Here is a 72,089-nt window from a genome sequence, read left to right as displayed (position 1 = left end):
GAGTTGCCAACGTTGTTACCGAGCCCTTATTCACAATTTTATAGTTTAACAAAGCAACCAATTAAATGGAACACATAAAACTTGCAATTCATCATATAACCATTAAAACTTTGTCCATTAATCTCAAATTTGTACAGGCATTAACATAATCAGTCCACTGGAATTCTTTATTGAATTCAATATCATATCAATAACATACAGATTTATAGAGGCCAATCCGGCCTGATTCACATTAATTTCCCATTTTGGCTATAAGCCAGTACTTGGCTCTAAAGCCTCTAGCGTGCACACACACCTCTCCTCTATCTCCTATCTAATCCCTCATTTTCTCCTCAAATTGCATTATTAAAGAAAAGGATTCTGATACCAGATTCTGGTTCAGATTCACAAAATCCTCCTTAACAACTCATAAGATATTATAGTTCCACAAAAGCCTCACTCTTCCTAAGATTACTCACTCATCCCTAAGATCTCTACACTCACGAGATATTCTTCATTAATCAAATTACATTAAATCTCTTTAGAACTTCAAACTAAACTTAGGAAAAATAAACAAAATAATTAAGGTAACCGAATCCCTTTAGTAATTGTGTGATAAGACTCCTAGGTCGTATAACCTTGATGAATGCTCCTGTATCAAAAGGCAAGGCGCAATGACAGAGCGAACAATGACAATACATGTGGATAAGCCGGAACAACCAACAACTAAGGAAGAGAGTGAACAAATGTAAGTTCCCTTACCAAAGCTAAGCATAAGAACCAAGTCTGGTTAGATGTCGATAGGTACATGGAGTAGTTGATGCGCACGACCACCAGTGATGACCTGTAGCTGAGCACAGACAACATGAAGAAGTACATCGGTGGTCCAGCCTTACTCATGAAAATGTAGCACATACTTCAAGATGAGATGGACACAGGTTCCAATACCACATGCCCAGAAGCCATGGAGGCAAGAATCTGCTTTCAGAAAGATAACATCAAGCAGTTTGGGGACATCACAGCACAACACCAAGCTTGGCATAAGTACATAACTGAGAAGCATCAAGTGGGTGTTTGTTAAGGGATAAATTCCCCTAGGGTCTTGGGTTAATACCCTAGCAGATCGGGGGTTATCTAAACAGAGAAACATTCCACACAGCCATGATGCTAATATAAACAAACTCAACGATAAGGGGCGTACCTGGGGGTCCTTCGTTTGAGAAGATCCTGCCAGGGTCCAAACCCTCTTGGAGTTCCTTTTTCTCCTTCAACCTGCAAAACAATCAATTCAAGAAAGTACAACAGTATATGGACTAAACATCATAAAGAAATCATCTTCATAGTATATTGAAAGGTAGTTAGTTATGAAATTAGACAACCATTCGTATATGAATCATAACATTGATATCATAAACATGAAGAAGATTTATATCAGGAACACAGACAAGTGTTTCTCTTATTATAGACAACTAAAGTACAGAAAGGAATAATTTCACCTGATTCGTCCTTTCGCAGGCTCCAAGCCGAATCGTCCTCTGGATTTGTCCAGTCTCAAGCCTTTTAAAAACTCCTTCCATGACTTACTCCATGATATCTCAAGTAGTAGATAGACATCATCACACAAGGAAACAAGGGTTTCCTGTAAATGGGGGAAGTGCAGGAGGCACTAGGATCTTCAAACCTGGTCAGGGAAATCTCAACATAGTAATCTTTCTCTCTCTCCTCTCCTCCTTAGGGCTTCCCATTGAAGCCTTTTTATACTTCTCCCAAAGTAGTTTTTTAGTTGGGAATTCGTTGGGAACAGTTGGGCCACGGGCACTAATAGGTAATCAACAAGTGAAACCCGTGATCTCTACCTAAAATTAAGGAGATTTAATTTTTTAGAAGTGTTTTAAGACATATACGCGGGTTGGGTATACACAGACCCGTGTACACATGCATTTAGCTCAAGGCAATGTCATGTATAGGGAGTAAAACACTGTTTTTTTAGTTTTGGACCAGGTCTGGAAGGAGGGGTTCCCTAGGCCATAAGTGTAGCATCAAAAACCTCAAGAGTGAGATTTGGAGCTATAACAGTGTTGTCAGGTTGTTATTTCCCCAAACCTCAAAGTCACATTGTTTTTTCTTGTTAGGTTGTCTTGAGCTCATTTTGTCTCACATGGGTACATGTGGAAAATGTATATTATTGTAAACATGTTGTAAGTGAAATTCCAAGTGTCACTAGTGGAATGTGAACATTCACTATGTAATGTGAAGAGTCATGAGGGTAGTCCAAAAGTCACAAAGGGGAATGTCAAGGGTAACCCCACCCTTTGTTACAAATAGAATCTCATAACTCATAGAGCAGGCTTTTGAGAGCCAAGCTTCTGGCTAGGCATTCCTTAGAGAAGGCTTGAAGAGTATTCTGATGAGCCTTCGCTTCTCCATAATGCAGAGCGAGTACATCTCTTTGGAGGAGCAGGCAATGTTGAATGTAATGTTCCACTATTGGGGCTAGTGATATTCAAGGGTGTATGCATGGATGGAATTTTCACTTTATATATATAATAGATCCAACACGTTTTCATTTATATGTTGTTATTGTAGTTGGACTATTATGGTTTCTTTAGCAATGTATGTTATTTAACTTACACATTTGTGTATGAACTATTTTGTATGCAATTGTATGAATCTTGTTGCAGACGTGTTGTTGGTTTAACCCGTCACTTTGGATTGTGGACTATTTCGCTTCCAGCTTGTGATGTCATTCAGCTCGTGTGTTCCTTTTAGGCTACGTACTATTATAGGCTTCTAAGGGACACACTTCCTTTTCCCCTCCATGTGATAGAACCCCCATGCATCTCACCTGAATCACTGCAAGGTCCCACACTTGCTTCTAACAAAGTTATCACACCTACCTCTGCATGCTACCGCAGTCAAGGCATTATTTTACTACCCACTTTTGGGACTCCTACTCCAAACAGTTTGAGGTCTAGTTGGGACTTTTTATCAGGGAGATCCCCTAACATGTTGGCCGGTCCAACACCGTCAACAGGACCTAGGGGAAAGTTACCTGAAGTGTTGGCATGGTTCTCATGGGACCTTTAGCTGATGTGGAAGGTTTGTGTGTTGTTTTTCCATCGATTCCATTTCCTTAAGGTCACATATGAGGTTGAATCCAGCCATAATAACGTCTCGTCGCATGTTTACCCTGGTTGGCTGGTTACTTGGGTAGATGTGGAAGGAGGGTGTTATGGTGGGATGTCACGACCGTTGAAACATATGTGGTGGTTTTGGTTGGGCCTTCGGGCTATGCGGTGGTGGGGTTTTACCACCCACCACCACATATACATAATATGACAGGGGGTGGCAACTCGCCCCCCAATTTTAATATTTATTTTTTTGTTTTACTAAAAACAAGGAGCCAAAATTTTCGACCAGTTTTTTAAGGGTCACTGGAAAAATTAAGCAGGCAACAAATTTTCCTGTTTTGGTGGATGGATTTCGTGCATCGAGACTCTGCAAAATTGTTACTTCGTTAATGACTACCACTTGGCCAAGTTTGACCAGGACTTTGACCAGCTATAACTTGAGCATATGAACTCAGATTTGAGTGTCGTTCACGCCATTGAAATCAGGATGATGAACACTATGATCTGGTCCTATTTTAACTTCAACCTGACTGATCCGGATTTAATCAGGAACGCAAAAAATTACAGAGATAACCATAAACACAGAGATGTAGTGGAAATAATACTTCATTTCATTAATGTAAAATACTGAAATATGCTTACAAACAACAATGGAAAAAAACTAGCTAGGGTGATGGTAGCTTATCTCTGAGAAGAGATGTGGTGGCCACATGCCTCTGAACTGTGTTACAATGAGGCTCGAAGGCCTATTTATTGTTGAGAAACAATGGAAAACCATAAACATCCAAAAACCTAACCCTAGAAGATGAAACGCCAAACTGTGGGTCCCGTTTGGGTAAATTGGTACATCAACTTCCTGGGGTCGTAACTTTGGCATATGATCTCCGTTTGACACACACAATATCTTGTTAGAAAGATATATATGAGAACTACAACTTTGGGAAGAGAAACATCAGTCCATGGACCCATGTTTCTCCTAGTTTTCCCAAAAAACATCATTTATGGCCTCAAAACGGCTCCGGAAGAGGACCCGAAAAACTGCTAAAAATAGTAAACTGTGCTAAAATTAAGGAAACTGAAAAGTAGAAAGAAACAATGGTGGGGGTCCAAGTGGACTTGGTAGGTGGCCACCAATATCCACCTAGATCACCGACAACTTTTATTTTTGAGCTATTTCTAGATTATGAGTATTCCTAGAGCCACCTGGATCATTCCTCCCCAGTGAGGAGATTTTCGTCCTCCAAAACCATGAACATAATCTACAACTATTGTGTTACATTTACTACACCACAAGTGTCCTGACATGTCACACTTCCTTCTCCTTCACCCTTGTTCTTTGAAGCCATAAGTTATGAGCCGACACCTGCATCCTCTAGAAACCTATAATACAATTTTTTGCAAACTACATGCTGCATTACATGACCAACCATGAACCAATCATCCCCATACTTGCCAAGAGTTTATAAGATACACTCTTTGGTCAAGTTTACATTAGAATAGAAACCAATACCCCATCTATCAATACAAGGCCAAAACATCATTGTTTCTTTAATAAGTGATGGAAAACACATCATCACTTTTACATTTATATTGCAACACATGATTTATAAAATGTGGACATGACAATATATCATATCTATTAAAACCATCTCTCACTGATTAAGGTGAATGGGTCATCTCCTTGTGGAATATTTTCTTATTGAACAACTTTTCCAACTAGTTTTTGCATGGGTTCTTTCTCCCTAAGACACCACTCTGGATGGAGCCTCCAACACATGGCTCTTTGATTTCCACCCCTATCACAATGAATGCAAAACATCTTCTTACTCTAGACCTACTGTGTAGAAGGCCTTTCACGCCTCATCCTCTTTATTTTTGCCATTCTCTTCCAACACTCAACAACCACATGGTTATATAAACCACAAAAACTACATGGTTTTCTATGCCATGATTTCTTCTCATCATGAACTCTAGAATACTGAGAATGTTTATACCTCTCTTGGCTATCTCTAACGTGATCTTGACAATGAGAGCTTTCCTTATCTCTTCCTCTGCAATGTGCATCATTATGTGAGGATTGTTATGTGTTAGAATCATCCTCTTTCTTTGATGGTTTCGACAATGTCTTGGAAGCTTCTGTTGCCTTTGAGCCCTCTCCTTCAATGTACCCCAAACCTAAAAAACAAGGTCTTTATACAACCTCCAATGGTTGAGTCATCCCTTGGCCATTAACACCAAGTCCTCCTCCTTTATACCCCATCTTGGTAAGGAATCCCATGCCAGTTCCTGAAATGGGTACCTCCATGTTTCCAATAGAAACAACATCATGTTAAAATGAAACTGAAGAATGATCAACACTATTTACCTCAACTGTTGATTATGAAACAGGCGATGATTTCTTCTCTAAGCCTTCCTTGCGCTTCAATTTTTCCAAGGAATTTTCCATGGCTCGTAATTGAAGCTACAATATCCGCTTCTCCTATTTTTCTTCTCATAGAGGTCTCCTCAATTCAAAATTCTCTGCTTGAAGGATCTGATTGATCTCCTCAGCTAAATGATGCGAAGATGATGAAGAAGATGAATAATCACTGGAAGATGGAGATGGTGTTTCGTCCTCTTCTCTCTCTTTTTCCTGTTCCTATATTTCCATATTCTCCTCATAATCTACATACATTAAATCTACCACGCGTGCCATCCTAAGGAGGTCCTCGTAGAGATCTCTGTTGTTCTCCATTTCCCTTCTTGTTGCACATTCAACCATCGATGAAAACTTGACTAAACTAAGAGGGGGGATGAATCAGTTTAGTCCATTCATGGACATTAAAATTGTTTTCTTTACACTCATTAACTAATAAATTAAATGAGAAACTTAACAATTAATGACCAGGAGAATTAATATGTGAACAACAAGTAATAAGAAAACCAAAACATCACATCAACATATAATAACAACACATATGGGCACCATATATAACTTGAAACCCATAAAGTGAGAAAACCACAATTTTGTTATTGTTGTGATGTAAAGGAAAACTCCTACTCCCTTATTACATCTGATTTTCAGTAGGCTCCAACCTACAAGAGGCTGCTACCTCAATTTTATGCAAGATGAAACATGCAAGGAAGCTCCAACTCCCATATGCTTTATGTAGGCCACAACCCACAGGAGGCACCTACCTCAATAGGCTCCAACCTGATATTTATCAAGCCACTACTTGAAAGGAGACTAGGATCCCCTGATGCAAACAAGAATAAACAATGTGTTGGTTTACCTGGTCATCAATTCTGCATATCCCCATCTTCATCTCTCCCTCTTCTTCCCTATAAATCTGCTTCACATAATTAGCTTTATATGTGCCAGGTAACTAATGCATAACATCTCAATCAGCTCTCACATTCTTTAACACTCTAACTTACCATCTCTCCAACCTTGCACAATTTTATAAATGAACTTTGATGGTTGTTCGTGTTCCACTCATACGAATATGAAATGACAAAACTTGTCTCTTTGCATTCCAAGCGTGTCTCTTCAATCCAAAAACTACTTAAACTCTTGAATATTAAAATATATAAAATGAATTTCATCATACCCAAATGTTTTTTATTCATATTCTTCATGTCAATAAAATAAATAAATAACAGGAAATAATACAATCTTGCATTCATATTCAAATAGCCCTGCATCACAATATTTTTCCATGTCTTTGCCTTTGCCTTGAAGCACAACAATGATCATGTTTTTGTTTTTCCTTGCATCTTTGCATCAACATCTTCTTCAAAGCTAATCTCTACAACATTTATACGAGTATTCTCACAAAAGAAACATAGTCAAAAACATTTTCCATTTTACTTTGATGCTTCTTTTCCATCACCCTTGTTCTTGTTTCTGCATATCAAACATGCCTTGCCGCAACTTCTTTGCTAGAAGACTTATCTTGCTTGTCACTCTTGTTCATTTGTGCATACATTAACTATGCAACCATTTTAGCATAAATTAATTGTGTACACTTCCTGTTGATCCTTTATTGTTACTTGTTGCTTCTCTTTTCCTTTGCTTCTCTTGTTGCTCCTTTACGTTGTTCTTGCTCCTTTGCCTTTGCTGCTACTCCTTGGCCATCAATGACAAAATTTCCATCAATCTCCCCATTTAGAATTGATGGCAATTATCCTCCTCCTTTTGTTTTGAGAATTTGTTGGCTTGAGGGGGCTTGGACCTCGGTTCAGAGTTAGTTGTGCTAACCAACAAAACCCTACACTATCAGCCTTTTCGGCAACAATCCTCTTAGCGCAAACTACAGTCTCACTCGAGGCAGTATTGGGGGATGCTAGAACTAGGGTTTTGCATCTAGAAGGCTATGTGATGTAGCAACAAGGATTTTCCTTAAATTAGGGCCCTATCTGGCCTTCACAAACTCTTTTCTTCTGAATCAAAGACTTAAAGTGATATTTACTTAATTAGATCTACAAGCTTCGCTTAAGTGTTCTAACATGCATAAGTTACTAAAACAAAGTATGTATGAACCTTTGTGATAAAATTAAAGAAATATAACAGATAAATGAATCATTATTGGGAATAAAGACACATAACATAATAAATAAACAAATAACACATAGATTTGCTTCAAATTTGCTTTATTACTTCAGATCTTCAATACATGCACATCTTCTAACCCTGCACACGTAGCTATAGGGGTCCACACAGTCTATTGCGAACTTACCAAGGTCTTCACTAGAATACAAAATTATAGAAAAAATGGACTCAAATCCCATTCATGAACTAAGACTGACCTCTAATGACTCCTAGATGACTCCCTTTTATATCTTTTACATTGCATTACCAAGGTCCGTGAACCATGGGTAGAGTTCATTGTATAATCAAAACAACCCATCCTTTTACAAAATAAGGGGCTTTCACCTTCCTAAAAGCCCCTTTTAATCCTTAGCATTTTGTGTGCTCTTATCCTCAAATTGCGAAGACTTTAAAATAATACAAAATTCAAAACTTAGACAAAATTGGACCTGGGGGTCCCCATCCCAACAGGCCCCCAAAACAAAGATGTGACTCATCCCGAGTCACTCTACTGGTACATCCTCAATGCACACTTTGAGGCCGTTGAACTCTTCCTTCAATGCTTGAAGCTTTGTTGTGCACTGCACAATAGCCTACCGAACCTCTTCGACCAACTTCTCAATAGTTGGCCCCTCGACTGCCAATCCAATGGTTCATTGCATCTACTGCATTCCTTTTAGTTTACTCTCGACAGACTAAGAGAGTTGACTAGATTTGCCAGCCCAAGGTTGCATTCTTGTTGAGATGATTGAGGCTTTTCGTCGCAACTCGTCTATTTGAATCTGAAGGGCCTTCCCTTCCTAAATTTTGGCGAACCATTGCACAGGTGCTAAGGTATGTGATGTTTCTATGATCTCATGAAACTACAACTATTTTTCTTGGATGTATGCTTCAATATTTTGTACATGTGGGTCCTCTTGCTATTGGGTTGTACAATGGGTATAAGTTTACTCTTGATTACACTATATTTTTCCTCCTTTTTATGCATTTGTGCCCTAATGCAGTAAGATGTTGATAAAACTTCGATAAGAAATGAATAAAATTTCTTTTGATACGGTTTGACTAAGCAAAACTAACTTTCATTGTTTTTATGTAGAAATTGGCAAAGGGAACAACTGTTGTTCAAAAGTTTGAACAGAAAATGCTAAACAAGGGAAAAGGAGCGCGTCTTACATGGACGAATCAAGGAATGAATCAAGAGGATCAACGCAAGTTGGAATGTTGTCTGATAATAACATTTAGTTGTGAATTCCTCAGGATCTCCTAATCCTGAGGAATCGCATTTATCTCTTTTACTTCTTGATTATAAAGGGGAACTTCTTGCCCTTTTGAGCGAGTTTGTAATTTTAATATATGAAGCGTGATTTTGAAGAACACAACGCGTTGTAATGACATTTGAATTTGATGATTAATACATAATTTGAGTTGTTGTTCACTCGTGATATTCTGAAGTAGTTAAGCAGTATTCACTGGCGGCTTGGGCCCGGTCACTGGTGGATTTCACTGTTGTTCCCTGTGTTATACTTTTACTTTTCCTTTACTGCAAGTTTAATTATTCGGCTTTACAGTTTTACAGATGATTTACTTTCATTGGTGTGGAATTCGTGTATGTATTTCATTACTTCTTAATTCTGTCAATTGATTTCATTTATTTATGTTGTGGATTGAATTAATCATTAGAAGAGAGTTATTTCCTGTTCATTAAAAGATAGGATGTTATTGATTAGATTGGATGCTTTATTCTTATGCAGTAGTTTAGATTCAGCTGGAAGAGCTCTGTTATTGCTACGGTGCACTCGGTTGATGTGATTGCAATTAGAATCTCTTGATTAAGATTGAGTCTTGGTTTTGATTAAGGTTGAGTTTTGATGCTTAGATAGATTATTTTCCTTGAAGTTACAAGCTTGAGATTTATGATTTGATCCATTTACTCTTGTATTGAATTTAATAAATTATCTTAAATCATTACTCTCCATAGATATAGAATTTGCACATATTGTGTACACTCTTGGAACAAAAAGGCGTACCCAGGTTGATGATTAATGTGAGGCAATTAGGAGTTTTTAAGGACACCTTATAGCACGAGTGAAGGTTTCTCTACTTTAATGGATCATGAGGCACAATACTTGCTAAGGTTTTACAAATGGGGTAGCAAGCTATGTGGATTGGATTGTGGGGGAAACTCCACAATTAAGCACGCTTGAGCCAAAGATGATCTGGGATGGGTGACCTCTCGAGAAGTCCTGGTTACCCGGTGCAAGCCCCGGAAGTGATGATTGATGCTATGTGATTCATTTCACTAGTTCCAATCCCACTTCTTCACCCCTTTGAGAATCACCCAATGTAATGAGTGCTAACTGAACTATTCAAAAATCATGAGAAATTAGTTAGTTACGACTACCTCTCATGGAAATGGTCATACGTGAATGATTTACTTAACACAGTTGAATCCCAAAATGATATCTAATATAATGCACTGCGTAAACCCCCAATACTTAAATTCAAAAAGAGTGAAGGGATCTCTACTTGAATGGTTCATGAGGCACAATACTTGCTAAGGTTTTGAAAATGGGGTAGCAAGCTAAGTGGGCTTGATTGTGGGGAAAACTCCACAGTTAAGCTTGCTTGAGCTAGAGGCGATCTGGGATGGGTGACCTCTCAGGAAGTCCTGGTTACCCGGTGCAAGCCCCTGAAGTGATGATTGACGCTATGTGATTCATTTCACTAGTTTCAATCCCACTTCCTCAGCCCTGTGAGCATCACCCGTTGTAATGAGTGCTAAGTGAACTATTCAAAACTCATGAGAAATTAGTCAGTTACGACTACCTCTCATGGAAATGGTCATACGTGAATGACTTACTTAACGCAGTTGAATCCCAAAATGATATCTAATACAATGCACTGCGTAAACCTCCTAATACTTAAATTTATAAGTTGTTGTAAAGAGCATGGGGTAAAATTTCAGCGACTTCTTTGTGAATTTTATTTACATAATTTTGTATTAGAAGAGGAGGTAGATAAGAATCCTAGCCCTTTTGTTGGGGACGTTCAGTTTCAAGCTTTTATTTCCTTCGCAGTTAATCAACTTAAGTGGTTTAAGGCCTATAACTCTTTCCAAAGAAAAGAACATGAAATGGATTTATGGGTAAGAAGCGAGCCTACTCACCCTTTGCAACTATTTATTAAACACAAAAGGTTTATGACATAGGAGGGCATAATTAAGATTTTGGGGCCTATACATAAGGAAATAATGCAAACGGGAAGGGCATATTTCCTCTCCATTCAGGAAAGGTCCTTGATTACATCCAAGATGAGATGGACAATATCAACTAATAGTGTCAAAAAAAGAGAACCATTTAACTATAGGAACTTCAAAGCTGCTGCAGGCCATTTGGTCACATACAACAATATTATCCTGAGAGAAGGACCATATTGGTTGGGATGTCGATATAGGAGTCCTATTATTTGGTACCCTCCTGAAGGATATCGTTCTGACTATGAGTTGCTTGAAGGACGGGAAGAAATAGCCTTTGCCAGTTTGATACAACAACATAGTTTTAGGTCTGATAAAGAAACAGGTTTTCCAGCTTACTCTCTAACTGCACTACATAGGAACTACTTGTTTTTCATGAGGACATGAAACAAGGTAAGCAGGGGAGTATGTTGGGTCGTACAATGGGTATAAGTTTACTCTTGATTACATTGTCTTTTTCCTCCTTTTTATGCATTTGTGCCCTGATGTAGTAAGATGTTGATAAAACTTCAATAAGAAATGAATAAAATTTCTTTCGATACGGTTTGACTAAGCAAAGCTAACTTTCGTTGTTTTTATGCAGAAATTGGCAAAGGGAACAACTGTTGTTCAAAAGTTTGAACAAAAAATGCTAAACAGGGGAAAAGGAGCACATATTATGGCGACGAATCAAGTAATGAATCAAGAGGATCAACGCAAGTTGGAATGTTGTTCGATAATAACATTTAGTTGCGAATTCCTCAAGATCTCCTAATCCTGAGGAATCGCATTTATCTCTTTTACTTCTTGATTATAAAGGGGAACTTCTCGCCCTTTTGAGGGGGATTGTAATTTTAATATACAAAGCGTGATTTTGAAGAGCACAACATGTTGTAATGACATTTGAATTTGATGATTAATACATAATTTGAGTTGTTGTTCACTCGTGATATTCTGAAGTAGTTAAGCAGTATTCGTTGGTGGCTTGGGCCCGATCACTGGTGGATTTCACTGTCGTTCCCTGTGTTATACTTTTACTTTTCCTTTACTGCAAGTTTAATTATTCGGCTTTACAGTTTTACAGACAATTTACTTTCATTGGTGTGGAATTTGTGTATGTATTTCATTACTTCTTAATTTTGTCAATTGATTTCATTTATTTAAGTAAATTTCTAAATGGATTGGAAATTTCTCAAGGAAATATTTCAGTATCTTCTTCACATATCTAAAAATCCACATGAGTTAGAGTTATTCTAACCCCTCCCAACATACCTCAGTGTTAGAGCTTCCAAATCTAAGATGAACAAGATTATTGTCACAAGTGACCCTCCATCCTCTTCTCATCAAACAACTCTAGCTCCATAGGACGAGGTGGGAGAAGTTCGAACCAATCTATTGAATTGTCACCTCCTCCCTCCCCACTTGCTCTAGACATTTGTCTAGACTTGGACTGCAACCCTGATGGTTGTCACGTGATCTCGTTTTCTCAATCTCCATCCTCTAGTTCCTTTGATCTTGTGGATTGTACTGTGTTGTGTTCATCCGTTCCAGAATCCACGTTTGTTGTTCACAAGGATCAAGTTGTCGACGAATTTGGTGTTGAGAAGCCAACCTGCACTATAATTTTTTATGAGTATGTGGGGGAATCTGAAGAATAATTCGCAGTGAAGGATGACCTCCTCCCATCTGCACCTCATCTGCTTTATCCTAACATATTTTTCTTATTCTTCCATTTCTGTTTTTTCTTGTGAAAACCCATCACTGGATGTTTCTACTTCTGATCATTCACAAAACGTGCAGGATGTCAGTCTATCATTTGATTGTGGAGAGGACAAATATTTCTTTATGAATCCACCCAATCTTTCATCTTTCATTTCTGGAAATTGAGACGGTGAAAATTTTTCTTTCTTGTCAACCCCTCTATATGATTCGTCAGATCATGAGGATGTTGATGTACATCTCAAATTTTTTGATCATGGCTGTTGTGATCTTTTCACTCACTCATTTGATCACAATTCAGATTCACTTGCTATTGATCTTTCTAAGCCACCAACATTTGATGATCTATCTTCTGTTGAAGTGGAAACCCCTCAAGATATCAAGGCACTTTAGCCCGAGCTGATGGTTATGTTAGGTTCTCGTAGCCTTGAGGAGAGTTCCACTCTCGATCAGAAATATGTTCAATCACCCTAGGCTCCCCATCACTCTCATGTTTGCATTGAAAATAAATATCATCCACAGATCTTACATCCTTCACCAGAATCACACGATCCTATTGCTCACGCATTGGAGGAGTCATATGTAGCGAGTCATATTGCTAAACAAAATTTTTCTTCTTTCTTCATGTTTACTCATTTGACAAGGTCAAAAGAGTGGACATGCTTGTCATATGCACATAGTGTGATACAACACCATGGTACAACCGTATAGTGTCTGTCATGTGATTTTCCTCTTTTCTTTTATGTGGACGCATTTAAACTACGAGTGTGTTGGTCTTCATTGTTTTATCTTTTTTCTTGTTGGTTTACCTAAATATATTTCTTGTCAACCATGTCTTCACCTACATGGGCCAACCAATGTGTCAGTGGTTGCATTAGAAATATCACTTCACGTGAGTGGGCCCATGCACTGTTTAGCTTAGAAGTAGGAATAGTGTTTGATTTCATGTTTTTATTTTTCTTTTTTTTTACTTATGTCTTTTGCTTGCTTGTTTATTTGTTCATGCACCCATAGGATTAGCTTTCCCATGAAACCGTGTTTGGCTCTTGAGACAAGCAGGGTGAAACACAAGAGGACTTGTACAACTATCAACATTTGGTTATCTGTCTATCCCCTCTCTTCATGAAGAGATTGTGTTTCTTCAGTCGATGATACCCTGATGGAAAATATGTTCTTTTCAGAGTGAATCTTGGTGAAAACAGAACACTTGAACTTTCAAATATTATCACCTAATCTAATGGGTTTTATGTTTTCAGTTAATCTTTGTCAACTCAATCAAGTAGAGTAAGGTGAGGGGGAAAAATTAACAAGTATGTCTTAGGTGTATATATATAACATCCTTCTTTGAACAAACAACCTCTTCTACTCTCAATAAGTAGGGATCCCTCTTCTGCCTCATGAAATAAGTGCCTATGCACAGTTGTTTGAAAAATGAAAAGAAATAAAATAAAGGCGAAAGAAGAGAAAGGATTCTTGCGCAGAGAGGTGTGTTGAATAAATTTGTCACTGATCGCACCATAGTTGAATTTTTGAAACAAACCCTAACCCTAGGAGACCTAAACCCTAACTACTTGACTAGACCCTAGGTGCGTGAATATATTAATGAAATTCTATATGCACTTTCCATAATGAATCACTAGCAATGATGTCATTATGATATCATGTTTTCATTGTTGAAGTTAGCCATGTCGGTCATTAATGATGGCAAGGCAATAACTTTCCCTTATATGCATTTCCCAAGCTTTGTTGGAGATGCCCTAAGAAATAAGTTACCTTGTTGAAGATGCCCATGAAGACATATTGAAGGCACTGTAGGCTTGCTAAATGTTTCTCATAATTCCCATGTGTTGAAGCCGTAATATAGTAACCCTAGATGTATGAATATGTCAAAGAAACCCTAGTCCTTGTATGCAATCCTAATGCATGAAGATCACATGCACTAGCATGTCAAAATAGTGAGAAAAAAAATAATCCACTTGATTCTCTAATTCCATACAAGAAATTCTTTAATAGGGTTGTTATGAAAAAATATGCATATAATGAAAGAAAAATTAAATTTCCATCGTTAGAGGTCATATCTTGAAGGGAATACTATATCATCTTATAGAGGAGGTCATAATATTTCCAATGAGTACTCGCTTGACTCCTAATTCCTTACTGTTGAGGAAAAATAAATTTTTGAAATCAACATATGTCAAAAATTATAAAACTGTCCAAGCTGACTTTAGTAGGCTCATAGCCCTTGGCAAAGAGACGTGTTCCTTCAGAATATGGAAAAACCACTATAAATATAAACATAAATTCTTTCATTCAAGCTCATATTTTTTGGTGGAGACAAGACAAGAGGTAGAGAAGGAGCCACAGCCTAGAAAAACAAGAAAGACAAGTTTCTGAAATTGTTCTTGGGTTAAATAGTCTCCCACAGGTTCAAGCTAGAAGCATAGAAGTTGTTGTAGTTGTCGTGGTCAAAGTTATCATAGTTTCCATGGTCGAAGCTGCCGTATTTTTTGTGGTCGAAGCTGTCGTAGTTGTTGCGGTCGAAGTTGTCATGGTTGAAGCTACCATGGTCGAAGCTGTCATAGTTTCCATGGTTGAAGCTTCCATGGTCAAAGTTCTCATAGTTTTCATGGTCAAAGTGTTGATATATTGGGATTGGACAAATAGAGATTGTTGAAGTCTTCTCTTGAGAACAAAACAGGGAAGAGTTGGAGAACTTTGTGAAGCAACATATTGAAGATTTGTGGAGTTCACTGAAGACCATGATGCATTGAAGCCATCATGAGGTGACCTTGAAGAATTTTTGTTTGGGAAACATGAAAAGCAGTGGTGACACCTTCATGTGAAGAAAAAGGTTGTCATTGATGATGTGACGTGGATACTAAGTGAAGGCATAACTAAAGATTGATAGGGCTTTTTGAAGAATACATTGGGAGTCGTGATGTATAACCAAATACATCTTGACGAAGTAAAGTAAGGGTTGGATCCCAAGAGGTCAGAGCCTCGAAAAGACGAGGATGGTGCCTAAAAATTGACAAGGTTGGAGCCTTGGAAGTCCAAGTCGGTGCTTGGCAAATACATGTTGGAGCCTGGGAGATTGAAGATCGATGTCTTCATCTAGGGTTGGAGCCCTACATATATTGTACTTGGTTTATTGAAGAAAATAATACAATCATTTATTCTTATTGTTCATTTTGTATTCTAAATATAAGTGATCTAACGGGTAAAAGTGACAATTGAAAAGGAATATTGATTCACCCCCCTCTCAATATTTCCAACAATTGGTATCAGAGCCAGTATCTTCTCTCAAAGCCTAATAGCTTGAAGGTATATTCTTAGAACAAAAATGGCAAAGCCAAAGAAGAAAGCCTCCAATCCTCCTAAATATGTCTCTTCCTCAACTGTGAAAACTGAAGACAATCAAATTGGGAAGGTTTCATTATTCAATGGAAACTTTGATGTATGGAAGGTAAGAATGAGAAATTTATTAATGGCTGAAGGCTTTGAAGTATGGGAATCAGTGATTACTGATAGCATGATGAACGAAGAATCCAAGAAGTACAATGCAAAAGCAATGAAGGAAATCTTGAATGGGCTACCAAATTCTATAAAGGCCAATTTGGAAAAATGTTCATTAGCAAAGGTTATATAGGACAAACTTTATGACCTTCACTCAAAAGGAGCATTGACCATGACCACTAGTCAAGAAGATGATGGAAAGCTAGAAGGAAATCCAGAACCCATCAAGGAATCTGAAAATAAGAGTGACGACATCAAGGCTCAAGAAGACCTAGAAGATGAAGAAGATAAAGAAGACTTTGAAGAATATCTCCTAAGTTAACTTATAGTTTCCATGGAAGAGATTAAGAGTTTGAAAAATGAAAATGAGGAACTTAAGGAAACAAGCACAAGGAGCTGAGAAGGTGATGAAAGCTTTGGCATTCACAGAAGGACAAGTTGATGAAGCATAAAAGAAGAGAAACACCATGATATGCCAACTAGAAGAAAAGGATGATGACATCACCAAGTTAAGATCAGAAATCACTTCTCTTAAGGCCCAATCATGTGAAGCAACCAAGATGAAGGAAGAAATGGAGATCATACTATCAAACAAGGATGAAGAATGTAATAAAATGAAGGAAGAAATTGGCTTTCTTAAAAAATAAGTTGACTTGCTGAATAAGAACTTAAAAAGTTCTCAAACCCTAGATGGCATCCTAAGTCATCAAAGGTCTCCCCTTGATAAATCAAGTCTTGGCTATGCAGGTGAATCATCAAGAAAGAATGATAATTATTCAAACTATAAGGATGAGAGGAAGCCAGAAAAAAAAAATTGATGCACCCAATTCCAGCAAAGTCAAGTAGAAGATTCAAGACAACTATGGAAGAAATCCTACTCCAAGGAGACTTGCATATGGTGTCAAGAATACAAAAGGAAATGAATATCATAAAAGAATCCCAAGGCAAAAATACTTCAGAAATACATCAAGGAAATATTCATCTCCTTGGTACAAAAGTATATTTCTTGGTTATTGCTATTCTTGTACAAATTTTGGGCACATGGAAAAAGATTGTAGGGCATATCACAAAGACAAATATAATAGTCCCCATCAATCTCCTAGAAGCAATTTTTCAAGAAAAAGTCATGATTAGTCATTCATAAACAAGATAGAGTGCTTCAATTTCCATAACATTGGACATATGGCACGTGATTGTAACTTGACTTGGGTCCATACACAAGCTAGAATCATGACAACCAAGCCAGAAAATAAAGTTACACAAATATGGAGAAAGAAGAAAATTGGATCCGAAAGTCTCTTGGACACTCTAGCAAACAACACATGTTGTTGATTTGATGAATACATAAAGATGTGATATCCCAAGTTTTGATGGTGAAATTATGCTGAAAAAGGAGACCATGCATATTGTTAGGGGGAGCTTGTGATTCTTGACTATTATTGTGGAAGCTATTCGTGAAGAGCATTATGAAACCCTTGATGAGTCACACATGGATAATCATCTCTTGGGAGTAATTCCATTGAATAAAATCATGATATTGTGTCTTCACTACACATCCATTGTTGAAGATGTCTTCCACTTGATCACAAGGCAACAATATTTCATGTCTTGAGAAAAAAGAAGAGCTAAAGGAGTTTATGTAGGTAGGGGGAGTTGGTTGATCACATGAAGAAATGCAAACATCATCTACCTCATCCATTTCCATGAAAGCATGCAAAGGCTTAGGGGGAGAAAGTCCATTAAAGAAAGGCATAATGACAAAGGGAGTTGCAAAGAGAAACATAACAAGGAGCACCATGATAGGGGGAGTGACATATCTATCATGGAGTATAATCATTGATGAAGAGAATATGATGGAGCAACATGTTAAGAAGAAAATTGATACGGGGAGTACTTGGGAACCCTATTTTCCATTGATGTAAAAGGGGGAGAGTATTGCCATCAATGAAAAAGGGGGAGATTGTTGAATAAAGTTTTCATTGATGGCATCATAGTTGAATTTTTGAAACAAACCTTAACCCTAGATATTGTGAAAACCCTAGGAGACCTAAACCCTAGGTGCATGAATATATTAATGAAACTCTATATGCACTTGCCAAAATGAAGCGCTAGCAATGAGGTCATTATGATATCATGTTTTCATTGTTGAAGTTAGCCATGTCAGTCATTAATGATGGCAAGAAAATAAATTTCCCTTATATGCATTGCCTAAGATTTGTTGGAGATGCCCTAAGAAAGAATTTACGTTGTTGAAGATGCCCATGAAAACGTATTGAAAAGGCACCCTAACCTTCTGTTGAGGGCCCTGAAATCGGGTCACCAACAAGGGGGATACCCACCCGGTCGGGAACCTGGTTGGCGGCTCCATGCCCGTTTGGTGTAACGGGTCCGACTGGGGATAACAGGACCAGCTTCTCGTTCTAAGGGGGTGTGTGTGTGTGTAGAGTTTGGTGATGTGTGTGTGTGTAAGATTTGATAATGAAAATATGTAATTATTTCTAAGCTGATCTAGTTCTAAACTCTGAGACTAAACTTTATACTACTTTAATCTATCAAGAACAACACATCTAATTTACGCTAACCCGGGATAGAACTTTTTCCATTATGCGATCTAGAAAGATTTCACACAATAACTGGTACTGAAGATTATTCAGCTATTATGAGAATATAAATCAATTAAGATGAACCATCCTGCATAAGAAGTTGAACAAAATGGTTGTGAACAGCATATCGCATAATTAGCTATTCATGTATTAAGCATAAATCAATGACTCCACCGTACAGAAGTGCCAAATGGTAGTCCACTCATTCATACGTTAACATATAAACAACATCAGTTGTATATTACTCTAAGAATGCAATCAGAAAACTCGTCAAGAGATAAAAGTACCATTTATGACTGACTTTATACTCACAGACCTGAAGCAATAATGATCTATTTCTACTTACTTCTAATGCCTACTAAGAGTACAGAAGTGCAACATCAGTAGTAGGTATTAAAATGCAAACATAAATAAATCTTGATCTGTCCATTCATCAAAAACCCCCTCCGAGGGTGCAAAAGTGCATGTTATGAGGACAAGTTTTTTGACAAATTTCCGGACCCTTCTCCAATGCAACGAGAAGGGTTAAATACTACTAACCAGCTAATTTTAATTACACAAATTTAGGGAACGGCTTCAAATGACCGCCCTTTTACTAAAACCAATTTATTTCTAAAAACTGAATCTAATTTCTAACCATTTCTGTATCTGCTCCTTAGTGCTGTAAGCGATGCGCTGTTCGCCATGAAAGAGTCGGCTGCTTGTCCTTTCCTTTTGTTGAAGCTTGAAAATTAGAAATAACAAGAGCTGGCACCTCTTTCTGACAAACTAGAAGATATTTTTGAAAGTGTTCTTCTGGAGGAGTGTCTTCACGGTGTGTATACTTAGTACAACTCAGATTTCTTTCAAACTGATTGTGCTGTTGCTATTTCAGTTTTCGGCCGTGCGAATGACTCAATGAGCTGGGGATTTTGTTGCCTGAACGATTTTCTCAATTGAAACTTGTTTCCATTCTTTGTTCCAGGCTTTTCTGAGACGTCTTTCCCCTTAAGCGTTTTTCTTTTTGCTTTACCCAATTTGGGACTCAGGATCTTTCATAAACGCTTTGCTTTTGTGCGCCTTTGACTCTGAGTCCTAGATAGCCTATTTCCATCAGCATTTGTTGAGTGATACTCTGGGATCCACGGTCCTGTTGTATGCGGTATCCATCTGCGACGTCATCTCCTCTCTGTTCTTCTAGTTCTGGCGCTTTTCCTTAGATGTTTCCTGCATATAGATTTATATCTGTTGCTGACTTATAGTTCACGTAAATGAAAAGAGACAGAAGAAAAGATTAATCATGTCACCCATTATGACTTGACTCTTCGAAAAACGCAACATAATCATCTTTGGATACACAGGCGTACAATCATTAATTTCCCGTAAGGTGCACGCCTAACTTCAGGCTCCCAGATCATGCCGAGGAATGCCTGCGACGATTGGCTTCTGCGATTTGCATCGCAGCATCAAAGATTGCGAGGTAAATAGGTGGCATCGCAGCGATTGATAGTCTCATTTGTCGCACACCATAGATCGCAGGTCGCAGCTTTGCATGGTCGCAGATCGCATATCGCGATATCGCAAGGTCGCAAGGTTTTTCGCTTTGTCACTTTGTGCTGCTTATGCGACATTGCGGTGTGCGACATCGCATATCGGCTGTCGGCTGCTCTTTAGGTTCTCCTCTTTTGAGCACCTTTAATGCACGCGATGTGATGAGTTCTCGCGTCGCTCTTCCTTGGTGTGTTTGTGCGTTTTTGGAAAGCGCTCCTTTTTCCTTTGCGACGCGATATAGCCCTTAGGGAGTTGATACAAAAGATTTTTTCAAACAAAAATATTTTTTGGATTTTTTGGTTAAGGGTCCCCCTTTGCTTGATGTTATTACTAATATCAAACAAAGAGGGGGGTTTTTGGTGACTACAACAATGGCGATTCACTGTGAAGAACCAATTATCTTTGCATTTCTATTGACCGTTCACTTCCGAAACAACAAAATTTTTTATATGTCTAAATTTTGTTATGGACAGATAGAGTAGATTTCCCCTCACCTTGTCGACGATATTTTGTTTCAACCCTTTTTATATCTCAATTTCTTGCTTCCTCAGGTTTCTTCTTGCATTTGCATTAGACATTACTTGGTCTTGATAAAAGATAAAATAATGTCTTCTCTGCGTACTGGCTTAAAAGTATGCTCATTTGTCGTAGGTAGAGCCTCTGCTGCCCGCAAGCGTCCATAGCCTCGACAGGGTTACCATGTTATCCAGCAATGATCCTTTTTCCTACTTGAGGTTACTCGCAACATTCCAGAGAAAAATCCTTTTTAACACACTTTTCCTTTTTTAATTCTCTAAAGAACAATGTCTTGGTTTGGTGGCCAAATTATGACACAGTCATTCACCTGATTTACACTTGTGCTGAACAAGCTGGCTCGTGATGAGACCTCTTGTCTTTTGATTGCAATAATCTTAAGTCGTTGCCCTGTTTTGATAGACAGTATTGGCAAAGTCAGCAAGTTATAATATCTGTGATCATGATAAGCCGGCTCGTGATGAGACCTCTTATTCTTTGAGATATAGTGTTTTGCTTGGATTGTTTCTCTGGATGCTGTAGTTTCCTTTTAGCAGGGAGGAAGTCATTGTTTTTCCTTAAGAAAGCTCTGGACGACAATAATAGAGTTTTTGAAAACAACAGCTTTGCAGAGAATGCTTATTTTATTATTGATGATACCCTTCATGGTGGTGATACAAAACAATTCTTTTACCAGAGGTTGCTTTTGTCAAAGTTTTTTAGAGGTCGAAACGAGTATCGTAATCAAAGTGAAGTTAACTCTATTTGTCAATAATAAAATTCAGCTTTTCAATTTTTTTTTGCTATTTGTACAAGCGAAATCAAAATCTGATAGAGAATTGGCGTGCTCTTTCATGAATCCTTTTTAAATGATCATCTACAACGGGTTTTATTCATAAAAGAGAAAAACAAAACAAAATAAAAACTAAAAACTAAATCTATCCTACAAAAATTAGAAGATTTCTCTTCTATGGAAAATATAATTTAAGAATCAGTCCATTGACAGGTAAAGAATCTCTCCTTCCTGCCAGATCCTGCAACACGAATGTAGATGGGCCTACGACTTCCACAATCTGAAAAGGGCCAAGCCACAGCTTCTGAAATTTCGTATGTTTGCCCTTTTCTTCATGAGCCTTATCCCATTTCAAAACTAAATCACCCATCTGAAAGTTTTTTCTGGTTATGATGGCTGAGTCAAAAGAAGATTTTATTAGCGCTTGGTGATGAGCATGGGTTTTCCTAGCTTGTTCTCTTTGTTCTTCTAGTTTGATTATTTCCATTTGTCTTAATTGTAAAGAGGAAGTAGATACTTCATCGATATATTGCACTAAAGACAAAGAGGGAATGACTAGGTGAGTCGGAAGAACCACTTCTCTCCCATAAACTAAATTAAAGGGAGAAGTGCCGATTGAAGCTTTCTTTGTGATTATATCAGCCCATAAAGCATTTACGAGCGCTTTGTGTCAATTACTTTGGTTTTGGTCGACTGTTCTTTTCATAATTCTGATTAGGTTCTTGTTTGTTGATTCAACCAATCCATTACCTTGCGGATAGTAGTTGGCAGAATATTTCAGTTTGAACCCTCTTTTAAGCGCAAACTCAGTCATAGTATTTCCAGAAAAATATGAAGCGTTATCAAACATTAATGCTGTTGGCAATCCAAACCTAGTGATGATAAATTGATCTATGAATTCAATAATATTTTCAGAATGAACTGTCTTGAGAGGAACTGCTTCTACCCATTTGGTAAAATAATCAGTTGCCGTAAGGATATACTTATGCTGCTTAGAAGAGTGAGGAACGATCTCACCTATTATGTCCAAGCCCCATTGACTGAATGGTTGGTCGATGATGACTGGTTGTAGCGGCATGGCAGGTTTCCTTTGTTTTCCTGCAGCAGTCTGGCAGACTTGGCATCTCCTCACGTGATTGTATGAGTCTTTGAACAGCGTGGGCCAATAATATCCTGCACGCAAGATTTTATGTGCAGTCGCATCTCCGGCATAGTGTCCGCCCGCTGGTCCATCATGGAGTTCCTGCAAAACCTTTTCGGCTTCAGTTTTCTCAAGACACCTAAGAAGCACAGAATCGTAATTCCTTTTAAACAAGACATCATTTATGAGCTGGTATTGTTTAGCTTTTAATCTCAGAGCTCTTTTCTTGGTATGATCCAGACATGATGGAGCATACCCGTTCTTAAGAAAATAAATGGTGTCAGCATATGATGATTCTGCATCGTTTAGGCTTACCTCGTACGCTTGTACCTCTTTATATGAGTTCTCCGGCATTTGTGATGCTCCGGCTAACATCTTGCAGAAGCCTTGACCTCTTACGATGTTTGCTGGTTTGATCTCAAGATCATATTCTTGTAAAGCGGTAATCCAATTAGCTCTCTTTTCGCCCACGTCTTTCTGCACCAAAAGGTTTCTTACCGCCGGAAATGGTACTACAACTTTAGTGTGGGCTTTAAGAAAGAAAGGTCTGAAATATTTGATCGCTTTGAAAACAGTGTATGCTTGTTTCTCTACATCTGAGTAATTGATTTCAGCACCTTGTAAGTTCGAGCTAAAGAATGTGATTGGAGCTTCCTCTTTCTCTTGATTTGTTTGGGTCAAAATCGCGGCATAGGATTTCTCTGAGGAAAAAGTGTATAAGGTAAAATATTCTGAAAAATTTGGGGTGGCCAAAGATGGAGCATTGATGATAGCTTGTTTGATTAAGTTGAACGCTTCGTGCTCATCTAGACCCCATTTGAAATTTGAATTCTTTTTTATCATATTTTGTAAGGGAGAAATAATACGTGAAAAATCCGGGACAAATCTTTTGACAAAATTGATCTGTCCAAGGAAGGATTGCATGGCTTTCTTGTTATGAGGTATGGATATTTCAAAAATTTCCTTGATTCTGTCAGGTTCTATGTGAATACCAGATTTCGACACTATGAATCCGAGAAATTTCCCTTCGCTTAATGCAAAGAAAGATTTCTTTGGGTTGAGCGAAATCCCATACCTCAAGCATCTTTGAAAGATTTGCTTTAAATCTTTGAGATGGTTGTTTCGTTTTTTGGAGTACACTGTTATATCATCCAAGTAAATCACTACTGATTTATTGACTAACCCTTTAAACGCGATGTCCATGGCTCTCTGAAAGGTAGCTCCTGCATTGATCAGACCAAATGGCATCTTCCGATATGCATAGGTGCCCCATTTGGTTTCGGAACGTAGTCTTTAACTGATCATCGGGATGCACCAGTACTTGATTGTATCCTGAAAATCCATCCAGGAATGACATTAATTCTGAGCCTGCTACCACCTGTAATATTTGCTCCATAGGTGGGAGGGGAAGTTATCTTTCTGACAGGCTTTGTTGAGATTTCGGAAATCGATACAGATTCTAATGTCTCCGTTTTTCTTCCTAACGGGCACCATATTGGATACCCATTTAGAATGCCTTACGGGGAAAATTATTCTGGCTCTCAACAACTTATTAAGCTCAGTTTTTATCTGATTTTCTAGGTTACGGTGTATTTTTCTGAGCTTCTGCTGGACAGGTTTTTCATTGTCAATCATAGGGATAACATGTTGAATGATAGAAGTGTTGTATGTTTTTAGTTCATCGTAATTCTAGGCAAAAACGTTTTTGTATTGTCTCAGAAGACGAATATATGCTGATTTCTCTTCAAGGCCTAGGCCGTGACCTAGGTTAATGTTTTGTGGCTTTTGATCGGTCCCTAGGTTTACTAATTCATAGTTCAGGGTAGAACTGCAAAGTTTAGCATTGGCGGACCTTTTAAACCGACTTTTCAAGTCATATAAATCTTCTAGCTTGACCACCGATTTCGGTATAGCATTGTCGGAGCCATTTTGCTGTATTTGATCATCATGATGGTCTTCGTCGATTATCTGATTTGAGTAGGATCCTTCATAAGTAAGGAAATTTACGATGTCAGGATCGTCGTTGAACACTCTCCAATTGGTGATATTGCCAGGGATGGATGGTCTAAAGATTAATTCTATTGAAAACCTATCAGGACTAAAATCTTCAGAAGGGATAAGTCTAGAGGCTACGTTGGCTAACAGGTCTGCGCTTGCGTTTTGAATTCTTGGAATTGACGAGATGTTGAATGCTACGAAATGTGCAGTGAGGTCTTGAACTAATGATTGATAATGCTTTAAATGACTTGACAGGCAATGTATGGTGTTACGTACCTGTTTTACGACGATCTCCGAATCTCCAAAGACTTGAACATACTTAACGTTCAATCCGATTGCTTTGTATAGGCCTTGAACCAAGGCTTCGTACTCCGCTGTGTTGTTCGTGCAACCAAACTCAAGTCTGCATGTGAGCATAGTCTTATTCCCATCTGGGTTAATCAGAACGCATCCTGCTCCTACCCCCTCATTGGATTTTGATCTGTCAAAATATAATTTCCAAAATAAAGATGTATTTACAGAATTATCTAAAAAACTAAAACATTTTGAGTCATCAGTTTGGGAGAAATTTTCAACTTGGGATAAAACTGAATTCTCTAAGTATGGTGAAATATGAGCATTGAAATTACCTAGGAAAGAATCTATTGCGTAATTGCCTACAATGCTGCTATTGTACGTTATGGCCTCATTTTCTCCTTCCAGTTCTGTCACTATGTATTTTTGGTGCAATTCTCGTTCAACCTTTATCTGATTTGGTTTACCATTGTATGGTAACCACATGTGCGACCAATCGGTTGAAAAATATCCGTGGAGTTTTTCCGACCAATCCCTGCTAAGAATCAAACCATAGAATTCAGGGATATCAGCTACTAGAATGTCGATAACCTGACACACCGCTGGGTTAGACGACAATCTTATGGTCACTTGATTGAGTTCACCAATCACTTCAACTTGGGATCGATCAAGTTGAACTATACGTACTGTGGATTTTTGAGGTTGCACATTCAATTTGGCACATATTGATCTGGGTAAAATGTTCGTTGAAGCACCAGAATCGACCAAGCAATTGTGCACGTTTTTGTTGAAGATTTCATATGTGAGAAGAAAAGGAGGAGTATGAGATCTTGATCTTCCTGCAATCAAGGCGATTTCATTTGGATCAATTTTATTGATCGTGTTGGTTGGAGGCCTTCCCAGATTGTGGGAAGCTACAGCTGTAGGTAAAGATGTAGTAGGCACAGCATGTAATTCTTTCATCATTATTTTCTGCTGGTGTTTCAATTTACTCAATTCATACAGAGTGATATTAGCCCTAGCCTTCTTCATGTCATCAATGATGTTATACTCCATTTCATCCGACACTATTAGTGTTCTTGATGGAGGCGTTTGATCAGATTGGACTGGGCTAATCTGGGTCGCTTTAGCAGTTGTCTTTTTTCTTGTGACCTTTTCTTTTGTTGCAGGGCTTGCGCCCTTTTGTTTTGGGGTAGTTAGGGGAGGATCAAGTTGATTTCTGCTTCTCGTGCTAATAGGAAATGCTTCTTGATCCTCTTCTTGTGGGAGGATGAAGTCCCACATTCCTTGTAGTTCTACGACCTCTTCCTCGTCGATCTACCCTTCAGTGGTATTATCTTCTTCTTCATCTTCTTCAGATTCAACATTTGAGACAACACTAGGTGGTCTTACCTCCATGGGAGGGTTTCTCTTAAAAGTCCTAAAGGGATTTTTCGAAGAAGTCTCTGCTACTTCTTTCTTAATATCAATCATCTCATTTGACATGGCTTTCAACACTTTTTGTAATCCTTCCAAATCGAAAGGATCTTTCGTTTGCTTCTTCTTGGTGTCTTCTTTGAAAGAGATCTTCTTAGATTTGTGTTCTCCTATAGCGGATCTCTTTTCTAGGGCTACCACGCATTTTTCCACTGCTAACGCTTCTGTCAAGTTGTCAACTAAGGTGGCCTTGTTTGCCCTATCTACGAAGATAGCCAAGTTTGGAGGTAAATTCGTGATGTACCATTCACATATTACTTCCTCGCTGGGTTGTGAGGCAGAGGGGATTTTGTTGAGGATCTTATTGAACCTTAAGTTAAAATCTTTAATGGGTTCTCTAGCCTCAGCCTTAAGATTAGATACGTCATTGATCAATGTCGCCGTGGATCTGTCATCACCAAACTTGGTGAGGAACTGGCTTCGAAAAATGTCCCAGCTTGTGATGGATCCGGAAGGTAACGAAAAGTACCATGACCCGGCTGTTCCTTGCATTGTATAAGGGAAAAGCCGGACAACAATGTCTTCGTTAGTGACTCCGTTAAGATTAACAGAAAGCATGAAATTATTGATATGTTCCTCGGCTAGCATTCCTGCTTCCGGATTGAATTTAGGCAGCCATTTCTCAGGATGGGCCGGTATAGGGCTCAGGGGTGGAGGCATTAAAACCGCCCCAGATTGTTCCATGGAGATTGAGCCATCGTTGAGCTGCTAGTTAATGGAAGTGCAGAAGACGATCTCTGATGCTGAGAAGATGAAGATATTGAGATCTTTGATGTTTGAAGAGGAAGGTTTGTAGAAGATGGGTGAGTGAGTTGGAATGAAAGAGTGGGTGGTTGACTTCACGGTGAAGGAGTTGATATGGACGAAGTGGATGAAGGAGTCTGACTGTCAGACTCTGGTGGTGTTTTCCTTGCTCTTTTCCTGGTGGGGAGAGGGAGTTCACTTGGTTGTATGCCAAATTTTTCACTCTTTGATCTGGTAAGGGGATGAGCAGGGTTGTACTGCGAAGTCACGCTGCTTTTAGATTTATCAGACTTCTGGTTAAAAATAGATAATCCCTGGAGTTTACGAATCAAAGTTCGAATTTCAGGGGGATCAATGATATATTGGTCTGATATGTTCGAATATGTAGCAGTGGTAGGTACTCGAGCGACTTCAAATTCCGGGTTTAACCGTGTTGGAGAAGTCGAGGGAGTTGATGAGGGTGTATTATTCTCAGAATGGTATTTTGATATTTCTTTATGTGCCATTCATAGTTCATGCCCTCCTTCTAGCGCCAAATATGTTGAGGGCCCTGAAATCGGGTCAACAACAAGGGGGATACCCACCCGGTCGGGAACCTGGTTGGCGGCTCCGTGCCCGTTTGGTGTAGTGGGTCCGACTGGGGATAACGGGACCAACTTCCCGTTCTAAGGGGGTGTGTGTGTGTAGAGTTTGGTGATGTGTGTGTGTGTAAGATTTGATAATGAAAATATGTAATTATTTCTAAGATGATCTAGTTCTAAACTCTGACACTAAACTTTAATCTATCAAGAACAACACATCTAATCTACGCTAACCCGGGATAGAACTTTTTCCATTATGCGATCTAGAAAGATTTCACACAATAACTGGTAATGAAGATTATTCAGCTATTATGAGAATATAAATCAATTAAGATGAACCATCCTCCATAAGAAGTTGAACAAAACGGTTGTGAACAGCATATCGCATAATCAGTTATTCATGTATTAAGCATAAATCAATGACTCCACCGTACAGAAGTGCCAAATGGTAGTCCACTCATTCATACGTTAACATATAAACAACATCAGCTGTATATTACTCTAAGAATGCAAGCATAAAACTCGTCAAGAGATAAGGAAGCGAGTGGCAAATTAATCAATCAAGTAGGGTTTGTTAAGAGATACAAGAAGTGAAAAATTAATCAATCAACTAGAGCATAAAGTTCCATGCGTATATGAGTGATGTTAAAAGCATCCAATAAAGAACTTTTCTCCCATGTAAGCTAGGTATAGCATTTAATCAACAGATTATTGGGAGATTAAAAATTCTTGACAAGAATGATAACCAACTCAAAATCACCATAAGAAGTTCAAGGTTTTCATCCTAAAGCAAGAGCCTATTCAATTCCCAAGAGGATGGCCTCAAATTTGGAAAAGTTATTAGTATAGTCGAAATCTAGTCTAGAGGCATATTGATGAAACTTAATCTGAGGTGAATATATAAGGATCCTATGGACTCTTGCAAAGATTTATTAAAGCCTACGATATTTCAAGGGGTATCATCAATACATTGAAGACCAAGTTATTCCATGATGATTTTGGGCATGACATTAGGTCCAGATCCTCCATATAATAAGTATAAATGAGTGATTTTATCATGGATTTCCATGGAAACATAGAAAGGAGGAGTCTTGAAAAAATTGGAAGGATTTTTAACTGTGAAAATTGTTTCTTGATGGGTTCCTTAGAATTGAACTTATAGGTAATTGATTGGAGTAGTCAATTTCCCTTCAAGGAATCATTTTAACTATTTTTGTTTCTCAAGAATAGTGGCCATATCAAGTAATGAAACATCAACTTTAATGTTGTCCATCTAATTGAATATGCTAAACCCAGGCAATGAAGTCGAAGAAGAGGAGGGAGAGGAATGTACATTTTTGGTAGAGGCGCAGGTATTTAAGGCGAATGATTGTAGACAAGGTCCAAGAACTTTATGTTGGATTTATGTTTAGAAGATTGTTCTTTAGTATTGCGTAAATTATGCACACTTCTTGTTTCAATATCTAGATTATCTTCCTCGTCAGCCCAATCAAGATTAGCCATAGTGGGGCTGAGACTCTTATCGAAAATTCCATCCCTGGCACTCTTGTGAATTTGACATGTTTTTCTATCATGATATTCTTCACAAGAATCACGCCATGGATGAGAGAGAAGAGGAACATATTGATAGACCTATTGAGTTGCACGAGCATGCCCAGAAGTGGAAGCTTCAAGATGTGAATTAAGTCTACGTTCATATCAAATAATCCTATTACTCATATCTTGCATGAGTTGCAAAATCAAGGTCATATCGAGTTGACTTATTTGAATTTCAAGAGGAATACATGTTATTTTAAGTTTCTCTACATAGTCAAGGTAAAGTTGTAAGGAAAACTCGAGGTTGTTGGCATTATTTTCCTCAAGTCGTTGACGATAAGGTGGGGTAATACACTATAATAATGCATCATATCATCTTGGTTTTGGGAATGGATGATCTCAAGGATTTGATTATAAATCTTGGTAAAATGAAGATTAAATTTCATAATGTTATCCCCTTGTGGGAGGGAAACATTATTGTAATCTTATAACAAATCAATCAAACATTGAGGTGCACCATAAGTAGACTTGAACCAATAGCAAAGCTCATCCCAGGCACTAAAGGCTTTTGAATGAAATTCAAATAAATTAGCAACAGCCTTGCTGGCGAAAGAATTAAAAAATAGCCGCATGCAAGTATAATTATCATTTCCCCAATATTATGGTCGGTTTTTGAAAAGGAAATCAAATATTCATTTGTGGTAATAGTATCATCTATGGAAAAATTAGATAAATGGTCCTTAAACTTAGGGAGAGGAGCATTCATAGGAGTGAGGTTTGATGGAGTAAATATGCCAAGGAGTGGTGTTAGCATCTTCCTCAAAATGAAAGATTCAAAATTTTCTAATGACCTTGGCGAGGTTGGTATTCGATGATTGAGGATTAAAATATGAGTAAATAGAACTAATCAATATGGTCAGAGTTACAATAGAACCCGAGGCAAAAGAGGATGACCTAGAAAAAGCAGAACCTTGGGATGCACTCGAAGATTGACTCTCTATCCCAGACATGATTCACATAGCGGGTGAGGTAGTTCATGATGAACTGGTCAGGCTTTGGAGAAATCGATGACAATATTCTACCTCTAAGATGACCTTACGATGTTGGATTCCGTTGATGGGAGTGTATTCAGGGCTATCACCTCTTATGCATCAAGAAGTTTGTGGTTTGCTACTCATACAATATCAACGATGAGGATCGTGTACACGCTATTGTTCGCGTTCACCTTGTTCGTTAATCAAGGCTGCATGCTCATCAACATCATTAATAGCATGGGCTATAATATACCAATCATCATTTAATTCTTGAATGTTAGGAGTGTTGTTCAAGATATAATCATATAAGGAACTAGCAATGTTCAATTGATCATTTAATTGAGAGATTAAACCAGGATGTAGATTAGATCGAATTCTCATGATTCGAAAAATATCACGAGAATTATATATTAAAGGTGATTTTGGTGCTCACGTTGATGTATCTGCCTTTGTGGAGCTTCCCTTCTTTCTTCCAATTAAATGTCTTGGGAAATGATGGCCCGCTTTCTTGTGCACTCCTCGTTGGAGGTTGAATTTTGAAGTAACAAATTTAGTAAATAATAAGCTATATTAGTTTTATCACTGACATAAAAGCCAAGTTGGGTTGTTCCAATGACTGAATAACCATAGATTGATCCAGATTTTAGAGAAACCAAGGAAATGAAATGTTCCCCAATATGGTCACTAAAAGATGTTGATGATTGTTTAAAGATTAGAAAAATTTAAACAAATTGACTCCTCAAATACCGTTATCACAATGAGAGAGCCAGACAGTGTTTTCAAAAAATTAAACTGGAATTTGTATTTTTATGTTTTATAATTTTTATTTTATAATGTAAGAACAGGCGAGAAAATATTTACATTAGCAAATGAAGCAGCAATATATACACAAAAATTACAATCTTTATGGTTGAAAAGTAGTAAACAAGCAAAAAGAAATTGAGAAATTTGAATCAGACTAAAAAGGCAGAGATCTAATTAGATTTTAGGCGAAAAAGAATTTAGTTTTGTAGAGCATAAGTTGTTATAAACACAAGGAAAAGGCAGCGAGTTAATCAAATCTTAGGCTAAAAATCCTTTAGTTTTGTAGAGCATAAGTTGTTGAAAACAATAAAAGGAACTCCTAAATAGAAATCGATTTAAATATAGAGATATTTAGACAATAGAACTGGAGAATACAAGGATAATTTTATTAAATTGAACAAAGTATAGCCAAAATATTGAAAAGGAAAGATTTTGTAAAAGCTCTTGACCATCCTTACAACAAATTAATGCAATGTAAACATTATCATATACAATAATCCAAGAACAAGCGAGAATGACATTGAAATGAAATCCTTTGTGCAAGTGTAGATGTGAGCAGCTTCCTTTTTGCAAATAAATAGTTGTTAGCAATGGAAAACATAGTCGGATCTTCAAAAAATAATAAATGAATCATAAATATACAAGATAGCTATAAGATTTTTATGAATTTCAATGGAGTCGCCTAGTTTGTCGCCCCTTGGTGAAACAAAGTTGTTGTCGCCATTAGGATTAGCCCTAGACTTGTGAGAAATTGAAATCAACAAAAAATAACAACCAAAAACTTATAACATAACTCTCTTTCCATAGTTCCCTCTCTTTCCTTCATATATCTCCCCTCTTTTTAAAGAGGCTCCGAATAAAATATGAAGGTTGTCTAAAAAACTAAATTTTAATTAACGTTTTGACCTTAGTAAGTGGGACCCTTTCCTCTTCTTTTCTTTTCATAATCAATGTGTTTAAAAGTTCAAGATAACCACCATAAAAATGAATCATGTAAATCAACATATCCATGGCCAATCATTTTTTATTTATCAAATTTCACCCATTCAAATTCCCATGAGCAAAGTTGTATCCAAACCATCACTCAATGTTACTCCATTACTCATTGCTACTCCATATTTTTTCATTTGAGCATATAAAATGTACCATCGTCATGAAAAATATGTCAAATATAAGTAAAGCCTCATATATATATAAAAGCAATCTGTTGAAAATGGCAACAAGAAATGCTATAAATAGCAATTCAGGTACCAATGTTGGACTGAGCAACAAGGAATGAAAAATGGAAGTGCTAAAAATAGCATTGCTATTTTTAGCAGTTCGGGATAGATTCATATTTTAGTTAGTCCTTGAACTAAAATAGAGAACTAAAATTCGAATTTGATTTGAGCAGCTATTTGCAAAGTAATTAATTAATTCATCTTGAGTTAATTAGTTAAGGAAAATCAAAGATGAAGTCTATGTGGGGATATGCAACAGTTTCTCCATTAATTGAGGAATTTATCCCTTAGTTAAAGAGATAAGGATGAGTTGTAATTTGAGTTGTAATTAGTTGGCTCAGTTAACTGAGTTAAGTCCAATTAGATTAATTCAAACGGTTTGTTGAATTAATTGTAAGTTCAGTTAGTTAATGCTTACATGCATGTAACTGTTGCACTTCACATAACTGAATATTCTCTCATAAATAACTCATGCATGTCAATTCAAATAGAGACCAAGTTGAGATCAGAAGAGGGACAGTGTACTATCAGTTGGATGAATTTTTCCTATAAAGGAAACTCATCCATGGAGAAGGATTTATCTCCTTCGGGTTTGTGTAGTTATTTTTGAGCCAAGTGAGTAGTGTGAGGTGGGAATTCACACAAGTGGAAGCACTGGACCCCAGGAAAAACTACGCAAGGAAATAAGAGGCTTGGAGGACAGAGGAGAAGGTTTGGATAAGCCTTTGACTGTCTATGAGCAGCATTGTTTGATTGCAGAGAGAGCTGGATAGCTTGAGTTGATTCTTTTTGTAACTTGAACATGATTTCCACTTATATGATAATACAGAGATTGGGGTTTTAGGGTGAGGTTTTCCCCTGGGATTTCTTTTGTGTTATGTATAACTAATTTCTCATTCTATTGATTGTGCTCAAATTGATTAAGCTTCCACAAAGTTTGTTGTAGAAGTAGATCTTGTATTTTGATTTAGTATATTGCATAATCTTATGATCTACAGTGAGAATTTATGCATGTTATAAGAGCTGAGTTTATCGGAGTTGTGAATGGTATACGAAGAAGAGAAATCGAAGTAAAAATAAATTAATCCATTAATCAATTAATTAAAAAAAAAGGGCCGCGAGTTTTCATAGAAAATATGAAACTTTTTGTGCAAAATTTTTGGAAACAAATATCACATTTGGATTCCTTACGAAAAAATACCCAAATTCAAAAAAAAATCATCTGAATTGGAGTTCGGATTAGGGAGATATCGCTGATTTAAAATCAACTCTTTTTCAGGAAAATTTCGTGACGGCAGGAAAGATGAAACAGATTGGTGTGCTAGCCAAGAGCCTGTATGCACTTGAGGTACAAGATGTATACAAAGCCTTAAGGAGTAAGGAAACTGTTGGAGACTTGGTGGTTGAGAGGGAGAGTACATTACCTCGCAACATGAAACCATCGGAGAAGTCTCAGACAATTATGGAGGACCCACAATTGGTGAAGCAGCTTCAAGTGGTTGTGGAGAAGCCACAACTGGGGAAGCCGAGAGGATACAAAGTGGAGGCATGCACTCATGCAAAGACCTCTAGTAGAGGGGAATTTCGAGCCAGGTGGGCAAAGGGATCACATGCATCCATACCTCCAGGTAGGAGGTGGGGTGATGTGGAGTGACTCTCCCAAGAAGGCTAGAATAGGGGTAGGATCATTGAGGTACCCAACCTCCTTGATTTGACTTTGCTACAGGAGCCCCGATGAGGAGTAGAAAGACTGGCTGAGTGGGTAAAGACAGATGAGGATGGAGCAGCAGAGAGAGCTACAGTGCAGAAGGCCCAAGACTGTGTAGAGCTAACAGGCTGCAGCAATGCAAGTGGCACAGCAGTGTTGCACCAATGGAGGATGGCACAGAGGGGTGTGCAACGGTGCGAGATGCATGGAGATGTTGTAGTATCTCAGAGGTCAAAGAGAGAGCACTTGTCAGTGGCAGAGGGAGCTTCAGCATCATACTATGTTTCTAGCCCAACAGAGAGGTCAGTTGGGAGTTTTTTTTTGTTTCTAGAGTTGTTGGAGCGTCTACACTTGGAAGAAGTGTTGCATGTAGAACATTCCAAAGGTTCAGGATCGAGTTTGAGTTAAAGTCTTTCTTGTTTAGAGGGAGTGTTGAAAATGGCAACAAGAAATGCTAAAAATAGCACTGATATAAATCGCAATTTAGGTACCAGTGCTAGACTGAGCAACAAGGAATGAAAATGGAAGTGCTAAAAATAGAATTGCTATTTTTAGCAGTTCAGGATAGATTCCTATTTTAGTTAGTCCCTGAACTAAAATAGAGAAGTAAAAATTGAATTTGATCTTAGCAGTTGTTTGTAAAATAATTAATTAATTCATCTTGAGTTAATTAGTTAAGGAAAATCAAACATGAAGTCTATGTGGGGACATGCAACAGTAGTATAATTTTCTCTACAAATCAGCTAGCTCACTGATATCATGTAGAAATTTCACCTGCAGATCAAACTGATATATGAAATGTTATAAAGCATAATACTAGATCTAGATCTACCATAAACTTAGCGGAAGCTTAATTGAACATGAGTAACATCAAGCATGAACACATATAACTGATAAGAAGGAATCAATCACACATAACACAGAAGAATTTATCTGGGAAAAACACCAACCTAAAACCCCATCTCTGTATTATCAATAGTGTGGAAATCCTCAACAACATACAAAAAGAATCAACTCAAAAGCTATCTTGCTCTCTTTGTACTCTGATGATAAAGCTCATGGACTACCTAGCCATATATATAAAGGTTGCACCTCAGGTCCAAGCTCCTATTTCCTTGCGCAGTTTTGATTGGGGTCCAATTACAAAACACATGTAAATTGGCTTGATCATACCTGTTGTCACCTCAGGTCCAACTACACAATCATAGAAGGAAGAAGCTTCCTTCCCCATGCAAGGAATACTTACTAGAAATACCCTAGCATCAGATAGTACACTATCCCACATCTGATATCAACTGGGTCTCTGACAGAACTGACATGCATCATACACAATTATCTGAAAATAACAGTTGTCATATGCATGCAAGCATCAACAAACTATATCTCATTAATTTAACAACTTCTTAAATTAATCTAACTGGACTTGACTAAGTTAAACTAAGTCAACTGATCCTCTTAATATAGAACTCATCCTTAATTCCTCAATCAGTGGAGTAAATCAAGGACACATTCCCCAATTAGTGGAGAAATAATTGCATGTTCTCACAAAGACTTCAAGTTTGCTTTTCCTTAACTAATTAACTCATGGAGAATTAATTAATTAATATTCCAAACTGCTAGTAAGACTAAATTCGAATTTACTTCTTATAGATAGACCAGGGACTGCTAGAAATAGGAAGGGACCTAGAAATGCTATTTTTAGAAGATGTTATTTTTAGCAGTTTCATCTCTCACCCAAGGTGGCCAAAATTCCACACAGGCCAAACTGTTATTTTTAGCAATTTCTATTTTTACATTTCTTGATGCGCACTTTTCAACAACAGTTTCACCATTAATTTGATTTGTAATTAGTTGGCTCAGTTAACTGTTAAGTCCAGTTAGATTAATTCAAACAGTTTGTTGAATTAATTGTAATTTCAGTTAGCTAATGCTTGCATGCATATAACTGTTGCACTTTAGATAACTGAATATTCTCTCATAAATAACTCATGCATGTCAGTTCAGACAGAGACTTAGTTGAGATCAGAGGAGGGACAGTTTACTATCAGTTGGATGAATTTTTCCTATAAAGGAAACTCATCCATGGAGAAGGATTTATCTCATTCATGTTTGTGAAGTTATTTCTAAGCCAAGTGAGCAGTGTGAGATGGGAATTCACACAAGTGGAAGCACTGGACCCCAGGAAAAACTGCACAAAGAAATAGGAGGCTTGGAGGGCAGAGGAGAAGGTTTGGAGAAGCCTTTCATTGTCTATGAGCAGCATTGTTTGATTGCAGATAGAGTAGGATAGCTTGAGAGTTGATTATTTTGTAACTTGAACAAGATTTCCACTTGTATGATAATACAAAGATTGGAGTTTTAGGTTCCCTGGGTTATTTCTTCTGTGTTATGTGTAATTGATTTCTCATTCTCAGTTATATGTGTTCTCATTTATCGTGCTCAAATTGATTAAGCTTTCGCAAAGTTTGTTGTAGAAGTAGATCTTGTATTTTGCTTTAGTATATTGCATAATCTATTGATCTATAGTGGGAATTTCAACACAATCATGTTCCCCATCCAAAATTTATAACAAAACTATATCTTCATGCATAGTGCAAAGAAGTCAGTCAAAATTGAAACAGTCCTCAACAACAGTCACCATAAAAGTGCAATAAACTTGTAGGTAAAAAAATATAGGTGAACTCAATATACCATAATAAAATAAAATCAAATGAGTTATCCTTTCTTGTGAGAAGGGGTTGAATCCACCTGTTGATCCTCTTGGCATGAATGCAATGTAACATAACGAGATGAATCATGAGAGTAATCAGAATAGGTTAATTTGGCTTTCTACTTCTCATCATTTGTCATAGGCTATGGGACAATTGCTTGCTTAGGAGGTTTATCAATAAGGTCATCATGCACTATATGTTATTGGGAGGATTGATGAGTAGAGTGTGGATGTTGCATATTACGTACAAAGGTTTGTGGTGTTGGATTGGGAGAATGAACAATTCGTGATGCATCAGATTGCAGACAAGAAGAGTGTGTATTAAGAGGAGACAAAGAGGTTGTGGGCCACCCTTGAACTAGGTTGAGGGGTTTCTTAGGTACTAGATTGTACTATCCAACTTTATTTGGCACATAAAGGGTTGTAGACACATTGGGAGGGATATGAATTTTCATGTTGGTATCAGAAGGGGTTGTGAGCTATCATGTTTGGGGCCTTGAGTAAAGATGGGGATTGTTTATGAGATTAACCATGTTAGTATGCACCAATTTCCCCAACTCTTGTGACATGCATAAAAATGTATGGAGACTCCTAATATTTTATCTTCCCCGACTCTCAAATTTTGATCTATATTTCCCTCCCACCTTTTCCCCTGTTTGTATTGAAGAAAATCATCTTGAAATAATTGATAGCCATTGATTTCACAAGTAATAAAATTAGTCATTTTTCTTTAGTGAACTAATTGATTGTTTGAGTGACAAAAAACAGAGGTGATAAAAATGAAAGGGGAGGGACAAGTCACTCTGCAAGTCAATGCAGTAGACGAAGAAATACTAATGTTGTTTCAAGTTTTATTGCTCATAAGAAATAATATCATTCGGACTAAAAAAATAAAATAATGTGAAAAGAAATTGTAAACCTAAACTTTTGCCATCAATCATATGTATCAAAGTAAAAGGCGATAACAAAAATCAGGCCCAGGTTAAATATGCATGTATTGTTATGGTGTTGCAATGCAGGTTAAGATTATGAACAAGAAGACGATATAAGTTTAGAGATAAGGGTCATGAAAATCACGACATGGTTTTCTGAAAGAAATAATTTTCCAACACAGTATATCATTTTACTCTCAAATTCCATGCTATAAACCAAGAAGCTTTAAATTAACCTTAACAAGGAGAATAAGTATGGAATAGTTACAAAATGAGGATATTTTTTTTGTGTAAACTTTGATAACGAATGTATAACCAGGTGTGAGAAAAATAATCAAAACTGATCTTGAGGAGCAGTTATGAAAATGTCAAAACGAGAGATTAAAAAAATGATTTTTTTTCACTAGGAAAGTCCAATGGTTTTTTCCCCGAGATGAATGGTCTCAAGAGCTCCCACAGACTGATTAGGGTTCAGAATTGAACAACTAATCATAACTAAATACCTTCAAAACCAATTACATTTGAAAATGTGAGTGAAATATGATAGCAAGATTAAGTAGATCAATTATATTAACAAGAAAATAATGTATAAACATTCGTCTCATAATATAATGAAGACGAGACAGATATTCATTTTTGGGACAAAGTACAAAATATAGCATCTGGTGTGCATTAGCCATATATAGGGTGGTGAAACAAAATTACTTTTCAAACTTTATCATACTCAAACAATGAATCACTCTACTGGAAATGAGATACAAAAGGCAAATGATTACTAGCCAGACCACAACGAGCAATTGAAACCAAAGGGAAAGGGGGGATCTATGGAATAGACATAAAAAACTATTAATCCCACGATAAACAAAGCATGTTAAAACATATCTATGAAATTAGCATAGATGGGGGGAGAGACTTTCCCAACAATGAATGTAAAAGAATTTATTTTCCACAAATTTCTCTAGATAAACTAATGAGCCCTGAGCCAAAGAAAATTTCATAAATTACTCACAAAACCACCACCATTACTCTCTTGTTTCAGGACTAGGGTTTGCTTTCAGTTTTACCTCGTAGAATTAATGAATGGCAGAAATGAATAACCTCTGATAGCTTAAGAGACAAAAAAGAAAGGTGGTGAAGGTCGAGGTAGCATTTGGTGAATTTAGGAGTAAAGATAGAGTGGGTGGATTAATACGATGTATGAATCATGTAGACTCATTGAAAACCATGTCACCATGCTCTAAAACACATAGCTAGTGGAAATAGTCTGAATTGGTAGAGTGATTCCCGATGTGTTTAAATTTTTATTTGCATGAGAAATGGAAAGCACAAAAGGGTGCATATGGTAGTGTGTATCAACAAACAAGGACAACAACATTTATGTGGCACTGTGTATTCCATTATCTATGTAATGGGTTGTTTAAACAAATTATACTAAATTGTAAGAAAAAAAACCTTATATCCTGCTATTACCCATTCGTAACCAGGAAATGGTGTTTAAGGTTAAAGTCAAAATATACTCAAAGCATTAACTTGTCAACCAATGAGGAAATTGACTCTCTAGTTGTGCTATAAAAAAAGAAACCAACATAGTTGAAAAATATAACACACAACAAATCCTTACTATTCAATATTAAATAACAAGTGTGACATCCTACTCACATCCTAACAATTCATAATAAATCCAATGACATCCTATTCACGGTATGCTTATAACAGTTGAGATCTAAAGGTTGTTTAAATTTCCACGATGGGAAACAAAATAAATTCTTTGTCCCGAAAATGGAATTTAGCTACTTTCTTTGAATGAAATTGTAGGACATAGGGATCCGTCCAGCAACAAAATACCACCTGCAAATCAATTGGATAAGCATGTATAAATTCCACAAAAATTATGCTCTTCTTGAATAAAAAAATATTGAACCTAACTTATAACCCAAGACATAGAATTTTCTCTACTTATTTTGTAGTGGAATAGGAACATAAATAAATACAATCACACAATAATCAAGAAACCTTTCCTATATGTAGTCAGTCCAAAACCTTTACCAATGGGGATTTTTCTCTCCCACTAACACCATCCTAAAACCCTTTCCAATACTTGTGAAGTTCATATACAAGGTTGTGATCACATACAACTTCACCCACACCACCTATTTCATCTCAAATCTAAGTGAAACTAGTAAGATATGTGATAATGGGGTCAACTTGTTTCATCTAGATACTCCTTAGCTTCTCGTTAAGAGAAAGCTCTCTAGTATCACTAGTACTCTGATATAACTCTAAGTTGGCATCAGACATCTCAAATGTTGTCTTATTCTCGTGGATATGAGGAATTGTATGATATTTGACCCCTTCTAGAATATGTTGGACCAATTGTTGGGTTTATTGAGGTGTTGCTATCACCCGCTTGATAAAATCTCTCACCCCCATTATCCTCTAGCACAATTGTGATCCTCCCTTTCTAAGAGATGAAGTTCAATGATCCATCTAAAGAATGATCTACTCTCAATCCTTGGTACACCATCCTGCTTCCCCAAATATATCTCCAACACTTACCCACTAACAACCTTGTAATCCTTCACAAGAAGTTGTACTTAAGGCTCAAATAATTATGCCTCTCCTATCACGCTTGTAGTCCTTCACAAGAACTAAACTTAGGGCACAATGTGACAACTACTACAGTCCTCCAATATTCCCTTAAGCTACAACATACTACATCCCAATCCTAGACTCTCACCAACCTAGCATCAACACCATAATTAAAAGAACACAAGCATACCTTGGGTCTGGATGATTACCTCTATCCCCAAATCAACTCATCATATGCATCTAACTCTTAATTTTTGGCCCTATGGTTAGGGCTAGTGATTGTCCACATCATCTCCCTAAACTTATTCAAAAAAATCCCAAAAGAAATTATGGTCCTCCTCCTTCACGCATCCTCCATGCACCGGTGTTTATGACTATTCTAACAACTTCTTAGGCCTTTTATCCCTTCTAAAATTCAAGATAAAATTCTCAACCCTCCTTCCAATATACACAAAATTGCAGCATGCACTGAAAACATGCACAAAAAACTGCCTCTAGACCTCAACCACCATCTTCTCTTTGATTTTAATATGTTTGCTTTAGTTAAAAGAGTAATTTTCGTCTACATAACCTAAAACAATATATTGATTTCATTTTTCCAATTTTAAGATGAACTTGGTAAAATAAAGATAATAAAATTACATATACAAATCCACATCTATACATGAGTTTAAACTATATGAGTCCCTTTTGAGTGGGGGCAGTCAAAAAGTACTTTCCTTCGTAATAATATCAATTCGTAATTACAATGAATTCTATCAATACCAACTAACCAAAATGAGCAACTATATATTCAATGTTCCTGTAAATTCCATCACATTAAACAATATGAGAGACATTAAATCCTAGGTTACTAACCGTGTCTATAATTGTGTTCGAGTTTCAGAGAAACCAACATCTAATCTTCGTCGGTCGAACTATCCTCAGAAGTCTCTATTTCCGTCAAGGATCTCCTCTTCCTCAGAACTATCCTCAGAATTCCTTCTTGTCCTCTTCCGCTTCAACGATCTCGAAACTGAAACGTTGTTAGTAGACTCGCCAACGGTGCCCTCTGGTGAAGAAATACCTTCGGATTCCGTTGCTACCCTTGCTCCCCACTTTGAAATCATCTTCAAAAAAGGGAAGCAAAATATGGTGGCATATGCACTCTCAAGAAAGGATGAGGATGTGGAAGCATTGTTGTGTGCCATTTCTATTATCCAACCAGATTGTATAAACGAAGCAAGGGAGGAATGGAAGAACGATGAAGAAGTGTGGGCACTTATTCGAAAGCTACAACAAGATTCCAGTACTTATGATACATTTAGCTGGAAAAATGATTCGTTATGGTACAAAGATCGCTTATACCTCTGTAAGAATTCCCAGCTAAAACAAAAGATTCTTATGGAATTGCACACTTCTCCCTTAGGAGGGCACTCAGGATTTTTAAAAACTTACCACAGGGTTAAGAAGAATTTTTTTGGGGATGGCCTTAAATCAGATATTCAAAAGTTTGTGGCGGAATGTTTGGTTTGCCAGCAAAATAAATTTGAAACAATTAAGACACCGGGTCTATTACAACCTTTATCCATTCCAAGCCAACGTTGGGAGGAGGTTTCAATGGATTTTATCACAGGTTTACCCAAGTCTGAGGGAAAGAGTGTCATCATGGTGGTAGTTGACAGACTTACCAAGTATGCACACTTTTGTGCATTATCACATCCATGTAAAGCCAGTACATTTTCTACTACATTTATGGAAACAGTTCAAAAGCTACATGGAAACCCAAATATTATTGTAAGTGACAGAGATCCCATTTTCACTGGAACTTTTTGGACAGAATTATTTTCTTGTCTTCGTACTCAGTTAGCTCATAGCTCATCTTATCATCCTCAATCTGATGGGAAAAATGAGATAGTAAACAAATGTTTGGAAGGATATCTTTGTTGCTTTGTATCTGATAAACAGACACAATGGGTCAAATGGTTGCCTCTGGCTGAATGGTGGTATAACACTTCCTTCCATACAGCAACAAAAATGACCCCATTTATGGCACTTTATGGGTATCAACCACCATCCATCACATCATATTTAAGAGAAAATTATAAGGTTCAGACAGTGGAACATCACATCGAACATCAACAACAAGTCCTCCAACTCTTAAAGGATAACCTCGTGTTGGCACAAAATAGAATGAAACAACAGGCAGATCAACATCGCAGTGAAAGAAGTTTTGATTTAGGTGATTGGGTATTCCTACGGCTACAACCATATAAGCAAATGTCCCTAAAGCAAGCTAAGAAGGATAATAAATTATCACCAAAGTATTATGGTCCGTACAAGGTGTTGCAAAATATTGGTACTATGGCATACAAATTGGAGCTTCCTGAAGCTTCTCGATTGCACCCAATTTTCCATGTTTCATGTTTAAAGACGGTTATAGGTGACAAGCTCCCAATTCAAACAATATTGCCAGAACTTGATGAGGAAGGAAAAATTATATTGGAACCGGAAGCAGTCAGAGAAACAAGAACTCGACAGCTACGAAATCGATCGATTTCAGAGTATCTTATCAAGTGGAAGAACTTATCCGCTGAAGATTCCACATGGGAGGATGAGAATTTTATGCAGAAGTATCCAGAACTACTCAAGCGTTGAGGACAACATTTTTTTGAAGGAGAGGGGCATGTTGGGTCCCTATAATACTAGTGATTACCCCATTACTATTGTAGTTATACCCCTTATTTATATTGTTGTGCCCCTATTACCCCCATATTGTTATTTATGTGCCCCATATAATCCCTCTATTGTTATTTTTGTGGCTTTATATTATTATTGTTAGGTCGGTTGGATTATATTGTGACTCCTTAGACTCCTATATATAGAAAGGAGGTTTTGTCATTTGTATCATCCAATAATTTTTCATTTATGTAATGTAAAGGAGGTTGCCCCCTCGAAGAGGCTAAATTCTAAGGCATGGATCTCTCTTTTCTATCTTTTTGTGAGCTGGTTTCATAACAATGCGAGCCTTGAGTTGGGGAATGTTTAAAGTTTTTTTCCCTTAATGATAATACAAATTGTATCAAACACATGATATTGCAAACCCTCCGTTAGTTATTTATTATATACATAATCCATCATCCATTTTAAACTTTGACAATTAATATGTAAGTGCACTTTATGTCATATATGCAATATGATCAACCATAATTGTGGGCCTAATATATAACACCTACACTTTTAAGAGCATTTCCATGTTTTCATGATTCAAGTGATTGCGAACTAGCATATGTATGTAGATAAACCTTCAAAGAAATACAAAAGAGGTGTTCCATGTGCAAAAATATATATGAGATCCTTATACCGAACTTCTTTAGCATGTAAGTTGTTCACAATTTGATAGGTGGCTCTTAAGGAGGGGTGCCACCTACTAGATCATTTTGTTTTTATATTTTAATGAGTAATTTTTGTTAGGAGAGATCTTTTTAGGGGTGTAGTGATGACAAATAATCGCAATTTCTTGCGACATTTTAATTAATGTTGAATACTGTCAAAATTGGCGACTCCACAAGAAGGCTTGCTAGACCAAACCAGAATTTAGAATTTTTGGTTGTAGCTGACATGATATTATTGTTAAAGAGTAGGTTGCATGTTGTTATGGGGGGTACAAGGCAAGGGGTAAAAAAAATGTGACTCTGAAGGTGGACCTTAAGGAAAGTTGTATAGTTGGTAATAAGGTTTGAACAAGACCAAATTGATCCATTTGGGAATTGAGATCGTAAGTTTCTTACTTCCTAAAAAACCATTGTTGCATAAGAAAATTTAAAGCCAATAATTCAAAGAAAATAACTACCTTAAAGCATCGTACTTCGAGAGGATTTTGTTGTCCATATATCTTGAACCAGTGTAGATACATAATTAGACAATCTAGTAAGAAGATAGTGCGTAAGAGAAAAAAAGGAAACATAGATAACAAGAATGCAGGGAATATAGGAAAAGAATTCAAGGAAACATAACATAGAAACATTCAAAATAGAAAGTAGAAAATGAAAAATTATGTACAAAAATTTGAGAGAGGTGATGATGATTTGTCAGGTTCCTACTTCCACGAATGGTTTCAGATGAGAATTATTATTGGTGTAGGGCAGAATTTTATCATCAATATCCTTACTGTATATAAGTATTTCACCTAAAAATAGTTGTAATCCCGAAAGGACTGATCCACAACTTTTGAAACTTATGATGTTTACCTTTGTCTCCATGGGTTGCATCCCACAAAAGGACATGTTGGCATTGCGACAAACACCTCCAGAATTTTTTCTACGCTTGAATTTTGGAGCCTACTATGGATTCTGTAATCAATAGTTCTATAGTCACTTCTTGGTTGGTTGATGCTTTATTTAGTATTTGGGATCCCTTTTTTCAAAGTCACCTACTCACACATGCTCAGTCTGCAACAATTTCATGAGCACATCATTTTACACAAGCTTGAATGGAACAAGCACATTCCATCAAGACAATCCTTTTGCAATGTTCAACCTATGTGGACAATCAGTGTGCACTCTCAATTGATCATCTCTCACTTTTTTTTGCAATCATACTCCTATTTCATTGAGTTTCTCCAACTGTCACTTTTTGTGCACTTTCACCTTCACAAGTGTCATTTTCATGTTTACAAATTATCACTTTTTCTTTTTTTAACCTTAATAAGTGTCATTTTCATGTTATCTTCACTCTTACATGTGTCGCCTTCACTGTCATTCACATATCGCAAGCGTCATTCGCACTTTTCTTCTCATATTGTAAGTGTCGTATTTTGGCATGGTAAGTGTCACATATTGTGCAAAGGCTATTTTTGGTTGTTTCAAGGGGTGATATTTGTGTTAAAGATTTTTCCTTATCATGTAAAAATGTATCTCACTCATTTCCAAAGTTTCAAGAGTTGTTCCACAAGTGTCATAATTGTCGTTGCAAAGTGTATATTTAGTGTCACCCTTGGAATGATTTGTTGCAATGTTGTCACATTGAATAAATAATTTTGTTCATGTGTTTTGAGTGTTATGTGTTGTCTCATTAAGTAAACTAAGTTTGTGATCATGTTCAAGTCTTGATTTGTTCAAATTTCTCTCATTGTTCTAACACTTAGTAAAAAATAGGAAAACTCCCTGACCAAGCCTCTCAATCTCATTCAACCCTCTTTGATTGCACAATATGTAGTATCAGTCTGCAAGCAACAACCTTGCCTCTTGGAACTGTACAATGCATAGTTTTTTCCTCCCAAAAATTCGTACTGTGCAATCTCAGTGCTCAAGCCCAACTACTAAGCTCCATAACTGCGCAATCCTTACCTCCATCCAACGTTCTCTACACACTGTGCAGTGTTACAGGTCAATTTGGGCACATCAATCTCGACTTCCAGATCTGTATTATTAGGGTCCATCAATCCCCTAATTTAGTTGTTTCATTCCCTAATGAGGTCAACCGACATCATGCTTTCCTCCCAAGAGTTTCCATGACACCATTCATCCAAAAAATGCCCCTAAGGAGATTAGCGTAGGTAGCCTTATATCAAGCTACATTGCAATGTAGGAACTGCACTATTTGGGTGCATTGCAGTGCACTTAGCCTTTGTTTCACTTGTGTTGAGTGAGATTCATCAAATTTTTTAAATGAATCCATTGGATTCCTCATCCAATGGATACTTCTGGAAGTTTCCAGGTTGGTTGAGCTCGCACTTGGATGAGGAAGAAGATGAATGAACCTCAATCCATTATCCCTTCCTCCATGGAACCACTTCCCAAATTTGGCAGAGCACTCATGAGGGCCATTAATGGCTTAACCTCCTCCATTCAGCTTTAAATTGACCAATCATTCAAAGGCTAGTCTAGGTTGGAATTTCTTGAACTAAGGAAATTTTGTTTGAATGAGATTACTAAAGGTATTGTAATGATGTCGAATTGTTGCTTCATGAGGAGAGAAGGGTTTGAAACTGGAAGGAAGACACTGAATCAAGCATGAGCATTCATGTGTTGTAATCTTTACTTTTATCAATAAAGAATTCTAAGCTTTTTTCCATTCATGTGTTCATATGATGTATATCATATTCTGGATTCTATGATATGTTTAGTTAACAGATCGTTATTGTATGCTTTGATGGGTTTCTATATCATCTTGTGTGCAAGTACTTTCCAAGTGAGTTAAGTACGGAAAGGAGTGGTGAAATCGGTCCAAGGAGAGAGGGATCAAGCGAAAGTTACAGGTTGGTTCCTTTTCCTCCTTCTCTTATCTGTTAATTATAGTAAAAGCAGCAAATTACTTTGTGTGTTGTTTCTAGACCAGCTACTAGGTCTAGACAGTTAGGCATTTGTAGAAACACTAAATTTGCCCAAAACAAATTGGCGACCATATTGGGGATCGTTTTAACCCTTTTAGTAGCTTATCAACCTCTTAAGACACCTTGACATACTTTACTTGTTGTAATTTAGCCTTTTACATTGAATTTTGGTTAAAATTTGAGGTTATATGACTCTTGAGTGGTCGCACAGGAATCAGTGCAGTCTAGCCTTAGAGACAGTGTGTTGCAGCGCACTTAGGCCTTCATTGACCTGCACTGATTAACAAAGGAATATTTTAATCAGCGCAATTTTTCCCTCTTTGGCCTGCATTGATCAACGCATATTGGCCCTCTTTGACCTGCACTAATCAGTTTTGAAATTAGCACAGTATTTAGTGAGAGCCAATGCTCTGCAGCGCAATTAGCTCCTTTGTGACTTGTGCTGATCAGCCTTAGGTTAAATTCCCACCTTTGGATTGATTTTTTTCCAAAATTCTTCTGATTGCTTGCTTTCTGAAAATCAATGACGTCTTATCTCTGAAAATAGTATTTTCATCTCCTTAGCCAGTCAGCCCTACTTTGATTGGATTGATTAATGTTTCTTTAATGTTTTCTTTGTCATTATCATTCTATAGTCAAAGTTAGAATATAGTTGTTCAATTGTTTTTTCGATAGAAAAGTTTCACAAAATCGTCATTTTCATCGAAAAAATGAAGTTTCGTAAAGTATTCCTTCATAAATAATCGATTGATTTATTTGTGCATTTGATTTGTATTTTCATTTAAAGTGTCAAAAATCTTCATTTCTTTAAATTCGAAAGTGTCATACAGCCTTCCTTTCTCTTTAAAATAAATTGTCTCAAATCGTCAATTTTTTTTATGAAAAGAGTTTTGAATCATTTGTGCATTGGTTTTTCTTATTGCATCATTCACATTAAGAGAAACTGAAAAGAAAAACATGCATTGTGCATATTAAAGTTTGTGAATGCTTGAAAGGAATGGTTTAGGGAATTGCATCTAGTTTGTGCTCTTTGTTGCTTGTTCAAAAAGTACTTGTATGCTCTATCCCTCATAGCTAGGATTTTCATTATTGAAATTAAATGGAAAGAGTGATTCTCATTCTAGTTGCATTCTTAGGAATTTCGGAAAACATCACGTGGTGAACCTTGAAAGGAAAGTTCTAAAGAAGATCAACTTAAAATTTATCTGAATTAACCTAATAATGATTTTGAACTTAACGAAAACATCTAGAGGGCTAGGCTAGAGACGTGTTCTGGCATCTGAAAACCTAGTTTTTTTCGCTTTCATTGAGGTTGGGTGATTCCTCCTCTCTGATTCAATAAGTGCTAGTACGGACTTGTGCTCCCTGCACCGTCAAGCATATAGTGGGAGACCCCAATAGTTGAAATCCTTTATCCCTAGGAAGCTGAGTCTACCACCTTACCGATCGCAATGCACCAAACACAACGTTCGGGAAGATTGATTGTCGTATGCTAAACCCTTCACAATTTCTCCTTCATTTATCACCAAGGTGTATGTTGTAGTTTTGCGATTAGTTTGGTAAACCCTCTTGTCTAGAATCTCCAGAGTAGTCACTTTCATTCCTTTTCAACTCCTTAAAAGAAAAGGATCATCTGAGCACTTGTCCTTTCAGGCTCATCAAACATCGAAAGCAACTAGAGTAATCTTTTGTTTTTTCTCGACTCTTTAAAAATGAAAAAGAAAAGTTGTGTTACAACCTGTGTAAAAATTAATTGACCGTGGATAACATCCTCCACACTCGCTCCTTAGTTGATCTTAGGTTGAAAAATATGGTGAAAAATCTGGAGTACACCAATTAAGGAATTCCTTTTAATGGGAATCCTAGTCCTTTTCCTGCATTTAGAAATATTGTTGCTCCATATATGACTACATTGTCCCTTCTGGGATTTACCATTGGCTTGCTAGTATGGTTGTTTTCAACCTCCTTGGTTCAAAATGTCGTGATTTCTCCGCAAATGAGTACACCTCCAACTGGACAAAATCAACCTCCAGTTGACCCTTTTCCTTCTTCCTCGATTTTTTCTTCTTCCTCTTCACCTGGTGAAAGTATTGCACTAGTAACCAGGTGGCTAAGAAGAAGAAGAAAGGGAAGAAGAAGAAGAAGAAGCAAATTCAGTAGAGTTCCAACCAAGCAACCATTGCTTTGAATGCAACTTCAGATGAGAAATCGTCCATCAAGCCTCACAAAGTTCGATATCCATGCAAGCTTTGTGTAGGATACCATCTTCTTCGAAATTGTCCTGATATTCCTCATATCTTAGAAGAATGGTCTTCTCGTTCACATCATCCTGTGTCATCAACTTCTCTAGATCATGTTGGTGACACACCATCAACTAGTGGTCATAAATTTCATGGAAAGATGGGAAAAGTCCAGTTTCCCTGTAGGTTATGTGAAGGGAATCACCCCATTCACCTTTGTCCCTATCTGGACGAAACCAAAAAAGAGTTGGATAACCGTCCATGTGGTTATAGGAAACTCTCCCTAAATCCTTCACTTGTTGATGAATTGACTAACCAAAATCAACAATCGGTCGAAACCACTCTCTCTAAAAGTGAATCTTATGAGTCTATATCCGACCTAAGTCAACAGGTCGAAGTAACAGTTGATCCAATTTCACCTTCAGCTAATTGTACCTTTCCCGAAGAGAGTGAAAATGATACCACTCAAGTTCTTTTTGTTTCTTCATATTCAAATGAGCTTGGGGGCAATCCTCGTGTTCCATCAAGACAAGAGGAAAATCCTCCCATTCTTGTAACTCAAGGGGTTAATCCTCCCATTTCTATGGTACCCCCTCCAAGCAGTCTAGTCACTTCCTTTGATTGGAATCAACTCGCAAGATTCTGTCTTCCTTCTTATGTGCCTTTCTAGATCATAGTACAAGCTTGTAACATGATTGTATCAGGCACTATTATAGATGAAGGTGTGTCTGTGAGTATCCTTTCCTCAACTACTTAGCAAGCTCTTGGTTCGCCACTGCTTGTGCCTCTTACCCAGAATCTGTTGGGTTTTAATGGAGGAAATAGTCAACCATTAGGGATCCTTCCACAGTTACCTATTACTTTGGGAGGAAAAATCATTTATCTGAATGTGATAGTAGTCCCAAGCACATTATATTACAATTTACTTCTTGGGTGTGACTATGTTTATGACATGGGAGCTATTATTTCAACACTCTTTTGAGTGATTTGTTTCCTGCATGAAGGCAGAATTGTCACTGTTGACTAGCTTTCATTTCCCGGTCCCAATATGGCTCCTAGTCAACCATTTTCCCTAAATGGTCCTTTTGTACCAATGGTATCATCTCCACCATGGGTTAATTATGTGGCAACATGTTCCATACCTACATCAACTGACGATCAATTCAATGATGTTGTACAACATGTACTGGGGGCATTGGAACCAGATCTCTCCTTCATGACCTCTTATGAGTTGTGATCAATGAATCCAAGGATAGTTCATTGTCTTGTGTCAACCTCTTTAAAAAATGAAACAAGGAATATGAGGATAATTCTTTTACTATGTCAACCTCGTTAAAAAATGAAACAGGTCAATGAGGATAGTTCCTGGTCTTGTCTCAAACTCGTTAAAAAATGAAACAAGGAATCTGAGCAGAGTTCCTTGTCTTGTGTCAAGCTCATTAAAAAATGAAACAAGGTCCCCTGGAGCAAAGTTCCAAGTCAAGTCTTTGAGTAGATCTCGTAAAATCTCAATCAAGTCTTTCACTTGATCTTGTAAAAGAACCTTCATTCCATCTACCTCATAGCCGCGAGTAGGCTACTTAGGTAAAAGTAATGAAGCTTGGGGGCATGCACCTAATCGTAAAGTTAAGTTTCCCTGTAGTTTATGTGAAGGGAATCACCCCATTCACCTTTGTCACTATTTGGACAATGCCAAAAGGTGTTGGATAACCGTTCTGCTTTACCGCAGTGACTTCCATCTGGTTACAAAAGACTCTCCCTTTCATCATGCTAGGGGCAAGTAAACCAATCTCAAGCATAGTTTTTTGTTTTGAGCTTGTATAAAAATGAAACTAAATCCAAGCATAGTTTTTCATTTCAAGCTTGTGTAAACATGAAACTGAACCCATGCATAGTTCCCTATGGTTCAAGCTTGTGTAAAAATGAACCCATTTCCATTTTTAGCCCTAGTGATTGCCATTCTGTCAACCTTTTTCGTCAGATGAGCCTTGGTTTTTTTCATCCCATCGCCACCATCCCTTTGGCTGATCATATGCTTTCACTTGGTTGTTTTACCCTTTTTTGAGAAATAATTGCAATGAGTGGTATTATTAGCCAGCCTCTTCACATAAATCAACATGTTTTGAGAACTTCCAACATCACCAGAACCAGTTGCTATCCTAGACACCACTCGTTCCTCAAATTGGAGTCCTCTTTAAGCTCTTTTCAGACTCTCTAAACATGAAAAGATTGTCAAGCGCTTGTCGTTTCTAGCTTGTTAACGGATTAGAATCGATATCTAGTCAGTATAGTTTTAATCCTTCTTCAGGCTGAGATATATTAACTACAAAAAAGGTATTTGTTGGTCAAACATGATTAATAGGTTCTCTCTTGTATTATTTTATGTTTTTTCAGACTTGAAAACAAATCTACGAAAAAGAACTTGTGGAGTCTCCTTTTAGTCCCTTTTTAGACTCTCTAAATATGAAAAGGATCGAGTTATCTTTGTTGTTAAACTCATTAAAAACATTAAATAGCAACAAACTTGTACATCTAGACAAGACCGAGTTTCAAGATTGATAAAAATAAAGAGGTACTGGTTAGAAATGACTAGGGAAAATTGGAAAAAGTCGAGAAAACTTTATGGTAGCAGGTCGTTCTTGAATATGACACTTTCACCTCATCACCATGACTATGTGGGTTGGGTCATTCAACTTGATGGTTATCACACTATTGGTCTATCATACCATCCATCACTTTGTTTTGGGTCAATGCTCCCAATTCACTTCAGTGTCATCGATATATTCAAGAGAATTCATTCAGTTCAAAACTTCATCCTTTACAATACAGTAAACCTTCATTTTCATGCCTGCCATTCCTGAACCTTGTGTCGTCAATCGATGTTTCATCTCCAAAATCAATTACCTCATTTCATGTCATTGATGTGGGATACATCAAGGCCATTCTGTGACGAGTCGGTTTTTGTCGAAATCAACGCATCATCTAAGATGTTGACTTAGAAACACCCTTTCAGTACCTTGAGGCTTGCATACATCAATGGCATGTTTCTCGCTTCCGGCAATAGGTTGAAATTATTGGCATTCGACTGAAAGACGTTATATGGTGTTCGACATCAAATCATTTATTCACACCTTGCAAAATTTACTACAATACTTTGAGGATCATTAACATTATCGGTGATTCCTCTCATGTATGTTAATGGCTTGCATCATTGGCTGGTAATCAGATAATGTCTCTCCATGTTCGACTTCAGATCATCTATTCACATTGTTAGACTTGTACATTGAGTATATATTGAACGAGATTGAAGACCCCGGATCTAGTTTCATCCATCTGAGCTGCGATATATTTTCAGGAGTACTATATCAAATGTGAGAATGGTCTTACATTCATGGTCGTCCATTCATGGGCCTACATTTGTAGATAACTATATTTGTACATGTAACGAAAGTTTATAAGTGGAGCATGGGTATGCCTTCCCTCAGCTAGTTCGTGAGAAAATTAAAATTATCATGATATTTGTATTGTAACTGATGCAGGTCACCTTCCACTTCGAAACCTTCTCTCCAAATGTTAAAGCAACTCTCTCGACATGTTTATTTTTGAATTCATGCTTTAGGGGGCAACTATTACAGGTAAATTTGGGCACATCAATCCCGATTTCTAGATCCGTATTATTAGGGTTCATCAATCCCTAATTCAGTTATTTCATTCCCTAATGAGGTCAACCTACATCATGCCTGCCTCCAAAGAGTTTCCATGACACCATTCATCCAAAAAATTCCCCTAAGGAGATTAGCACAGGTAGCCTTATATGAGGTTGCATTGCAATGCAGGAATTTCATTGTCTGAGTGCACTACAACGCACTTAGCCTTTGTTTCACCTGTGCTGAGTGAGAAGTTTCCAGGTTGGTTGAGCTCGCATTTGGATGAGGAAGAAGATGAATGAACCTTAATCCATTATCCCTTCCTCAATGGAACCACTTCCCAAATTTGGCAGAGCATTCATGAGGGCCATTAATGGCTTAACCTCCTCCATTCAGCTATAAATTGACCAAGCATTCGAAGGCTGGTCTAGGTTGGAATTTCTTGAGCTAAGGAAATGTTGTTTGAATGAGATTAGTAAATGTATTGTAATGATGTCGAATTGTTGCTTCATGAGGAGAGAAGGGTTTGAAACCAGAAGGAAGACACCGAATCAAGCATGAGAATTCATGGGTTGTAAACGTTCCTTTTATCAATAAAGAATTCTAATATTTTTCCATTCATTGTTCATATGATGTATATCGTATTCTGGATTCTATGATATGTTTAGTTAACAGATCTTTATTTTATGTTTTGATGGGTTTCTGCCTCGGCTTGTGTGCAGGTACTTTCCAAGCGAGTTAGGTATGAAAAGGAGTAGTGAAATTAGTCTAAGGAGAGAGGGATAAATCAAAAATTACAGGTTGGTTCCTTTTCCTCTTTCTCTTATCTGTTAATTATAGGAAAAGTAGTGAATTACTTTGTCTGTTGTTTCTAGACTAGCCAATAGGTCTAGAGGATTAGGCATTTGTAGAAACACTAAATTTGCCCAAAACATGCAGTATCAAGCATCAAGCCTCGTCCTTGAGCTCTTGAACTACACAATCCATTGGCCTCTCTACCTCCAAAACTATACATTAGGAAACTTCAAGTCTCAAGCCTCAATATTAAGGCCTTAAACCCATCAACTATGCAATCTCCCAGAATGTTCTCCTATCTAAACTACATATTGGGCAACTTCAAGCCCTAATTTTGACCTCTTGGGTTCCTCAACTGTGCAGTCTCTTAGCCCATGCCTTCAGAACTATGAACTGTATAATCTCAAGACTCAGGCCTCTAGCTTGAGCCCTTGAGTCCCTGAATTGCGCCTCTGCCCAAGCCTTCAAAACTATGCATTGTGCAATCTCAAGGATCAAGCCTCCAGCATGAGTCCTTGAGTCGCTCAATTGTGCAATCCTTTTGACCTTTTCCATCCTGAACTACACATTGCATAGTCTCAAGCCTCAGTCCCGGACATTAGCCTCTGGAACTACACAATCCCTGAGTCTATTACTCAACTAGTCACCAATTCCAACCCTAACAAGTGATTTCATGAAGCATCTTAGGCTAGGGGTTTATGAGACTGATGTCATCTTTTCATGAGTGGATCGCAGTCACAGGTATTTTATTATGTCATGAGAGGATGATGATGAGGGCGATGGAGAAGGAGACCATGCTAGAAGACACCTATGGAGCTAAAGAAGACCATATGATCATCAAGCGAGAATACAAAGGAATGTAATATTACAACAGAATATAGATGATCAAGATCACATTGAAGACTCATTATCTTCAAGTCATGAGGAGGAGGAAAAAGAAGAACATGCACTGTCTCTCAAGGAGATTCAAACATAGTAGCAACAAAGAGTGGCATTATATTGCCATGTCATCACACAATCCATGTCATTAGTGTCATGGCATGTCATATCATGAGTCATAATGTCCCACATCTTTTGTGGATTATGTAAATTCTATATTGGAAAATGTAATGTAAAGTGGAAGTCCAAGAGTCATACATGTAATGTGAAAAGTCATGTGGGATCTGAAAGGTCATAAAGAAGTCAAATAGTCATGAGGGTAGTCTAAGAGTCATAAGCGAGGTGAATTATCACCCCATTTGTTATATATACACCCTCATTGTTCATGCAAAAGGAATTTTCACCTTGGCCCCTCCTACCACACATTGGAGAGGAAGATAGTTTTTTGGAGGAGCAAGTGACAGCTCTAATTATCACCATTGGGGTTAGTGGTGTTTATTGTCTTGATGTATCTTGGAAATTTTACTTAATTCAGAAGCCCATTAAGCTAGCACGCTTTCATACATATGTCATGAATATTCTAATATTATTCTTTGAATGTTTGTGATGTATGTTGTTTTGATCTATACTAAGGAAATTGTTTTGTAAACCTAAACTTTTTCCATCAATCATATGTATCAAAGTAAAAGGTGATAACACAAATCAGGCCCAGGTTAAGTATGCATGTATTGTTATGGTGTTGCAATGCAGGTTAAGATTGTGAACAAGAAGACGATATAAGTTTAGAGATAAGGGTCATGAAAACCACGACATGGTTTTCTGAAAGAAATAATTTTCCAACACAATATATCATTTTACTCTCAAATTCCATGCTATAAAACAAGAAGCTTCAAATTAACCTTAACAAGGAGAATAAGTATGGAATAGTTACAAAATGAGGATATTTTTTTGTGTAAACTTTGATAACGAATGTGTAACCAGGTGTGAGAAAAATAATCAAAACTGATCTTGAGGAGCAGTTATGAAAATGCCAAAACGAGAGATTAAAAAAAAGGATTTTTTTTTTCCCCGAGATGAATGGTCTCTAATCATAACTAAATACCTTCAAAACCAATTACATTTGAAAATGTGAGTGAAATATGATAGCAATATTAAGGAGATCAATTATATTAACAAAAAAATAATGTATAAACATTCATCTCATAATATAATGAAGACGAGACACATATTCATTTTTGGGAAAAAGTACAAAATATAGCATCTATAATTAGACTAAGGGCTCCGGTAAAATGTTGGGTCTTTATGCTCGAGGAGGTCCTTAAAGTCTTCGACCTCTGGTGTGCATTAGTCATATATAGGGTGGTGAAACAAAATTACTTTTCAAACTTTATCATACTTAAACGATGAATCACTCTACTGGAAATGAGATACAAAAGGCAAATGGTTACTAGCCAGACCACAACGAGCAATTGAAACCAAAGGGAAAGGGGGGATCTATGGAACAGACATAAAAAACTATCAATCCCACGATAAAGAAAGCCTGTTAAAACATACCTATGAAATTATCATAGTTGGGGGGAGAGACTTTCCCAACAATGAATGTAAAACAATTTATTTTCCACAAATTTCTCAAGATAAACTAATGAGCCCTGAGCCAAAGAAAATTTCATAAATTACTCACAAAACCACCACCATTACTCTCTTGTTTCAGGACTAGGGTTTGCTTTCAGTTTTACCTATGGCAGAAATGAATAACCTCTCATAGCTTAAGAGACAAAGAAGAAAGGTGGTGAAGGTCGAGGTAGCATTTGGTGAATTTAGGAGTAAAGATAGAGTGGGTGGATTAATAAGATGTATGAATCATGTAGACTCATTGAAAACCATGTCACCATGCTCTGAAACACATAGCGAGTGGAAATAGTCTGAGTTGGTAGAGTGATCCCCAATGTGTTTATTTTTATTTGCATGAGAAATGGAAAGCACAAAAGGGTGCATATGGTAGTGTGTATCAACAAACAAGGACAACAACATTTATGTGGCACTGTGTATTCCATTATCTATGTAATGGGTTGTTTAGACAAATTATACTAAATTGTAAGAAAAAAAACCTTATATCCTGCTATTACCCATTCTTAACTAGGAAATGGTGTTTAAGGTTAAAGCCAAAATATACTCAAAGCATTAACTTGTCAACCAATGAGGAAATTGACTCTCTAGTTGTGCTATAAAAAAAGAAACCAACATAGTTGAAAAATATAACACACAACCAATCCTTACTATTCAATATTAAATAACAAGTGTGACATCCTACTCACATCCTAACAATTCATAATAAATCCAATGACATCCTATTCACGGTATGCTTATAACAGTTGAGATCTAAAGGTTGTTTAAATTTCCACGATGGGAAACAAAATAAATTCTTTGTCCCGAAAATGGAATTTAGCTACTTTCTTTGAATGAAATTGTAGGACATAGGGATCCGTCCAGCAACAAAATACCACCTGCAAATCATTTGGATAAGCATGTATAAATTCCACAAAAATTATGCTCTTCTTGAATAAAAAAATATTGAACCTAACTTATAACCCAAGACATAGAATTTTCTCTACTTATTTTGTAGTGGAGTAGGAACATAAATAAATACAATCACACAATAATCAAGAAACCTTTCCTATATGTAGTCAGTCCAAAACCTTTCCCAATGGGGATTTTTCTCTCCCACTGACACCATCCTAAAACCCTTTCCAATACTTGTGAAGTTCATATATAAGGTTGTGATCAGATACAACTTCACCCACACGGCCTATTCCATCTCAAATCTAAGTGAAACTAGTAAGATATGTGATAATGGGGTCACCTTGTTTCATCGAGATACTCCTTAGCTTCTCCTTAAGAGAAGGCTCTCTAGTATCACTAGTACTCTGATATAACTTTAAGATGGCATCATACATCTCAAATGTTGTCTTATACTCGTGGATATGAGGAATTGTATGATATTTGACCCCTTCTAGAATAATCCTCCTAGCCTTGATATCATTCTTAATATGTTGGGCCAATTGTTGGGTTTATTGAGGTGTTGCTATCACCCGCTTGATAAAATCTCCCACCCCCATTATCCTCTAGCACAATTGTGATCCTCCCTTTCTAAGAGATGAAGTTCAATGATCCATCTAAAGAATGATCTACTCTCAATCATTGGTACACCATCCTGCTTCCCCAAATATCTCTCCAACACTTACCCACTAACAACCTTGTAATCCTTCACAAGAAGTTGTACTTAAGGCTCAAATAATTATGCCTCTCCTATCACGCTTGTAGTCCTTCACAAGAACTAAACTTAGGGCACAATGTGACAACTACTACAGTCCTCCAATATTCCCTTAAGCTACAACATACTTCATCCCAATCCTAAACTCTCACCAACCTAGCATCAACACCATAATTAAAATAACACAAGCATACCTTGGGTCTGGATGATTACCTCTATCCCCAAATCAACTCATCCTATGCATCTAACTCTTATATTTTGGCCCTATGGTTAGGGCTAGTGATTGTCCACATCATCTCCCTAAACTTATTCAAAAAAATCCCAAAAGAAATTGTGGTCCTCCTCCTTCAAGCATCCTCCATGCACTGGTGTTTATGACTATTCTAACAACTTCTTAGGCCTTTTATCCCTTCTAAAATTCAAGATAAAAGGCTCAACCCTCCTTCCAATATACACAAAATTGCAGCATGCACGGAAAACATGCACAAAAAACTGCCTCTAGACCTCAACCACCATCTTCTCTTTGATTTTAATATGTTTGCTTTAATTAAAAGAGTAACTTTCGTCTACATAACCTAAAACAATATATTGATTTCATTTTTCCAATTTTAAGATGAACTTGGTAAAATAAAGATAATAAATTTACATATACAAATCCACATCTATACATAAGTTTAAACTATATGAGTCCCTTTTGAGTGGGGGCAGTCAAAAAGTGCTTTCCTTTGTCATAATATCAATTCGTAATTACAATGAATTCTATCAATACCAACTAACCAAAATGAGCAACTATATATTCAATGTTCTTGTAAATTCCATCACAATAAACAATATGAGAGACATTAAATCCTAGGTTACTAACCGTGTCTATAATTGTGTTCGAGTTTCAGAGAAACCAACATCTAATCTTCGTCGGTCGAACTATCCTCAGAAGTCTCTATTTCCGTCAAGGATCTCCTCTTCCTTCCAGAATTCCTTCTTGTCCTCTTCCGCTTCGACGATCTCGAAACTGAAACGTTGTTAGTAGACTCGCCAACGGTGCCCTCTGGTGAAGAAATACCTTCGGATTCCGTTGCTACCCTTGCTCCCCACAGGGAATCATCTTCTTTAACCTCTGATCGTTTTTTTGCGCGCCGCTGTTTGCGTCCAGTTGTAACATCTGGAAATGGATCGGAAAACATCTGTGAAAATAATCTTACCAACATAACATCAGCTTCACTATCAGACATGTTGTTGTCATTAACAGATTCATTATGGCGACCATCAGGAGACACTGGGCAGCTTGAAACCTGAGATTTTAGATCATTCGCAAGCGATTCAGTTTGTTCTGGAGTTCCCTGGCTAACGACATCCCTGGCTAACGAATGTGCAGCCGGTGAAGAGTTCTGCGTTTCTATTCTCAGATTATTGAGAAAAACAGATAATAATTCCTGAGAAATTTCATCACTTTCTTCAAGAACGAACCTCATAATCTTTTTCATGGAAGCACATACATCTGGAGAATAAGCATGGTGAGAAACAGCAGCAAAAAAATGTTTGCACATCTCACATAGGAGATCGTCCAATCCAAGGTTCACCATGATTGTGTTTAACTTGACTTTCGCAACAATCTTGAGAAGGAAAAACCTTCTTGCAAAGGAGGGACTGTTCATCTCCCCCAGATCTCGAAAACTTTCTACAATCACCTCTAGTATTTCTTTCATTACATTATTATCGTATGGCTCCTCGGGTGCTGTTATTTTGGTGATTTGGCTGAGGCAATTCAGAACCAGCAACCTCAGATCTGTTTCTTGGTGCCTCAAGAGGTGTCCCTTTACTAGTGTGTTTAATGATGGGGACAGTGCATGGCGCAGTGACTCAGACATCAAACGAAGAGGTGATGGTTTCACCATGGATAAACAGAGCTCCACTTTTTCTAGGGCTTGAAGTAGCCCCGTGTTGGTATCAGATGCATGTTCCAGCTGCTTCCCTGCTCCATACAGTCTGCGATGAAAAACTTCCTCATCCACACCCCCCATTTTTCCCTCAAATCCTCCCCGCTCAGTTTCAGAGAAAAATGTACAAGAACGCATATAAACACGTAGAATGAGGGCAGGAGGATATGTATAATTATAGAGTCCATGTTTTTCCTTCGGGGACTTTTGAGTTTGAGATAACCCTTAATGGTCGGCCATTATCAAATAATATTCCAATAATTATGTTTTTTTGTGCGCTGAAAGCTCCAATTATTTGATTTGTAAGTACAATCAGATTTGATATAATATTCATTACATTAAAATTTAACATAATAAATTATATTTATTATGTCTTAAAATTGCTTCCCGCCGAAGTGAAAGTAATTCCTTAGAGACCACGAGGTAATTTTAAGTTATGATAAAAAATTTCACCATATAATAATATTATAATAAATTATTTAATTCTAATAAATTTTAAATCTAGAGCCTTAATCATTTAATCTTAAAGTTTTAAAGTTGTGGTTATATCTCTTTTCTATATGGGACAATACACCTTTAGATCTTAACTATTTGGTCATTTTATAACAAAATTTGATTAATCTTAAGATTATGTAATATCCATTAAAGTAACAATAATAATAATTTTAGTTTAAGGTCATAAGTTTGGATTGTTTTAATATTTATTATTAAAAAAAAAAAAAAATTAAAATAAAAATCTAGAGGAAAACCCATAATTTCTATTAATGAAAATAAAATTACATTTTGTAGCCAAGAAGAAACCTATTCAAATATCAAATATAGAGCAGGCATGCCCATAGAAAAAACTCCAAGAAAATGCACCCAAACATGCCTCGCTATAGTCAATATCATAAATAAGGCGTAAAGGTCAAGAAAATAAAGAAGGCGGAAGCCCGACAAGAATACCCAAAGGGAACATCACAAAAAACCCCAAAAACAAGCCTCAAAGGATGCAAGATATACAAGCTAGAAACCCCAGCAAACCAAAATGTTGGCAAAAAACTAGGTGAAATGTTGGGCACAAACCGCCTAGCTAGCCCCAAAAAAAGGCAAGCCAACGAATCAAGCAAAAGAACCACAAAACCCCCTAGCAAGCCCCAAGAAGTTGACGACATCAATGGAAACAACGATGAACGACAACAACAAAGGGGCACAAACTAGGGTCCATAGCAACATGGAAGCCACCATGAACCTATTCCCTCAACTCCCCACATGCATCGACACAAGCATAACAAATCCACAAGCCACAAGCCACAACAAAGGCATCCACAAGAGAATGCAGTGTGACCCCCACCAAAGGCATTAGGCAAAATGAAAACATGGCAACTACTAAGGCATTGTCGAAGCAGAGTTGCAAGAGGTTGAAAGGAAGAGAGGGCCACATCGGCTAGAGTTCTAGCCAGTTGGACTCCTCATTAACGAGACCAAGAAAAACTAGACAGTCAAGGCTTGAAATACCGAAAAATCACTCCAAGAGAGTCATCCCACTACAATTACAAAAAAGAAACCAATTGTGGAAACTTAGTGGAGTGAAAAACCCTAGTTTTCCTACTACTATTATTATTATTTAATTTTAAAATCACAATCAAGCCTTATTTTATAATACATATTTTACTCTCTTTAAACTCCTACAAAGAAACGCATATTTTTAACCATTAATCCTCTCTCTCTCTCTCTCTCTCTCTCTCTCTATCTCTATATATATATATATATATATATATATATATATATATATATATATATATAAGATGATATACAGAGATATGTATATACTTCTCTCATGAATATATATCCACCTAGATCCATCTTAACTCCAAATCTACCAAGAGTGGAGAGGGATCAAATCTCTTTCTATTTATAAGGGTTTTTCTCATCGAGAGATTTGATCCCTCTAGGTATTTGGTAAATATAGAATTAAGATGGATTTAGGTTGGTTTTATTATTAATTATAATTATTGATTATATATTTTTTATTTTATTTTTAGTTTTTTGTAATTTGACCAAGTCAAAATATTTTATTAATAATTATCATTATTAATTTATTTTATTTTGACCAATTCAAAATGTTTATAGGACATTACAACATCTTTACCATTCTTGAGATTTCCTCTCCACATAGTTACTTTTAACCTTTTATTATTGTTTAATTGAGGCTACATGTAAATGTTTACCAACATTCACATATAACATCCTAATAATAATAATAATAATAATACATGGTAAAGTGGGGGTGAATATTCATGGTTAAGAATCTTGTTATATTGTAAGTTTATTGTAAGTATTAAATTTTTTGTGCTTATTAATTAGAATAAATATGGTTATGGAACCATTATTTTAATTTATATGGTACAATGAATATTAATTTATAACTACTGTTTATATGTTATATATTTTAATGTTTTAATCTAAGATACTGGAAATGGCTCCCTGAAGGGCCAAAACGCCGTTTTACGTTTCAGATACGTATTCACCCCAGAAACGGCAAAAAAACAGCTAAAAAACGTTTTTGGTGATTTGGGAACGTATCAATTTTTTTTTTTGCCGTTTTTTCAGGTGTTTTCATGGAAAAAAACCTCTCGTTAAAAAAAAAAACGATACGTTTCAGAAAATCCTAAAACGTATTTCGAAATTTTCAAAACGTTTCAGCAAAATCGTGATTCGTATTTAAAAAATTTCAATATGTTTCGTCACTGATCACTTGCCCGCCGGGAACAGATTTTCAAAATTTGGCATTTTAGGTTTTGAAGTGGTTTAACTATACGGCATGGTTTATTATTCATTCTAGTTACTAGTATCTACCCTAACCTAATCCCTAAACGACAAGTCTCAAGAGCGCTAACTGTCGCCGCTGAGTTCACTGCCCAGTGCTGCCGCTGAGAGTTTCGCTCCCTATCACTGAACTTTGGAAGTTTGGAACTGCTCATTGGAATATTCCTGGACTGAAAGCGTGATTGCTGCCCTGGAAAGTTGCTGAGTGAACATTGCCTTGCTGGAGACAGAACCAGGTTCCCTTGACACTTCACTCTCTGATGTATTTGCTCATAAGATAAATAAAGACTCAAGAGGCTATTTCTGTCATTTTCATTGCGTGGAGTGACTGATGTTTGAACCTGCCGGCATCGTTGGACAAGGTACACAACTTATCACTGATCAGCTGTCTATTTTTATCATTTGATTCATCTACAGTTGTGCATGCCACTAGGATGCATCAGAGACATCAATTGGTTGATGGTACTTAATATATCCAATCCCTTATTGCAAGAGTATACATGCGCATATGTGTGATTGTTCTACTAATTGCTATTTGCTCCTGAGCACTGGAAGATATGAAACCTAGATACTACTAGTAATATCTGTGTGAAATTCTGGAAGTTAACTCCTGCTCCTGTGGACTATGGGTATGAAGTCAAGGCTAATGATTAGGCAGAAATCCAAGCTTACTGTAGTATTTACATGCTTGTAGATAAATATTACAGTGCACAGAAAATCTTGTAATGGGGATTGAGCCTTATTATATATATATATATATATATATATATATATATATATATATATATATATAGGGGTTACATTTCCTGTTAAGACAAGTGAGTGAGCACACACCCTCTACTATATATGTATGTGTGACATGTGTATATATATATATATATATATATATATATATATATATATATAAACTAAACTAATATTTGATATTGGGCGTGGGTGTGTGTGCCAATGTATAGTATACATCTTTGGCCTGTTGGAGAGTACCCATCGTTGTAGGGGAAAATTTGGCTATCAAAATTGATGCCCGTAGACGTCTTCCACTGTCTTGAAATATTGGCATCTTTGCACTTGTAGCTCCATGAATTAACATTTTGTAGATTCCATTCCACATGATGCTGCTAATCGGTGTCATGGATCATTAGACAAGGATAAGAAGAAGAGATATTCGTGGCACTTTCGGATCCTCTGCTTCAGGCCTCCATCTTCCATTCTCTATTTGTCTGCAATCTTTTACAAGTGCAACCAACTTCTCTAACAAAGCTGCTGCTTTCTCCTCGAACTTCTTTTGCCTTGCAACATTCCTTTCGTCATTACCACAAAGTCTACTGCTTAATTCACATATAGCATGATACAAGATGTCAATTGCAGTATGGCTTATCTTTGAAGTTTGGAGTCTGATAGCGAGGATTAGAGAACTGGCATGGTAATCCTGTTGTCCCATGAATTCTCTCAATAATTTCTTCAATTCGATGGAATCTTTATGTTGAGTCTCCCCAATAGTGGTTGTTGTTCTTGCTTCAATGTTCGTTGTCCTTCCAGAATCTGCCACATTGGCACCAGATTGTGATGAACTGAACAGAAGTGATAAAACTGAAACCATGACGAGAGATAGACCTAGAGCCATGACTATCTTAATACCTGCAACATTAAATTTCAAGTGGGAGCTGAGAGAGGTGGTAAAATAATCTACATTTTGTCATTCTCCTGTCATAAAGCATTGTTTTCCTATTACTTAACTGGTTCTAAAATTTCTCAGTTGTAGGTCCTATGTGACTGGGATCTGTTGCTCAGATTTACAACCATATTCACTTGTCACAGTTCATTGTCACAGTCACAATTCACTGTCACAGTCACAGTTCACTGTGTTCAAGTCTTCAAGACTTAGAAATTGCAAACTGTTTATCACAGATTTCACTCATTTTTTATTTTTGTAGTTATTGGAATAATAACTAATCATTATGGAACAGAGTAAAGAGAAAGGCATATAATTTTATAAATAAATGATGACATAATTTTATTAACATCCAGAAATGACCAAATAATTTTTTTTAAATAGTAAAATACATATCTGAAGACTGATATTTGTCAATTTTCTTTTTTCAGTTTCAGACTTCAGTGAATGTCATCATCATTCATGGAAACTTCAAGTTCAGCCAATCATGAGGCAGAGGAAGTGGCACAGGAAACTGAAACAACCCAGAAAGTTGATCCAAAGTCACCACTTTGGAAATATGTCACTACTGTTGGGAAGATCCAAGGAGGTGGATCATTGGCATGGGTTTGTAGTGAGTGTAAAAAGGAGTTTAAGGGTTCATACATGGGTTAAATCACATTTTCTTGGGTTAAAAAACAATGGGGTTCGAATATGTAGTGGCCCACCTAAAGAGAATGGGAAAGATGGAAATGGTTTAAGCAAGGTAAAAATTGCAAAATATCAGAGAGAACAAGAAGAGGCAGATGCTAAAGCAAATGAAGCAAATCATGCCTCCCATTTAAAACACCCAACAAGGTTGGGAGCATCTTCGTCAAAGCCTCCACTTTATTCTCATGGAAATGTTGGGTCAAAGCGGTCAAATTTGGGACCGCTTGAGAAGAGTTTTAATAATGATGCTCGAGAGATAGCAGATGCAGGTGTAGCCCAATGCATTTATGCAAATGGCCTTCCCTTTAACCTTGTGCGATCTCCTTATTGGGCAAAGATGGTAAAATGTTTGAATGAAGCCCCAAGAGGGTACAAGAGCCCTGGGTATGAGAAGATACACACCACATTGTTGAGTGCTCAAAAGTTAGATTTGGAGGCTAAATTAGCCCCCATTCGTGATTCATGGCTCCTTTCAGGGGTGTCCATCATTTCTGATGGATGGAAAGATCAAAGAAATAGGCCTTTGATCAATGTGATTGCTCAGAGCCCACATGGGGCAATGTTTTTGAAAGCAGTGGATTGTGAGGGGCAGGTGAAAGATTCTCAATTCATTGCTAACATCTTGATTGAAGCAATTGAAATGGTGGGGCCTGAAAATGTTGTCCAGGTAATAACTGACAATGCAACGGTGTGTAGAGCAGCAGGCCTAATTTTTGAAGGCAAATATCAACACATTTTTTGGACCCCTTGTGCTGTGCATTCATTGAACCTCATGTTGAGCAAGTTTGGGAAGCAAATTGAGTGGATTCGAAAAATATTTGAAGAGGCAAAAGAAATTCAAGCCTTTATCACAAACCACCACATGTCCCAAGGCATCTACAAGGAATTTGCTAGGTTGGAGCTCCTTAAGGTACATATACTTAAACTTTAAAGTTTAAAGTTTATTAAATATTTGACTCTAAATTCAAATAACTAAATTGGATTCTCAAATGTCATGATTCGTGAATCATAATAGGTTATTCAATCAAATTATGATTTTTGATTTTCAAATTGATTGAAATTTGAAACATTAGCAATTTGACCCCTGCAGGTTGCTGAGACTCGATTTGCTTCTCACATCATAGTCTTAACAAGGCTCATGCAGGTGAAAGATGCATTATAATCAATGGTATGTAGTTCTCTTCGGAATCAATGGAGGCAATCCCAATCTGATAGAGCACAAGCAATGAAACGGTTGGTTGTTGATGATGAATGGTGGGATAAGGTGGAGTACCTCTTGGCATTTACTAAGCAAATTGTGGATTTGATCCGTATGTTTGACACAGATATGCCTAATCTGGGAGAGGTGTATGAGGGCATTGATTCCATGATAGAGAAGATAAGGCTGGTTATAAATGCCAAGGAGAATGACTCAGATGAAATCTTTTACAGAGAAGTAAAAGATCTATTGACCAAAAGGTGGAACAAGATGACCACCCCATTGCACCTTTTAGCCTATGCACTGAATCCAAAATATTATGTTGCAGAGTTGCTACGTGATCCAGAAAGAAGCGCACCAAACAAAGACCCAGAAGTCGTAGAAGGATTTAAAAATGCTTTTAGAAAGCTTTTTGTAGATCCTGAAATTGGGCTTCAGATTCGTGCACAGTTTTCTCATTTTGTGGGATCAGAGGGTTGGGGTTGTGATATTGAGTGTATGCGGGACAAGAGCAGATTAAGTCCAATTGAGTGGTGGAACTTCTATGGTGGGGCACTTCCACATATCCAAAAATTGGCCATCAAGGTCTTGTCACAGGTTGCTAGTTCTTCTTCAGCAGAAAGGAACTGGAGTACATACGGCTTCATCCATTCAGTGAAGCGAAACAGATTGGGCTCTAAGAAGGTTGAGGAACTAGTGTATATTCATTCAAACCTTCGCCTTTTGTCACACAAGAGAGATGAATACAAATTTGGGCCCACCAAATTATGGGACGTGGAACCAGAGTTGCCTGACTTGGATATGACATTGAATGCCATGTCTCACATGAGTTTGTTTGATTCGGAGCCATCACTGGGAATAGGTGCATCTTCAAGTGGACATGGCAGCAATGTTCCCAGTGCCACTTCTAGAGAGGATGTGGAAGTGGAACATTATAGTGGCATGAATGAAGACATATTTGATGATATGTAAATGTAATTTATGATGGTGTTTTAACTTTTAACTTTTAAACTTTTGAACAACCATATGAATTATGAGTAATGATAGTAGACTGCCAGTCATAGTTCATTTTGTACTTTCATAGTATGTAGTAATTAGTATGCATTATTAATTTTGGTAATGATGGTGTTTGTGTAACTTGTCATGTTGATAACTTGATGTTTGAAATTTGAAACAAAAACTTGATGATATGTTGAAACTTGAAACTTGAAACTTGAATCATGAATGTTATAATAATCGTTAATGATGATGGCAATGTTGAATGTTTATGCCATATGGCATATGTTGAAAGTTGAAACTTGAATTGATGATGATGAATCATGAATCATGATAGATCATAGATGATAATTTAGATTCTGAAATATGAATGGTAATATGAATTTTTTATTTTTAATATATATATATATATATATATATATATATTATGTGTCGTTTCCTGCCGTATCGTATCCAGATTTTTTGAAAATTTGCCGTATCCGTTTCAAACCCCGTACCCGTATCCGTTCCCGTATCCGTTTTCTGGTAACTTAGGTTTTAATGTGATATGTATATTAGAATTTTATTTTATCTATAAATTTATTTGTAATTTTATTAATAAAAATAAAATTTAAAAAATAATAATAATTGAATTTAAAACATGTTTACACCTAACCTCTCACAGCGAACGCTTACAAATCTCCCCTGGGTTGTAGAGCACCTAATGACGCAATAATTTTTTTCCTTTGAAATATATATATATATATACACACGTATTTCAAAAAAATTAAACATTCAACTCATTCAAGCTATATACATACTCTCAAATATTACATAATAATGAATAATTTAAAAATATTAATATATTTTGAAAAATATTAATATATTTTGAAAAATATTAATATTTTTCAAAAGAAATATGATTAAATACATTATTACCCCTTAACACTAATTCAAACACTAAAGAAAGGATGCCACCCCACACATAAGATCATTATTGTCATTCCATGTAGACCCACATATTATATTATATATTATATTATATGCATAAGGTCTACACTTAGTCAACTTGTGTCATAGCATCTTTATTTGTGGAATATTAAAGAATACCTCTAATTTCACTAGATATTGATAGAAACCTCCCAAAATCTTTTTGTTAAACCCCCTCCAATACATCTTTCTCATAAAAATAAACCTTATTTTTAATAGGTATCTTGTACTCTTACTAAATATATATTTGTATACTCGCTAATTCCTATAAATACCCCACCCTAAATCCACTCCCGTAATACCTATAATATATTGACTATATTTTGAGTTATCGTTTCAACATGGTTTAAAAATAAATAAAAACCCTCTTTATGAATGAATGTGATAAGATATTGGTCAACAAGATGAATCCTCTATGATTATATGTTCCTTAGTGAATTCAACACTTTCTTAATTTCTCATATTGCAAGGGTCATAACCAAGAACTTCTTGTTCTAAGGAAGGGATACGAGGCATCTATGATATCATTATGACCTATCATATACAACTTGGTCTGTTAGGTTCTCTTGATTCCATTAATATGTTATGACTTTTTAGAGTAAGAGACTCCTAGTATTCACTTGTCGTTGTCAATACTAACTCCACCTAATTTTCATTGTTAAAAAATTAAGTTGGTGTAAGTATATTAGCAAGGAGCTCCTTGTTTATAGTGTAAAAAGCCCCACCCTAATGTAATACTACATATAAATGTTTCATTTTTAATTTGATTTATTGATATGCATAGTTGCAATAGTTCAATAGAGTTACTCAACTATAAAAAAAGAACAATGTATTTAGGATTATAAATCCACAACCTCCCAATATTAAGATTATAAAGAAGTTGTTGATGAGGTTAAATGCACCACCAACGGCTAGGGGATCTCACTGATATGAAGTTCCAATTAGACCTCACACCATTTGGGATAGGAATCCCATCTAGAATGTTGGTCTGTTGCCATTTCATGTTTAAGTGAGGATTAGATTTTGCATAAAGAAAGAGCAAGAAGAAAATAAATTCAAAGACCTTTGATGAGATGCAAGTTAGAACAAATTATGAAATACTTTAAGAAAAAGATACATCAAATATTGTAGTGAAGAATAAATTTAACATGAATCTCAAAGAAAGAGTGATAACAAAATTCAATAGGATACACGTGTGAAGAAATATATTATTTATTGATTATAAAATAGTTTGCAATTAATAACTAGCATGAAATTATATACATAACTCACAAAACAGCTCGAAGATATAAGTTTCCGAGTAACAAAATATTTCATCAATCATAAACACATGAATAGAAAACACATATCATTGAATAGCAGCGAGAATAATATAAAAGCTTTCAATGACGCATGAGAGAAATGCTTTCCTTGGCTCAAAAGATCTTCTCAATATTGGAGCTGAAATGTTTAATGCACAAGTACACAAAATATCCAAGAGATTCAGTAATGGAAATGAAAAACTGTCACTTGATCTTCAAAAGGAATCTACAAGCTTTCCCTTTCCAAAGTGATCTAAGGTGTCTAAAACTAAAAGTCTTTTCTAACTAGCTATGAAGGTATATTTATACAAAGTTAGGTGCATTTTCACCTTCCATGAATTTTCAAATACCTCATGACTTTCCAGCTTCTTTTATTAATTTTTAACTTCTTCTGCATAGAATTTCTATTTCATTTTTAATTCTAATTCTACTTTATTTACATAAATACCAGGAAATTCAAAACAATAAAATGAACATATTTCGTAGCAGTAATTCCAAAATAGAAAAAGGTATAGTTTGAAATTGCAATTATTGAGCTAGGTAAGTGTGTCATGTTTTGTAATCAACAACTATGAATAGTAATTGGCTCAATATTAGGCTTTCATATGCAATCTCACAGTCGAAAGAAATAGACACTATTGTCTTCATGACTGCTTCTACTTAGTGGAATAGCATGGAGAGCATTGGATGCAACTTTGTTGGTTCTACCACGTGTTCCACTCTATCTCTTTTGGTGGGATGTAAATCATTTTGAGCAATGGCCATCCTGAATGCATCTATGAATTCTCGTATTTATCTTTGAATTTCTTTTTCTAGCCTTACTTCCCTATGTTCTTTGATATAGACTATTTTATCATACCTGATAATAATTGCTATCATACTATGACATTGTCGATAATCACTCATACTATGACACTGTCAATAATCACTCCCTATCTTGACCATATATTTCCCCGGCTTCTAGTGGGCTTGGATGATCAATCTAATTTTTTCTTGAGCCCTTTCCCTAGCCATTTCATCCTTTATTGGTAGGTGGATTAGTGAATTGGGATATTTTATGTCCCACTCTCACATTATTTCCACGGCAGTCGAAGTATCCCTTAATAGTGTGTCTTTTTCCTTTTGTTGATTTTAAATGGCCATCAGTGAGGAGGCTACCTTCTGAAGCTTGATCAACTCTTTGTACAATTGTTTCATGATGTCTTCTAGTACTCTAATTTCCTCTGGTGTTGTTTCTTGGAAGTCATCTTCATAGGAACTTGAGTCTCGCAAAGTTTGATTCTCTTTCTTAAGCCTCTCATTCTCATATTGTGAATTGGTCGGGTTCTTCTCCAATTCTTAATATTATTCAACAAATTCTCATTGTTCTTCTCTATAGCACTAGAGAACACAAATCCTATAAAAGATATTTCAATAGGATTTTTCATAGTACCTACCACTATATCTCATTCAGTGGTCACTAAGATCAGTTTGGTTAGTTCTCAAGGTAAGTACTTCCACCTTTTCTTAAACAATTATATCTAAGTTGCAATAGAATATGAAGCTTGAAATCTCTAGCACTTTATTTTCTTCTTCAACGAAGATACCCATCTCCTCAAGTGGAAATTCCCCCCTGGTGAGTGGTATAGAATGCTTAATATCCATGGAGAGAAATATGGCTTATGCTTTCTTTTGAGTTTGTTCCTTTTCCTTGTTTTCTTCTTGTGCTTGCATGTTAATTATTTATTTTGCAAGTATTTATTCTTCATGCTTATTTGCTAATTCTTGTTACTTTCTTATTGCTTTTTCCTACTTTTTCTTTTCTTTTACTTGTCTCTACCTTTCCTCTTCTCAAATTCTATTTTCTTCTTCCTCCTTCTTCCTTTTTTCTTCCTCTTTCTTCCTTTTATTCTCTTTCTTGGATTCTTGTTCTTATTTTAGCTTTTTCTATCTATCTTACCTTGTTGTATCTTTCTCCCTTTCTCTCTTCTAAGATTCTTTCTTGTCGTGTGCATCTTAGCTTTTGGATGATCCCCCATTTGTATGTTCGACATCATTTTTAGGTTGGGAGCTACCAATTCCCTTTTGTGCATCTAATGATTTTGGAACATTGTAAAATTTCTTGAAATTTCCTTCCTCTTCATCGATGCTTGGTGTGTAAGACCATTTGTATTTTAGTTTTTTCCAGTGATCTGCAACAGTGCCCATGGAACCATATTTGTGAAAATTTATGTCACCAAACCTAAAGTGTTCCACATCAATGGACTATACTTTTTATTTTTTTTACCTTATAACACAGTAAATGCCTACAAATGTTGGGAAAGGTGACCATGGTACCTTCTTTGAATGGACTAGCTACCTCCAAGTCTTGTTGGTACCTAGTATGTGTTGGTGATTTCTTTAAGATTAGAAAACTTTAAACAAATCAACACCTTGAATCTTGTTATCGCAATGAGATAGTGAGACGGTGTGCTTAAAAAATTAATCGGGAATTTTTGTTTTTAATTTTTATAATTTTATTTTATAATGTAGGAACATGCAAGAAAATATTTACATCAGCAAATGAAGCAGTGATATATACACAAAAAGTACAATGTTTATAGTTGAAAAGTAGTAAACAAGCAAAAAGAAAACGAGAAATTTGAATCAGACTAATAAGCAAACGATCTAATTAGACTTTAGGCTAAAATTCCTTTAGTTCTATAGAGAATAACTTGTTATAAACACAAGGAAAAGGGAGTGAGCTAATCAGAATTAGGCTAAAAATCCTTTAGTTCTGTAAAGCATAAGTTATTGAAATCAATAAGAGGAACTACTAAATAAAAATCAACTTAAATACAAAGAGATATTTAGACAATAGAACTAGAGAATAAAAGGTTGATTTTATTCAATTCAACAAAATACAACTGAAGTCCTAAAAAGGAAATCTTTTGTGAAAGATGTTTACCAACCTTGTCACAGACTAGTGCAATGTAAACATTATCATATATAATAATCTGAAAAGTAAGCGAGAATGACAACGAAATGAAATCCTTCATGCAAGT

This window comes from Pinus tabuliformis, chromosome 2_2, assembly GCF_031772625.1.
Source record: "Pinus tabuliformis cultivar Carrire ecotype Pingquan chromosome 2_2, CPIR1, whole genome shotgun sequence".
NCBI classification, from domain to species: Eukaryota; Viridiplantae; Streptophyta; class Pinopsida; order Pinales; family Pinaceae; genus Pinus; species Pinus tabuliformis.
This window is presented reverse-complemented; position numbering follows the sequence as displayed.